This window comes from Diabrotica virgifera, chromosome 8 (genome assembly GCF_917563875.1).
Source record: "Diabrotica virgifera virgifera chromosome 8, PGI_DIABVI_V3a".
Lineage (NCBI taxonomy): Eukaryota > Metazoa > Arthropoda > Insecta > Coleoptera > Chrysomelidae > Diabrotica > Diabrotica virgifera.
This window is the reverse complement of record NC_065450.1, coordinates 185959126-186031214: the sequence shown is the minus strand read 5'-3', so window position 1 is coordinate 186031214 and position 72089 is coordinate 185959126. Positions and strand designations below refer to the sequence as shown.

The 72089-nt window shown below is 33.7% G+C and overlaps 1 protein-coding gene across 2 annotated transcripts; it reads left to right on the top strand.

Moving 5' to 3' along the window:
* Window positions 1-34617: 34617 nt before the first annotated feature.
* LOC126889415 (39S ribosomal protein L1, mitochondrial) lies at window positions 34618-68078 on the top strand. Of its 2 annotated transcripts, none has more exons than XM_050657705.1 (6): window positions 34618-34781; window positions 44380-44572; window positions 44672-44885; window positions 54190-54591; window positions 65307-65404; window positions 67835-68078. In XM_050657705.1, exons 1-6 carry the CDS (start codon window positions 34763-34765, stop codon window positions 67965-67967), a joined length of 1059 nt encoding a protein of 352 aa, XP_050513662.1. In that variant the 5' UTR covers window positions 34618-34762; the 3' UTR covers window positions 67968-68078. The 2 variants fall into 2 exon arrangements, with proteins under 2 accessions (XP_050513662.1, XP_050513661.1); XM_050657704.1 differs by lacking the exon at window positions 34618-34781 and adding an exon at window positions 37232-37659.
* Window positions 68079-72089: the final 4011 nt, after the last annotated feature.

The following is a 72089-nucleotide window of genomic DNA, read 5'->3' as shown; positions in this document are numbered from 1 at the left end:
TAAAGACACTCAAAACTTATCGTTATTAAAGTATTATTAAAGTCAGCACCGATTCCTACACATTTCTTCGGATATAAGTGTAGTTCTTTCAACAAGTTTAATATCATTTTTCCCAATGCTTCTTCTGTCAGGCCTTGTTCTTCCATTTTTATGTTCTCATAAGCGTCAATGAACTTGACAAAGTCTGCACGAATGTTGTATTTAATTGTGTATGTATTTCAAATTTAGAGAAAGTTGTTTCACGTGGGATACGTCGGTCGTTTCGTCAAATATGACAGAGTAATAATTTGCACCTTGAAGCTGATTCCTTATTTGTTCAATTATTTCTTTACCACAACATGTTATCAATAATTTATTTTGACTAGTGCTACTAATGTATGTTGCTTGGGAAGATGCTGTGGATAGGTGTTGTTTAAGAGTCTTATCTCCTGATGTGATTTTAAACCTTAAAAATTCCCCTTATTGCTAGGTCCATCATCTTCATCCAGAAGCCGGAGGCTATCATCACGATGGCCTCTTAGAGGAATATTTTGTCGACCTAAGAACACTATGGACTCTACTATTGGTCGTAGTCTTGCTCTGTTTTCTTGTATCTGTTTAGAACTCCGAGAGTCTATCTGGTTAATGACTGAATTTTGTGGGTTGCGATAACTTTGTAAAAAATCCAGTCCAACCTGAACTCACTCCTTGTGGTATGATGTTTTTTCATGGGTTGTTATGGCTCCATATTTGCCCATGAGTTTGGCGAAAGATGTTAAAGGTTTCGTGACAAGGCCTTGGGCTGTTATCCCTTTATTGCGACCATATTTTTCATTAGAAAAATAAAACACAATACATACTTGTAAAACAATCCCTTTTGACTGTGGGAAAGTACCAACCAACACCTTTGTTTTAAGTGCTGGTGACCCAAGTATCCTTCCATTTCTTTTTGATTCTTTGTGTGTAAAAAGTATGGAAATTGATACGATTTTGATGGCTGGCAAGGTCGTTCTAACAATTGGAAATTTGTAAAATTTTCAACATTTGGTTTTACAAAATATCCTATGTCATTCTTGAAGCTTTCGTTACTCCTTCTGTTCAATTCTAGTCCAGAAAATATATTTATCCCTGTTTTGTATATATGTGTTTTAAACTAAAAACATTTGAACTGCAAATATTCAAATTTATATTTTCTTAAATTCTCGGAGGGGGCCATGGCCCCCATGAACATACAAGATCTCCCTGGATCCGCCCTTGAACATACAAGACATAGAAGACGAGAGTGCAATCAGCATGTGACAAGAATGGATAGCGAGAGAATAGCCCGTATAGCCAGAGATTCAAAGTCAACAGGCAAGGGACCAATAGGAAGGCCCTTTAAAAGGTGGCGAAATAGCTGCCAGTCAACATCACAGCTACGAATACAAGCTCAAAATCGGTTAAGAACAGGTCACGAGGCCTAATATGAGAAGAAGAAGAAGATATTTTGTTCTACTATACTTATTTACATAAAATATACTTATATTTATCTGCAAAAAAATATTACGATATACTTATACCGGCGCAATCGAACTAAGAGAGTCATTAGTCCATTCTTTCACGGTTTTTGCTCTAAATTTTAAAGAACCGCTTGGATTGACATGAAATTTGGCATACGTATAGCTTACATGTCAAAGAAAAAAAGTGATATTGTGCCGATGTGTGCTTTTGCCCTAAGGGTGACTTTCACCCCCTCATGGGGGTGAAAAAATATATGTCCAAAATAAGTCCGGAAATGGGTAAATTGGTTAATTTTAAGTAACTTTTGTTCTATAGAGCTTTTTCGCCAAGTCAACACTTTTCGAGTTATTTGCGAGTGAATATGTTCATTTTTCAACAAAATAACCACATTTTTAGAAGATTTTTCGCAAATAACTCAAAAAGTAAGTATTTTGTCGAAAAAAATGTTCTTAGCAAAAATATAGCTTATAAAAAAGTAAAAATAATGGTGTACGCGTTAGGTCTCTGGATCTCGTAGAACCAGAGTTATAGCCAATGAAAAATAGATTCATATTCACCAAATTTCAAATAGAATATTTCGACGTGAAACATCCAAAAAATTAAGCACTTTTTGGGGAAAACCCATTATAACTTTTTTAAAGTGTTTAAAAAAAGCTTTATTCTTGTTTTTACAAAAAGTTTCTAACATTAAATTTAAGCAAGTTACCACCCCCTAATTAGCAACTTAAATGAAATTAATCGGTACCGCTCTACAAATTATTTTATTTATGTTGTGTTTATATGATCTGTAAGTTTCACTGATTCAAAGTGCTTATTTTTGCAAAAATTTGGTTTCAAAGTAAAATTTTTATAAATTTAAATTTTGAAAAATATGCTTTTTTTCAAAATAACTTAAAAATTGTTAGAGATACCAAAAATCTCAAAAAACAAAAAAAAGTCAGATTTGCTTTTCTGAATATCATGTATTTTTTGTTTTTCTGTTAGACAAAAATTGATTAAGATTTGGTGTTTCTAAATTTGCATACATTCGTGATCAGTGACTCGTTCAACCCCTTTTAACTACAGCCCTTTCAATAATAAGGACTGTGAACCGATGAAACTTACAGATCATATAAACAATATATACACGAGTTAAGAAACTTGTGAAGTCGTAACGATTAAGTTCATTTAAGATACTATTAGGGGGTGATTTTCTCGATTTTTTTACCAAAACCAAAAGGGGCTAACTGTATTTTGAGTGTAACTTGATTAATTTTGATGCTAGAAATTTTTTCCATAAAACAAAAATGAAGCTTTTTTTAAACACTTTAAATAAGTTTTAATGAGTTTTCCCCGAAATGTGCTTCATTTTTGGTTATTTCACGTTAAAGTATTCCATTTGGAATTTGACGAATATGAACCTATTTTTCATTAGCTATAACTTTGATTTTACTAGGTGTAGAGACGTGATATAATATACACCATTTTTTAAAATTTGTTACAGGCTATATTTTTGCTAAGAATACTTTTCGACAAAATACTTACTATTTGAGTTATTTGCGAAAAACCGTCTAAAAGCGTGGTTATTTTGTTGAAAAAATGAATATATTCACTGCCAAATAACTCGAAAAGTATTGACTTAGTAAAAAAACTCTATAGAACAAAAGTTACTTAAAATTAGCCAGTTTATCCATTTCCTGACTTTCTTTGGACAAATATTTTTTCACCCCCAAGAGGGGGTGAAAACCACCCCCAGTTCAAAAGCACATATCGGCACAATATCACTTTTTTTCTTTGACTTGTTAGCTATGTGTATGCCAAATTTCATGTCAATCCAAGCGGTTGTTTAAAATTTAGAGATTTTGCAATATTTTATCGTTAAAGAACGGACTACATTAATATTCAGCTCAGCGGAGCGCGATTCTTCAAGGTGTGAAATTCTATCAACAAGGGATCTACCTGTTTTATGGAATGATCCCTTGTTTATTTAAGTACACATTTTCAATAATAGTACCCCGCTGAACTGAATATTAATGACTCTCTTAATTTGATACTATTGGCAGAACTATACCTCATTTAAATTACGTATTTTAATACTTAATAAGTATTAAATGTTGCCTACTATGTCGAAGTTAAGTAAGTGGATAAGATTAAGTATTATTAACACCGGTATTTTATTTATTATTTCGGTTAAATTATGTTATGTTATAATATAATATAAATATAATACATATAACCATATAACCAATATATCGTTAAAATAAAGTTAAAACTTTTAACAAACATTTCTCCCAAATAAAAACTTTAATAAGAATTTTTGTCGTTGCTGTAGGCTGTAGCTGTAGTTGTGTAGGTGTACATGTGTAGTCCATTTTTGAAATGAAACGATACTGAAAAAATTTGGACTATGCATAAATGAATATAGAATAAAATACTTTGAAATGAGACCAAAGAAATTGGAGCCCGAAGATAATTTAAGAATAAGTAGTGGAAATATAGAATATTGTTTTGAAAAGTGGACCAACTCGAATATCTCGGTGTGACGATTACAAATACAAGAAGCTGCTGAAATAAAAAAAAAATATTCAAAGAAGTAAAGCTGTAGAAGTACTAAACAAAATGATCTAAGTTAACCCTCTAGTACTCTGGTGCCCTAGTCCGCCTTAAGGCGGACCGTAATAAAAGTTTCCAGGCTTACTATTTAAGTATTTTATAGCTACAATACCCAAACCAGCCTCTGGACTAGAACGGATAAGCATCCAGCTTTTAAAAATTTGGGCCATCAGACAGATTTTTACCCTATAATTTTCAGTTTACCATGGATATTTGGTAGTGGTACTAAAAAAATTCGGGCACTAGAGGGATAATATCCTAGAATATAAAAGTCAGGATTTACAAAACGATTGTGCAATCTTCGGTTACAGTCCCGGATTAAGAATGTTGAGGCCCCTAGGTAACTCAAGCTATGAGGCCCCTTAAGAAATCTCCGCGTTCTTCCTCCAAAACTTCTCCACGCGGTATTCCTTAGATATATTAGTGGACATTTTGTAGACCTAAACTTAAATTTTTGGCTAATGGCTATGGCTAAATAATATATTTAGATATATATAATAGTATATTTTATATATAATAGTATATTTTCCTTATAACTTAATTATGTAAAGTTTAAATTGCAGTAAATTTAGTTTGAGTTTTCGAAGCATTAAAATTATAAAGCAACTTTTTCGAGATTCATGGAAACAAAACTACTTAGAATATCTTTAAATTCCAAATTGTTGAGTACATCATTCTCAATAGCCATAATTGAGAAAAATGCTAGTAGTCTGGGCTGATTATGGGAGAATAGGCCATTTTTGGGCAAAGTTATTTACCAGCATTTATTTATTGCTGGAATCGAATCTTATGATTGTATATATTAATAATATAGATATGCAAAGTCCGCAGATAGTGTGCTACTTTTTTTATAAACAAAATGGCGCCCGAAAATCGTGTTTTTTTCAATTTTTGCTCTATAACTCCAAAGATTTTAACTTTAGACCAAAAACACTCACATAAAAATTCACCGCAATTAAATTCTGCATAGAGACGTGTCTTTTTCGATTTACTTCGACGAAAACTTCCTTTTCCAACAAAATCTTTAATTTTCGACTAAACATTTAGATAAGTAGTTGTTAATCAATAATTAAATAACTTGGCAACGTAAAAGCCCTTTCCGTGTATATTATAATTCCAGAAGTCGATGGAAATTGAATGAACAGTTTAGCAACTATTGAAATGTTAATTAAAAATTTACGGTCGCTATAATAACGACAATAATTATGATACATAAGAATAACTATGATTTTTTCATAAAAGGACATTATACCTATCTAATGTACTTTACAGAATTGAAATTGGACTATTTAAGCGGCCTCAGGAATATTTTAAAATTATAAACAATTTTTTGGCTTATAAACAAATAGAATATCTCGGGAAATATTAAACTAAAGTAAATTGTGAAAACGGTATTCGAATGACAGCGGCCGGACGCTTCTTCTAAAGGAAAAAACGTTTAATTATGACGAGTGGTTCCTGAGATACAACCAGTCAAAGTTGACCGAAATTTACGGCAAAGATAAAAACAATAGGATCATAATTTTCAAACCATCACCTTTTTATTTTTGTCCTCTTTCTCCGCACCAATTTTTATATCTTTAAAATCCTCATAACATATATTATTATAATAAAAACTATCGATAATACGTGTGAAAATTGCCAAAAATAGCAAAATTCCAATCAAAAATTAAGTTGGAAAAAATGTAACCCTCAAAGTTCAAAATCGGTATACGTTAAAAAAAATGCATTTTCTCGGCTTTCCATGGAGCAATTTCCTTTATTCTTTTTTTGTTCCCAAGTAACTCGAGTAGAGCCATCGAACTAAAGCATTATTAAATGTCAAACTTGCTTTTGTCTTATTATAATAAATTAATTTATTTATTAAACCACAATATTTTAATTTGTTTAAATAAAAATTGTTTAAATAATTATACAGCTTTCAAATGAGAATATTTATGTTTTTAACTTTAAAAGATACACTTGTAATAAGTTTATCTATAAAAAGCCTACAACTGGAAAAAATATGTAATTTTCTGTTCTTATAAATAAATTAATCTATTATAACAAAACAAAAGCAAATTTTACATTTAATAATGCGTTAGTTCGATGGCTCTACTCGAGTTATTAGGGAACAAAAAAAGAATGAAGGAAATTGCTCCATGGGAAGCCGAGAAAATGCATTTTGTTAACGTATACCGATTTTGAACTTTGAGGGTTACATTTTCTCCAACCTAATTTTTGATTGGAATTTTGCTATTTTTGGCAATTTTCACACGTATTATCAATAGTTTTTGTTATAATAATATATGTTATGAGGATTTTAAAGATATGAAAATTGGTGTTGAGGAAGAGGACAAAAATAAAAAGGTGATGGTTTAAAAATTATGATCCTATTGTTTATATCTTTGCCGTAAATTCCGGTCAAATTTGACCGGTTGTGTCTCAGGAACCACTCGTCATAATTAAACGTTTTTTTCTTTTAAAAGAAGCGTCCTGCCGCTGTCTTTCGAATACCGTTTTCACAATTTAATTTAGTTTAATATTTCCCGACATATTCTATTTGTTTATAAACCAAAAAATTGTTTATAATTTTAAAATATTCCTGAGGCCGCTTAAATAGTCCAATTTCAATTCTGTAAAGTACATTAGATAGGTATAGTGTCTTTTATGAAAAAAATCATAGTTATTCTTATGCATCATAATTATTGTCGTTATTATAGCGACCGTAAATTTTTAATTAACATTTTAATTGTTGCTAAACTGTTCATTCAATTTCCATAGACTTCTGGAATTATAATATATACGGAAAGGCTTTTACGTTACCAAGTTATTTAATTATTGATTAACAACTACTTATCTAAAAGTTTAGTTGAAAATTAAAGATTTTGTTGGAAAAACCCGCTTTTTCCGGGGAAAGTTTTCGTCGAAGTAAGTCGGAGAAAACACTTCTCTATGCAGAATTTAATTGCGGTGAATTTGTATTTGGGTGTTTTTGGTCTAAAGTTAAAATCTTTGGAGTTATAGAGCAAAAATTGAAAAAAACAGGATTTTCGGGCGCCATTTTGTTTATAAAAAAAGTAGCACACCATCTGCGGACTTTGCATATCTATATTATTAATACATACAATAATAAGATTCGATTCCAGCAATAAAATTGCTGGTAAATAACTTTTCCTTGTATTTTGCTAATTAGCCCAGAGTATAGTTTATTTTGTGCCGTTGTCGAACGGTGAAAGTTCTTAATAATTTTCATTTTTGAAAATGACCGTTCGCCTGTTGCATTTGTAATCATTAGCATAAAAATATTAAAAGTCACTGACACATTTGGAAACGTCGTTCATAAAGTTTGTTCTGATAAATAACCCAAAATGACGGTGAAACAGGAATAAATTGTGTTCCCTGCAAGTCTTGAAGCTGGGCTATAAAATATTTGAACTGCACTAGTCCATCTTTAATTTCAGGTTCAATATCATCAGGATAGTTTTCATGTAGTTTTGAAGCACACTCATGTATTTGAGTATCAGTCAGTTTTGGAAAACACACAAAACACCAACTACTGAGTTCACTGGCTCGTACGCTGTCAACCGATGACTCAGCTTAGTAATAATTAGCTTATCCAAAATTGGTAGATACGTTTCAACCTTTAACTTTTCTCCACCCTGTAGAAAAACTTTATTGGAATTAGCATCATCAAAATGTAGTTTTCTTGCTCGGTTGTGTTTACTCTCATCGGAATATTGAGAGTATTGTAGATCGGAGGATCTCCTCAAAAAAGAAACAAGAAAGTAATATTTTAGATAAATCACGTTTAGAACTTTTGAGGATTTATGCGTGTGGCTGGCCTCCACACCATGTAAAACTTAAGAGCCTAGAAACAAAAACAGATGGCCGTCCATGGGCTGTCGGTGGGCACCGATGATGATGATAATGTAGATTGCAGGCCTTCTACTGAACTGCAGTTTGAATATAATGATTTACTGACAACCTTGATGCGTTCTAAAATTGTTACCCAAAACTCATTCATTATGAATGTTTCTTTTTTTGACATTTCTTTCAACAAACACTTAGCCTTATAAACTGTTTCAACTTTCTGATTAGTGACTTTAGCAAGAATATGAAGAGCAGATTTGAAGGCATTGTAACCTTTAGACAAAGCTCTTGTTGCATCAGTCCTTGCACTCCGTCTAGTGCTGCTTGTTCTTTTAAGGACTAGATCGTGGCGAATGGGATAGCTTAGTACAGTTTCTTAAGCACTTGATCATAACTTCCCAACGGTGGGTAGAGGCTGAAAAATAATTAAATGAGTGAAAATTATTTCGACCACGAGTCAGTAATCTGTTAACCGAGATACAGTAGTACCAAGCGGCGCCGCTAGGAGAACACTAAAATAATGCGTCGCAGATTACTTTAATGAAACGTGGTCATTTGTACTCTAAAAACCGAGTAAGGTATAACAAAAAACAAAATAATCGTTTCGTTTTGATTCAATTCCAGTCTCTTGCCATCCCCTGACACCTGGTGTTTCGGAATCTATCCCTTGTCAAAGAGGCTTTACAAGTAGACTGCATTGCACCATAACGAAACGAAAAATAACTGCAGATATTAAAATATTTGCAGCGGAGTGTGGTTAGACTGTCCTCTAACGGGGCATGACGAAATGAGTGAAAATAATTTCGACCACGAGTCATTTTCACTCATTTCGTCATTCCTCGTTAGAGGACAGTCTAACCACACTCCGCTGCAAATATTTTAATATCTGCAGTTATTTTTCGTTTCGTTATGGTGCAATTCAGTCTACTTGTAAAGCCTCTTTGACAAGGGATAGATTCCGAAACACCAGGTGTCAGGGGATGGCAAGAGACTCGAATTGAATCAAAACGAAACGATTATTTTGTTTTTTGAAAAATAATTGCACCCGGACTGAACAAACCCAAAAAATACGATAGCGCCCTAGCGCAACTTTCAGCAGTACTTGCTCCAACTAAATTAAGCGAGTGTGCGGCGCAAGGAATGTAAATTGCAAGTTTGTTAATCTTAGATCAGCGTTTCTCATCCTTTTACCATTTGCGACCCAATTCTCGTACAATAACAAAATATATCATATGCAGTAACAGTGTAATACCTTAAGCATTTACAAAAAATTCAACATCGATTCGGAACAGATTGTCTGTTTTCGCGGGAAGTTCCGAGTTATTTTGAACATTCTCGATCGTCTGCCTGCATCTCCATTTTCTCAGTTCTGACTCTGACCCACCAGTCTTTGTCTTATATACCAATCAAGTTAGTAAAAAATAAGCCGTTTTTCGACATACTTGAAAAGACGAGGTTTGACAGTTGAAATGTGTAGTATGAGATATTACAAAAAGGCTACCATCTTGGGATTCATCAATTTTTTAGTGGAACATTTTTTAAATAAACAATCAAAACGTCAAACTTAGTTTTTTGCTCATAACTTAAAAACTCGTAATTAGAAATTTAGAAATTTGACGTCCACAGGTAACTTTTTCAGAAAAAAAAGATACATCGAATGAGATACACCAAATTAAAATCGGTTAATAAACAAAAAAGTTATTGCAAAACGGACGACAAAATCACTGTTTTTGAATATTGTTAATAACAATTTTATTGTTTATTAAAATATGTTTAAATATACCTAAACTTGAGGGCATTATGGTATTTGAATGGTGTGCAAAAAATGGTCCAGATCTGTTAAATAGTTTTTGCAAAATTTAATTTGTTTATAAAATTTTTTGAAAAACGAGCTAAGTTCTGAGGCTGGTCCAGTTAATATTGCTGAATGTATCTCAATAATCAGGGACTCATTTCCTTCGTTAAGATGTATACTAATACCTTATGAGAAAAAAAAGTAAAAAAAAATACATGTACGTAGACAAAATTATTTGTTAATAAATAGCAGTTTTTAAGCTTATAAACAATTACAATAATTTAGTAGAAATTAGATCAAATTAAATGGCAATAAAAAATACTGAAAGTTGGTTAAAATACACAACTTGTAAAAAAAATTTTTAGGTCCTACCGACCCTTGGGGTCTGAGATAGCCCCTTTTTTTTGAAAAAATCACTGTTACGTTAATTAACAACACTAAGATCTGAAATTAACCAATCTTTTATAAGAAAATACAAAGTTTTTAACAAAGTTTTTTGCAAGAAAAAATTTTAAAAATTGTTTAAACAGTATTGTTATAAAGAAAGAGTATTTTGCGTTCCGACTAAAGTAAAAAAAATGATGGGCGCAGCCGAATGAGAATAAATTCGCGGACTAGCATTCGCTAACGCTAGACCGTTGCAGCCCATTTTTAACATTGACAGTATACCGGATTTGAAGCTTAATATTATATTTATATATTTTGGTAGAAACTTGAATTTTATGAATATTATTATGTTGCACATTTATTTAGTAAAATTATATTTTAAATAAATAAATTTAAAAAATAACAATAAAAAGACCACAAAGTCAAAATATGCAACAGAAAAAAAGTTACGCGACCCTATAGACGAGTGGTACGTGGTATTCCCCTCAAAAAAAACGCTCATTTCTCGAGATATCAACCACGGTGTGGTGAATGGCTAATTTTGGTCTTACTTTATACTTTTTATAGTGCTGAAAACGAAAATGAGTTTTATTTTGAATTTTAGATGGGGAAACATTGTCAAAATCGCAATTTTACCCCAAAAATAAAAAAAAGATGAAATCACGTTTTTCTTAAAATTAAAAGTTACACCACTTTTTTTCTATAAAACATTTTGTTCTCTGTACTCTAGATTTTAACTTAAAATTAATTAAACAGCTAAATTTCAAATTTTGTTACTCAACTTTTGCGATTAAACTTTGCAATTCAGGAATCTGCACCTTTTACTTCAAACAATTTATAACTTTCTTTATGGCAAGACAGAAATATTGAAGCAGGTCCCATTGTCTTCAGAAAGGTGAGAAATATATACTATAAAAATATCAGAAAAAAATATTGCATTGGAACAGAGTTGTAGCAAATTAAACTCAAAAAAACGTGATTTTTTTTTATTTTTAGGGTAAAGTTGCGATTTTGATAATGTTCCCCCACGTAAAATTCAATACAACCCTAATTTTAGTTTTGAGCACCATCAAAAATATAAAGTATGACCAAAATTAGTATCAGTATCTCGAGAAATAAGCTTTTTTTGGAGTGCGCCGCTCGTCTATAAAGTCACATAACATTTTTCCTATTGCATATTTTAAATTAAATTTTTTTGGAACACTTCTTCATCAATTATATTTTATTTCTGTGTTAATTAAAAGTTTGCCACTCAACTTTTTTAAGTAAACATGAAACTAACGAAATCTGACGACAAAATGTTTAAAAATTAACAACTTCTCTTTTAACGTGTTGTCATTTTGGACAAATCTCATTGTTACCTAAATGCTTCAAAGATAACACAGTAAAATGTTCAAAAGGAAATATTTACAGCGACCAAAAATACAGTGTTAAAATTGAAAAATCATCAAAATTGATTTTTCCAATTTTTGCATAAAATTTGATTTTTGAACATGTTCCACTAATTCTAGAAAAAAATTAATTCCATATTCGGATTCAGAGACCTCGAAAACATAAGGAATGACGAAAATTTGTCATTCACCTTAAAGTGGATTTTTGTGGTCGGGATAACGTAATTTTAATAGTTGCTGCCGCATGCCGGTCGCCAACCGCGCCCACTATTCAGTCAGTCGACTAGGCCCGCTATTTTTTACTTTAGTCGGAACGCAAAATACTCTGTGTTTATAACAATCCTATTTAAACAATTTTTAACATTTTTTCTTACTAAAAACTTTGTTAAAAACTTTGACTTTTCTTATAAAAGATTTGTTAATTTCAGCTCTTAGTGTTGTTAATTAACGTAACAGTGATTTTTTCAAAAAAAGGGGCTATCTCAGACCCTAAGGGTCGTAGGACCTAAAATTTTTTTCTGAAAGTTGTGTATTTTAACCAGCTTTCCGTATTTTTTATTGCCATTTAATTTGATCTAATTTCTACGAAATTATTGTAATTGTTTATAAGCTTAAAAACTGCTATTTATTAACAAATAATTTTGTGTACGTATATGTAATTTTTTTTTACTTTTTTTTCATAAGCTGTTAGTATACATCTTAACGAAATAAATGAGCTCCGTATTATTGAGATACATGCAGCCATATTAACTGGACCAGCCTCAGAAATTAGCTCGTTTTTCAAAAAATTTTATAAACAAATTCAATTTTACGAAAACTATTTAACAGATCTGGACCATTTTTTGTACACCATTCAAACACTATAGTGCCCTCAATTTTGGGTATATTAAAACGTATTTTAACAAACAATAAAATTGTTATTAACTATATTCAAAAACAGTGATTTTGTCATCCGTTTTGCAATAACTTTTTTGTTTATTAACCGATTTTTATTTAGCGTATCTCATTCGATGTATATTTTTTTTCTGAGAAAGTTACCTGTGGACGTCAAATTTATAAATAAACAAGTTTTTAAGTTATGAGTAAAAAACTAAGTTTGACGTTTTGATTGTTTATTTAAAAAATGTTCCACTAAAAAATTGATGAATCCAAAGATGGTAGTCTTTTTGTAATATCTCATACTACACATTTCAACTGTCAAACCGCGTCTTTTCCGTTATGTCTAGTAAAAACCTAACTTGATTGGCCTATTAGTCGAGTCAGTTCAGTCACAGAATATATAACCACATATGGTTATTTATTCTGTGGTTCAGTCAGTACTTCTGTAACTGTTAAATTTATTGTGGATGTGTACATATATGTATTATGTTCTAGTTACACCCTGTTTCGGTCAACTTTTCTTTGCAGAACAAGCCCAAGGAAGTCACTAATTTACATTAAATTTTTTGATAATTAGTATTAATTAGTATTAATATAGTATTAATTAGTATTAATTTAGTATTCAATGCTCTTTAATTATAGCTCCTTGTCAGTGTTCACAGGTATTTTATTTTGTCAGAATTTTGTTTTGCTTTGCATTTAGTAAATTAGTCAATGTTGGTGTTTTTTTATATACTCACGCCCCCCCCCCATTACTAAAAGCGCGCCCCCCTAAGGGGGCGCGCCCCACAGGTTGATAATCACTGTCTTAGATAAATGAACCTGGAGACCATTGTATTTGCTTGACATATTTGCTGCACGATCGTATGATTGTCCCCTCATGTCGTTTACATAAACGCGAAGTTTACATAAATGCAAAATGACAGTGGTTTAAAAAGGTTAAAACAGCTGAAGAAAGATTTTCTCCAGTAGGTATGGCTACTTATAGGTATGAACGTTCATACACTTTACCATCAGAAGAATTAACATGTCTTAATATAATAGTCACCTGGCCAATACGAGACAAATCTGCTGTTGAATCGACACTTAAGGAGTAATATTTGGCTTTCTTAATTTCTTTAACAATTGTATTCAAAACGTGTTTTTCTATTACATCTATTACTTCTTCATAGATCATTGAAGGTATGGAATAAGGTTTTCCAGTACCCTTATTGCCATAACTAAATGAGAGCTTAAAAAAGGGATAGTACTCCGCAAGTAGCTCTAAAATGCCTAAGTAGTTCCCATTATTTTGTGAAACAAGGATGCTCTAAATGCTAATCTGCGAGAAGATAGAAACTTAACCACAGAGACTACTCTTCGCAGAAAGCTTATTTTTTTTAAGTTTTTATTTAATTCTAATTATTATTTTTTTCATTTTGGGCCCTCCGAGGCCCCCTTTTTAGCCGAGGCCCCTAGGCAACTGTCTACTTTGCCTAATGGTTAATCCGGCACTGTTCGGTTATTATGTATGGCAGCGAAATTTGGGTGTTAAGTCAGAAAAATACACAGATACCGGAATGATGGGAAAGAAAGATATTTTTTAAGATAAATGGAGTAGCAAAGGAGCAATAAAAGAATTAATTATAGGTATCCTTTTACTTACATCTTTTCTATCACTTAATTTATCTTATAATATTTGTTTGATACAGGGTGAGTCATAAGGAACTGTACATACTCCTACCTCGTATAGAGGCCCCTATGGGGAATAACCTTAGAGTATGGAAAATTTTTCGGAGAGGGTAAAAAAAATTTTCCATACTCTAAGGTGCACACACACACACACTCGTTCAACCCAACCTCTAGGAACATGTGTGTACCACTGCTAGTCAGCGGGACCCACATGTCCGAAGATCAAACCGGTCTCGCTCCCGAAGAATATCATTCCGGAGCGGTACCTATCTGACCCCCAGGTTTTTTCCTCCACCCCTCCCCAACGTGTGACATACGAAGGGGAGGCTTTGAACTTTTACTTCGGGTGATTTGGGTAATGTAACACCCTCCGTCTTGTCATGGTTGTGGTTAGGCCACCTATCTGTAGGGGTAGCTGTTTAGCTTTTCTCCCTAATTACTTTACTGAGTTTATTTATGTTTTTCATGATTTTGGACTGAAGTCCCTAAATGTGTGTTCCGAACGGAGAGACACCAACCTGGATTGGTGTCCCTCCGCTCGGACTTTGGTGTGTGTCGGTCACTCAGCTGCCGATTTGACAATACTTGCGTATTGCTCTCCTCGTCAGCCGAGCAGCCGCAAGGTCTGGCCATCAAGCTCGTGCTTGCCGGACACGGTCTCGATGCTCAGGAACGCGCTATGGTCTCTCATTGACCTGCCTGAAAGGCCTTCAGCCTAAGTGGCTGTGTATAAAGGACCAGAGGGGTCTTTATTGCATTTCATACTTACACCTTGATTTTACCAGTACTAAATTTATTGAGCTGATGGTTTCATGTATCTTGTTTTTAGTGATCAACTTCGCTACTCCGTAGAGCAACGCAGTTTCTCGGTTTTTTTTTATTTATTTTTTTTTTTCACAACTATTTTGCATGTTCCTACGACTGTGCGACTGTCTTTAATTTCTTGAGGTCATTATTCTGGGACTTCCCTATATCCTGTTATTTGATGTTTAGGCCTTCTGTGTGTAGTACGTATGTTTTCATCATAGTCTGTCAACTCTCTCAGTTTACTGTTTGGATGGTCTCTTATGTTATTAAAAATTTCATATGCTTTTTCATCCATCATTCTAAGGATCTTTTTCTGCTTCGTGTCTTTGTTATACAGGTATCTGACTGGTACGTATTTGGGTACATTTAGGGCATCTCTTATTATGTTATTCTGGATTACCTGGATTTTCTTTCTGTTAGTTTTGCATGTTTGTCCCCATGCCGCAGATGCATATGTGAGAGTTGGTATGATTATACTATTAGCCATTCTAATTTTTGTTTTGAATCTTAATTTGCTTCTCTTCCCTATCAGCGAGGAGAGTTGACTTCTTAAGGCTTTGGCTTTGTGGACCGTTTGTTTCACGTGTTATGAGTACGTGAGCCTTTTGTCAAGCGTAACCCCTAGGTATTTCGCTTGTCTACTCCATTCTATGTTTGTGTTTTCCATTCTTAGTTCTCTTTCTGGTCTACCATATCTGTGTTGGAACACTACAGCCTGTGTTTTCTCGGGGTTTAGTGCTATTTTCCATTGTATGCACCATTCCTGCAGTTGGTTTAGGGCTCTTTGTAGGTGATTTCTGGCTAGGTTAGGGTCTCTACTACTTGCTGCTATTGCCGTATCATCCGCATATAGGCTTAGTAGGGTTCGTGGATCTGTAGGTGTGTCTGCCGTAAAGATGGTGTACAGATAAGGAGATAGTACCGCTCCTTGAGGCACTCCCGCTTCCAATGTTCCGACTTCGGACAGGGTGGCCCCTATTCGAACTCTAAACCTTCGGTTTGTAAGGTATGACGCAAGGAGGCATGTCATCGCTTCGCTGTATCCATTCTCATGCATTTTATGCAGCAGACCTTCGTGCCATACTTTGTCAAAGGCCTTACTTACGTCGAGGAAGGCTGCTGCTGTGTACATCTTTTCATTGAACCCTTTTGTTATGTACTCCGTTAGTCTTAGTACTTGTAGCTCACATGAGTGCCTTGATCTAAAACCAAACTGCGATTCTGGGATGATTCCTAGAGCTTCTGATTCTTGTTTTAGTCTTTTAAGAATTATTCTCTCCACTATTTTGCTTATTGCTGGTAGTAAGCTTATTGGCCTGTAATTTTGTGGAAAGCTCCCATTTTTCCCCGGTTTTCCTATCATAATAACATTTGCCTCTTTCCATCTATCCGGGAAGTATCTTAGTCTGGTTACTCTAAGGTGTTTGTAAGACGAGCCGTTAAATACCATAGATTAATAATCTAGTATTACCGGTTAAATACCGCTATGAATTCCACGATTTTATTGGTTAGAACTACCCACGTGATATCTGTGTTCGTATTGGTCAGAGAATTAAGACAAATGACAATCAGCTGTTAGACATCATTATGTGATGGAATTTTTATTTTGATGTAAATAAATATTATTACTGATAATTTGTATAAGCAAAATTATTGTACTGCACCTACAGTGACTCACAGCCTCAATTCTGAAATGATACAGTCTTTACTCAATAAAACTAGCTTGTGTCAGTGACCCAATATTAGAAAAAAAAATTACATACTGAAAGTAAGTTACTCTTAGTTACTTACTTAGTAAGTCCTCTAAAATAGCATAAGCTATGTTTTGGGTTTCAAATATACCATACTTAAATAACAATAGTTCTTTAATTATTTTGTGTACGATTTTGATATCAGCTAAAATGATGTAAACTTTTAAAGGAGAATATTAATAAAGAAAACAAAACTCCTTGTTGCTTATTTCTTTGGCTGATAGAAGATTTATTTCTTGCAGTTCAGCTATGTAGATTATTCTATTGTAATATCCGTCTGATTATTTTAGGGTTACATCTTTTTCCAAACTGTATTTCCACCTCATCTCTCAATTTTGGTGCACTTTTTTGGGATTATTTGCTATTTCTCTGACAATACATCTTATATAGCTATTAGGACTTTGCAGACGACTGCTCTGAAAAGTTCGTTTGATGTTCATCCGTACCATTCTCTCAGGTTGCGCAGCCAAGATATTCTGCATCTCCCTATGCTTCTTTTTCCTTGAATCTTTCCCTGCATAATTAGTTGGAGCAAGTTGTTTTGGTCCATACATGGCAACATTTTTCATACGAATTTCTAGTTACATACAATCTATCTTTTTATGTCATAAGGCCAAACCCAGTTATACCAGGAAATTGGCTCAGGCCATAGCATTATTCTCTACATATAAAAACTTAGGAAAGTGTGTCCTTTTAGGTGACACAATAGATCGAACACAACGAGCCATGTGTATCTTTTTCGGTACACAGTGTTGAGGACAGTGTATATCTAAAAGGATACACTGGCGCTGAGGGTGTTAATTATTGCATATTTGAAACCCAAAACATAGCTTATGCTATTTTAGAAGACTCATACTAACTTACCTACTTTCAGTACTTAAGTTTTTTCTAATAAATATTGAGCGACTGACACAAGCTAGCTTTATTGAGTAGTGACTGCATCGTTTAAGCTGTGAGCCCTGTATATGTGTATCAGTCATGGCCTAGCTACACATTAAAATTGTTTCGTTATCATTCCCTGTGTTGCTTTCTTCAGCGTGCACACTGATTTTTGTACAGCAGCTTTTGTAGCCAATAGTTACTCTTGTTTGTTTTCTAGATTTTTCCTAATCAGGACTTGATTTCTTTTTGGTTTGTTACTAACTCCCTTCTACAATAGAGAGTTTGGGGCTTATTATTCGCTAAAGTGTTGGAATGCTTGTGGGTTTTGATATATGTACCTACTACCACAACTCTCAATACAAACTTTGATCAAACTGATAGTGTGACCACTAGATTTTTATAATTTGAACAAACTGCAGTTGTGACGTCACTTCCTGAGTTTGCTCAAACTGTTTGATCAAATTATTTGATAGTGAAACCACGACTTTAAGGATTTAAGTAACATCAATTTAATTTGCAATAAAAAAGATCATGAAGATTTGACGATGCTTGTAAATACATACACCCGATTTAGATAATTTAAGTGACAGCAATGTTTAGATTGTTTTGTCAAATATACCTACATTCAACAAAAAATTTAATAAAAATTTGCATAAAAAAATTGAAGTGTTTTAAAGGTTTCAATATGTAAAAACATTGAACCACAGAAACGGTTTTTCTCCACAAAGGAACAAAAATCGTAGCAACATATTAATAAGTGATACCTTTAAAAATCCAAATGTAAATGAAATTTCAGACTTTTTAAAAGGACACAAGACACAACATGCCCTATACTTCACAAAATGCCGAAGAAAATCATAATTATTATATAATATAACATATAATTTCTCCTAAATTACTTTTCCCCATATCCAGTATATTAACTTTGGTGCTACTTCGGTATGCGGTCTACGGCAGAGTTTCTAGTTTGGTATGAGGTCTACCGTCTGATATGCGATCTACGGCAGTTTAGCTGATTCGGCATGCGGTCTACGTACAAAAACAAATTAGAGAAACTATTACAAACTTTTTATTTATTATTTATATTTATACTTTACTTTACTTGTCATACTTGTGCTTTACTTCACACTTCACGTGTTATTCTGTCTAAATCCCGAACCGAGGATTAGCGGCGTGTAATTTGGGTTGCCTAAATAAACTTGAATCAAGGAAATGGGCCTTGAGTGTTAATTTAAAACGCTGAAAAGACCGTTTAGTGATAATAAAAAGGGTGGGTTGTGATTGCGCGCAGCGGTCAAATACCTCCTGCCCTGCGGTTCTCTCACTCTAATACCCGTAAGTTGGGTTTGGACCGAAGGGTTAGGTCTTCCTCCTTTCAGGCAAAAACCGATATTTACTGCGGTTGCATGATATTTAATATTAAAATATGTAGTATTGGATGTGGTAGAATGTAGACTCTTTGTATAATTACCAATTGAACAGTGAAGCTGTTAGTAATAATAAAATAGTAATGTTTGTAATAGTTTCTCTAATTTGTTTTTGTACGTAGACCGCATGCCGAATCAGCTAAATTGCCGTAGACCACATATTAGACGGTAGACCGCATACCGAAGTGGCACCTTAACTTTTATGTAAATTATCTCTTTTTAATTTTCATGCATTTATAATTCAATTTATAAGATCTATTCTAGTGCTGCCGTGTTTGTATTGAACAATTGAAATAAATTAAAAGAATTATAGGTCCGTTCCAAGTGACATGAAAACCGTCCTTCGTACTGCCCTCGTCATGCGCATTATAAAAAATGCGTTCCAAGCGAACATGAACGATGATTCGTATCGTACACATTAGTCCTGTCGCCAGGGGGGGTACAACGGCCTCCTTAATTCAGATGGACTTACCCAAGTTTTTTTTATATATTTTGACCCGTAGAATACGAATTTTTTGGGTAACAGTTGATCCGGATGTTGATAAGATTGTTATAGACAAAGAACTTGAGGAATTACATAACAGCGATTTCTCGCAAAACAAAACATCTTTTTGTATTTTTTGGGTCATTTTAAGCAAAAAATATTCCTACAAGTTTTTTCTTAGAATGCATAGTTTTCGAGATAACCGCGGTTGAACTTTCAAAAAATCGAAAAATTGCAATTTTTGAAGCCGAATAACTTTTGATTAAAAAATGAAGTAGCAATTCTGCTTACCGCATTTGAAAGTTTAAGTCAAATTATATCGGTTTTGATTAGTTGAATTGCTAAAAACTATTTTTTTTATTGTTAAAGAAATCTATAAACACATGTGTTTCCCGTACCTAATACATGCGTTTTAACGCATGCTACGTAGAAATTGCCTCGCTTGCACTTGTAGCTACTCTACCTACTCGTTCGATTTTAAATGAGAAATCATTGAAAATATCACTCACATACTAGGTGTTTATAACTTTGTTTAACAATAAAATAATAAATTTTTAGCAATGCAAATAATCAAAACCGATATAATTTGACTTAAACTTTCAAATGCAGTAAGCATGATTGCTACTTTATTTTTTAATCAAAAGTTATTCGGGTTCAAAAATTACAATTTTTCGATTTTTTGAAAGTTCAACCGCGGTTATCTCGAAAACTATGCATTCTACGAAAAAACTTGTAGGAATATTTTTTGCTTAAAATGACCCAAAAAATACAAAAAGATATTTCGTTTTGCGAGAAATCGCTGTTATGTAATTCCTCAAGTTCTTTGTCTATAACAAACTTATCGACATCCGGATCAACTGTTACCCAAAAAATTCGTATTCTGCGGGTCAAAATATATAAAAAAAACTTGGGTAAGTCCATCTGAATTAAGGAGGCCGTTGTACCCCCCCTGGCGACAGGACTACATGTTGTTCCAAGCGATCCATGTACCGCTTCGAAATCGGTAACTGAACGGTCCTTTTGATACATGCCTTCAAGCAGAAACTATTTGTACTGACTTGCGCAGTAGGATTGTTTTCATTTTTACTGGTCACTTCTATGAGATCAGCTGATGATTCAATAATAGAATAATCCACAATCCACGCTAATTAGTACCTGTGAATCTTGATTTTCGTTTAAATAATTATTAATTCTTTTTTTTTCAAATTAATCATAAAAATATGGATAATTTATTATTATTTTTTTCATAGAAGACAGCGATTTTATGTCAGATATCGATTCTGAGGAAGATTTTGAAGTTGAAGTGATGTTTAATGAACATGTTAGAAATGATAATTTGTAACCATCTAGCAAACTACTAGTGGTACTGTGGTAATCGTACTGAAAATGGCTCAGGCGCAACTCGAACTTGAAATGCATTGAAATGGTACACAAATCCGTTCCAAGAGGGTTACGTACCGGTAATCGGTTCGGGATCGAAAGAAAACCGTTCAAGGGCGATTCTGCGCATTAAAACAGTCCAATCGATTTCGTGGCCGTTCAAGGGATCGTACAAATGTGTCATCTTGGAACGAACCTTTTTATAGCTATACAATAATTGTTTATATTTTTTATGAGATAAAAAGAAATATTTTATGAGACTAAGGTACAGTCTAGAAAGAAGACTAGTAGAAACGAATAAATAGTGTTTTTCAATCAATACCGTTTTTCAATACATATTGATTTTCTACCACACTTTTATTTCTATCATAAAAATTGTCAATTGTAAGATAAACAAGAAATTAATATTTATCCATCATCCTCAGTCAGCTGACTTGTTTTCTTGAAACGACACTTTGCATACAATATTGGTATTTAAATATCCCGCTCTGTCATTCTTAATCATTTGACCAATACGAACACAGATATCACGTGGGTAGTTCTAACCAATGAAATCTTGGAATTCATAGCGGTATTTAACGCTTCGTGTTTGACAGTTGCTTTCAAACGGTAGATAGAAACAGGGTTGCCAGATTGGTGTATTTTCCCAAAATTTTGGGTTAATTTGAAAGCGTCTATTGAAATTTTTCTAAGAAATTGTACTGGGATTTTTTGGGGGCGGAAAATTATGGATGATTTTAAGGGGTCATGGTAAATTAAATTTACGAATGTACATAGAACTGTATATTATACTCCCATATAATCGAAGACGAAAGCAACTATGAATTATTTCCATGGCCCTCGTTGATATTGTAATATGAATTTTGCTTTACTGTTCTCTTCATTTGACTAATAATTTATTAAAATGCGGCAACAATTTAAATTTGGGGACTTTGGGGTATTTGAGCTTCAATTTCAGGGAATTTCAGTTTCTAAATGGGGGATTCATAAAATATCATCTGGCAACTCTGGATAGAAAGCTCTGATAATCAGCCTGATCAGCCCTGTTTGTGATGGATGACCGAAGTTATCGTTAACGTAAAGTTATCCTGTAGTTAGCGTCATAAAGTTAGCGAAACGGTTTTTTCAAAGTCGTTATTTTGACTTCTACCATAGCTCAAAAAATTGCACCTTGTTTGCGGATAATTGCACCATTCAAAATTTCATTTGCGGAGTTTCCGTTTTCGAGATATAAGCAAATCAAAAGTGGAGATTTCGGCGCAGCGCTAAAAATAAATGTCGATTTTCAGGGTATAAAATGCCGTAAAGTCACTAAATAACCATATCAAAAAATTGCACCTCGTTTGCGGATTATGAATAAACTGGTTTTAATTGAAAATTGTGAAAATTGAAAATGTTATAAAGGAAAAACGATATTAATGTTGGTTGCCTATACTGTAGGGGCAAAGGAATGCCAGAATAATTTTCACTTTTGGTAAACCTAAACTGTAAGGCTAAAAGTAGTATGTACCATAGTCAAAATAACTCCTCCTGACTTAAAGGTAATCCCTCCTTTGAAATTTCATTTGCGGATATTCCATTTTTAAGTTATATCAAAATGAAATTTCTCGGGACAGCGCCAAAGTATATATTTCCATTATCGGGATATTTATTAAAAGCTGTAAAAATAACAATAACTATATCATTTAATTTCTTCTGGTTTGAGGATTACGAATAGACCTGGTTTAAACTAAAAATCATAAAGCTTAAGAATTTTCCGAAGAAAAAAATTTTCCATTTTGGTGGTCCTAAACTGTATTTGCAAAAGTATTATCTGTATTGTAATGTATATCTAAAATGACTGTTTCTGACGTAAGAAAATCCCTCCATTCGAAATTTCATTTGCGGATTTTCCGTTTTCGAGATATAACCAAATAAAAAGTTGAGATTTCGAATAAATTTTCATTTTCTGGGTATAATCACCTAATTGCTCCTCGTTTGCGCATTATAAATAAACTGGCTTTAATTGAAAATAATAAAAATTGAAAATTTTATAAAGAAAAACGATATTAATGTCGGTTGTGGTTGCCTACACTGTAGGGGCAAAGGCAAAGGAATAGTAGTGATGTTGATTATAGTTACTTTCGAGGATTCGTTACAAATCGTTACTTTTGTATAAAGTAATCATTTACAAAATAAAAATGTGTACCATTTTTATTCAGTTACAATGCGAAGGCAAAACAATCTTACTTTTTAATTAGAATACGGAGTGCAATCCAGCTCTCTGAATCGAGATTTTCGATTCTTATAGGAATCTCATCGGAGAGAGCTTAGGCTGGTTCTCCATATCCTAACTGACCAGCACCGAGAGCTTTTCCAACACATTGCAACTGAAACAAATAGGGTAGGTGACTACCCAAGTAGCAATTTTTCGACGCATTGGTTGTCAGTACAAACAAATGCACTGTATACAACGTTGGCCGAGAGCATTTTCAGTTGTTTCGGCCAACGTCCCCTACCCCGACTGACATTACGATTTTACAACCTTTAGTTATACGGGCAACTAATTTATTACCATTGTGACAACTACATATCACAGTTCAGTTTTTTCAACAATCGCAACGACTTAAAAATAAATGTTATAATGCTAAACTAATTTACGGCCCTGGCCGACTCTGTAGTTGAGTAGAGTTGTCTGTCACGTCACGACCCTGTGTTGTTCTAGAGGTGTGATACGTTTGTGGCAATTTCCAGAGGAGAAAAAAATTTACTTTATAACCTTATTTTTTTCTTATTATCATATATTTTATTTTGATGGAAATTTTCGATTTATTTAACAACCTGTTTATTTGTTTTTTAATAGCTGGTTTCCATTCCATTGTTTTATCAGTAGATTTGAGATTTGATATCCTTAATCTTTGTATCAGCTTTCGTAGACAGGGTTGCCAGGTCAGTTTTTACTCTTTCAGTAGTTTTGTTTTCACAAAATCAGTAGATTTTTTTAGGCCATGTAAATATACGCAGTGATATGCACATCCGTCCTAAATGTCCCAAGAGGAATTCCACAAAATTGGAAACCTAATTATTCCAAACCACCAACTGGCAATTACCATTTTTTAGCTAAAATCTACTAAATCAAAAACTAAAATATACTTAAGGATTTTTGGGATATATTTGGGATTTTTTATAATAAAAACAACAGCTAACTTAAGGGGATAGGCGCAAATCGTCTGTTAAAATGTTCAATGTATTTTAAATGTTTTCATTTTTTGCGAATCCTTAGAAAAATAATAAGTATTTTTGAAAAATTTAAACGCACAAAGAAAGATTACGTTATTACCGAGGACCGAAAGTCCCTGAAAACTTCTATAATGTTTATTTTAATAAGTTACAGGGGTTAAAAAAAGAAAAAAATTAGTGTGACTTTTAATTCCAAATATCTCGTTCAAAAGAAACATTTTGGTTTTTCTAAATAATGCAGTCTTTCATTCTGCGTTTAAATTTTTCAAAAATACTTATTATAGTTTCCTCATGATTCGAAAAAAATGGATCAAATTCTGTTAAACTATACCAAAAATCTACTAAAAAATATTGCCTACTAATGTTTTGTTTTTCACCAAGAGGAGTGATTCAAATTTACCGCGCTGTAATGCTTGTTTGTAATTGGTCCAACTGCAGGCAAGTTTACTCCACTCTTATAAAATTTTGACACTAATGACATTTATCAAATTTTAACACTAGTGGAATTTCATAGGTTAGTTAAGTTATACCGGCGATTTTTTGTGTTAACTGTGTTATTCCTTTAATGATTGTTAGTCTGCTTTTATATAAAAAGCAGTCGTTTTTAGAACTCTTTAGCGACCTCTTAATATAATATAATATTTATGGATTACCGTTGAGGGCCGACATGATCAACCAAAAAAGAAGATGTATTTGGTTATTATTCTAGTGACTTTCTTAGGCGTGAATCTGCCTTTTAAGTTTACTCCTCCTGGTTAAAAAATAAACTATAGAATTTTTTTAAAAATATCAAAAATCTACCAAAAAGTAGAAATCTACTAAATGTGGCAACGCTGTTAATGAGAATGATACACTTTTGACACTGGTCACATGACCTCTGTCGCCCAATAAGAGGGTGCGTTCTAAAATGGTTTTGATAGTCGGCGCGGTCGGGTTTGGTTGGCGATTGGACTTCTAAGTTGTATTGTCCGTCTAAGGTTGGTTATAAGGTATTTTTTAGTAATATTGGTAATATTGTTTAATGCGCCATTTTGGTTTTACTTGAGATTTTTGGAATGTAAAGAAAATGAAAACACAGAATATAAAAAATGCAGGCATTTTCTGATACCTTTAAAAGCACCATCAATACATTAAATTTATACAGAACATCTTTAACATAAATTTTGACATTTATATTAAAATTTGATTTTTTAAATTTGCATATTTTTGTCAAAAATGTCATAAAAACGGAGCGCGTGTGTTTTTTAAAGGTGAAATATCTATATTTGACGGTAATCTGAGATGCGTTTATAAATTTCACATCAGGTAATAAGTCCTTTATGTATTTATATAAATTTAAATACCCACTACGATGTCAAAACAGTTTACTTTTTGGTTTTCGCATTCACCATACAGGTGTTAAAAATATAGGTAAAAAACATAACTAGTCTGACTCCTTGAGCAACCATTGCACGCGCAGGTGCTTTTTATAGTCGCTTCAGTTGTCTTATGCAACGCTTACGAAACGATGTTGCTTACAGGAGGTTGCCTAGGCAACGTCAAGACAACTCAAAAATCGTCCACCAAATCAGTGCAGAATAGGGTCGTCTTCTAGGCAATAACAACGTTGTAAGAAAACGTTGCCACGCGGTAGACAACGTTGTCGCGTCGACAAATTGCTACTTGGGTAGCGTCATCTGGCAATTGAAAGATGAAGTTTTTCAATCCTAATAGCAACATTAATAATATTGAAAATATTAAAAATATTACTAAAAGATTTTTAAATTGAAAACTTATTGGCCCACTTCCCTGGTGACACCTCCAAGGCTTCTACAATATGCAAGCCAAATGGATGCTGCAGTGAAGACAAAGGGAAGGAATTAATTCTACACTATGCAATTCACATCCCCGTCTGCAGCTTGGTAAAGTTCCAACGGAAAATGCACCTAGTTACTCTACGGAGTAATACGACTATAAAGTAAAAATGTATACCATTTCCATTCAGTTGCAATGCGAAGGCAAAACAATCTTACTTTTCAATTAGAATACGGAGTGCAATCCAGCTCTCTGAATTGCGATTTTCGATTCTTATTGGAATCTCATCGGAGAGAGCGTAGGCTTGTTCTCCATATCCTAACTGACCAGCACCGAGAGCTTTTCCCACACATTGCAACTGAAACAAATAGGGTAGGTGACTAGCGTCATCTGGCAATTGAAAGATGAAGTTTTTCAATCCTAATAGCAACATTAATAATATTGAAAATATTAAAAATATTACTAAAAGATTTTTAAATTGAAAAACTTATTGGTACATTTTCCTGGTGACACCTCCATCCATCCATCCATCCAATGGCACTACAGCACAAATTGAGCCTTGGCCTCCTTCAACAAGCTTCTCCAATCATTTCGATTTACCGCTGTTCTTTTCCATGAACGCGTTCCCAGGAAGTTCCTGGCATCCTCATCGACTTCGTCTTCCCATCTCTTTTTAGGTCTTCCAACAGGTCTTTTTCCCTGCATTCTTGCATGTAGCAATTTTCTGGGGATTCTATTCTCATGCATGCGGACCACGTGCCCTGCCCACCGTAATCTCTGCAGTTTAGTGTATTGTGCTAGAGTTGGTTCGCTATATTGCTCGTATATTTCTCTATTATACCTAATTCGCAAGTTGTTATTTTCACTTATTGGGCCCAGTATCCTACGGTATATTTTTCTTTTAAACACATCTAATGCATTGGCAGATTTCTGTGTCACCACCCATGTTTCGCAGCCATAACTTACTATGGGCCTGATTATTGTTTTATATACCCGGAGTTTTGTTTTCCGGTGTACGTCTCGCGATTTGAATATGTGGCCCATCGCGAAATAGGCTTTATTTGCCAGCACAAGCCTTCTATTTATTTCCGGTTCTTCATTGTTTGCAACCAGATCCATTCCTAGGTACGTGAATCTATTCATATGTTGTATATCGTCAATAAAGTGTTGTTGCGCCGGTCTATTTGATCTGGTTTGTATGAGTAGTTTTGTTTTATTTGTATTTATTGCTAGCCCTACTGCTTCTGCACTCTGTTTCAACTCAACGTAGGTTTCTTCCGCTACATTTATTGTTCTGCTCATTATGTTTATATCATCTGCGTATGCTGCTAATTGAGTAGATTTGTTTGTAAGTATGTTATTTCCTCTCACCGTCAACCGTCTAATTACATATTCAAGAACAAGATTAAATAGCGTTGGAGCCAGTCCGTCGCCTTGTTTCAGTCCTTGCGTTATCGTAAACGCATCAGTGATCTGTCCTTGAATACATACCTGTGCTTCTGTTTCTGTCATTGTCATTTGCACTAGTCGTATTAATTTTGATGGTATGCTAAATTCTTCCAATATATTAGGTAGAATTGTTCTATCTATTGAATCATAGGCTTCTTTAAAATCTACAAAGAGATTGGGTGCGTTCGGACGACCACAGCGGCTGGACAGCTGAGCTAGCAATAGTTGTCAGACGTCACCGCTGGAAGTCAGCCGCTGAGAGATTTACTAAGCTTTCCCTATCACGGCTGGATACAACCACTCAGCCGATTTCTGCTGAAAGTCAGCCGCTATGGTCGTCCGAACGCACCCATTGTAAACGTCCATGTCATATTCCCATGTTTTGGCTAGTATTTGTTTAACTGTAAATAGTTGGTCAATGGTAGATCTATTTTGCCTAAACCCTGCTTGATATTCCCCGATGATTTTTTCCGTGAGAGGTTGAAGTCTTCGATTAAGGATGTTTGTGAATATTTTGTATCCCGAACAAAGTAAAGAGATGCCTCTATAATTCTGACACAACAGTTTGTCTCCTTTTTTATGAATAGGGCAGATTATACTTTTCTTCCATTGTTGGGGATTTCTTCTTCTATCCATATCTCTCGTATTAGCTGGTACATCTGTTGTGTCAAATTCCTTCCTCCTTGCTTGAGCAGTTCTGCCGGTATTTTATCTATTCCCGGTGCTTTATGGCTTTTTTGTATGTGGATTGCCGTTTGGACCTCCTCTAGCTTTGGGGGTCTAGTTAATTCATTTTCTTCTCCATCTTCCCCAGTTCTTGTTGTTGTACCTCCTGCCATGTCTGCTGCTGCCTCTGTTGTTGTAATGGTGGTTGTGCCCCTTTGTTTAATACTTCCTTAAAATATGTCATCCAGGTTATCTTAATTTCGTCCATATCGCTAATGATTTCACCCTTCTTATTTTTGCAGAGGCTAGTCTTCGGTTTGTATCCCTGTCTTAAATGTTTGATAAGTTGGTATGAACTAAGTGTTTATCGTTTCCTTAAACTCCCTTTCTATATTTAGTATCCGTTGGTTTTCGTACTTTCTCTTTTTCTGCCTGCACAGTTTATCTGCTCTTCGTCTTTTGTTCTCAAATTCTGTTTTTCTCTCTCTAGTACGTCTGAGTATGTAATTCTTATGTGCTTTATTTCTTTCCTGTATAGCTTGTTTGCATTCTTCATCGAACCATGTTTCTTCTCTCCGTTGTGTCTTTGTTCCTAGGATTTCTTTCGCTGTGTTTAGTGTGATACTGCTTATGGTGTTCCATTTATTTTCTATTGTGGAGTCTGCTCTGTTTTCTTCTAGTAATTTTTCATCCACTGTTCTCTCAAATCTTTCTTGTATCTCAGGGACTTTTAGGTTATCTAAGGTTAGTTTTTCTTGTTTTGGATATTTTTCCTTTACCTTTCGACTGATTTTGCATCTAAACCGTGTCTGCACTAGTAGATGGTCTGAGTCACAGCTTGCGCTACGTCTGCTTTTTACATCTAATATACTCGTCGCCATTCTTTTTTCAGTCAGTATATGGTCTATTTGATTTATTGTGTTTCCCTATGTTTCCCTATTACCCCTATGTACTCTTCTTCTTTTCCGATCTTGGCGTTTGTGTCGCCTATCACCATTTTAATGTCGTTTCTTGGTATTGAGTCATAGATTCGTTCTAGATCTTGATAAAAGGCTACCTTAGTGTCTTCTTCCTGTTCATTTGTGGGACAGTGCACATTTATAAGGGTTATGTTAAAGAAATGCGTTTTTATCCTAAGCTTGCAGATTCTTTCATTGATGGCTTGAAAATCTGTTATCAGGTGCTTCATTTTATTATCTACGATAAAGGCTACTCCAAATTCTTTATTTCCTTCATCTTTACCGCTATACAGTATAGTGTGTGTTTTAGTGTCCCGGCTACGTTTTCCCAACCATTTAGTTTCTTGTACTGCAGTGATTCCTATTTTATATCTTTTCAGTTCGTGTAGAAGGATCCTCTGTGCTCCTGGTCTATTTAGCGTTCTGACATTCCATGTTCCCAGCATAAATTCCATATTCCGTTGCCAAAGTCGTCGTCTTGATATCCGTCCATTCCGAGGCCTATCTGAAGGTTTCGTAGTAGTACTTTTTTACAAGAATAGGTTACTGGCCTATCGCCCAACCCCCTTTTCGGAGGACCATTTCTCCCTTCCTCGTCAGCCCTTACCCTACTTTCCACTGGGGTTGGTTACCCAATCTCCGGTAAGGTTGCTCAGGTTCTCCAGGGTTCACCCGTCCGGTGACACCTCCAAGGCTTCTACAATTTGCAAGCCAAATGGATGCTGCAGTGAAGACAACGGGAAGAAATTCTACACTATGCAATTCACATCCCCGTCTGCAGCTTGGTAAAGTTCCAACGGAAAATGCACCTAGTTACTCTACGGAGTAATACGACTATAAAATAAAAATGTATACCATTTTTATTTAGTTGCAATGCGAAGGCAAAACAATCTTACTTTTCTTACTTCATCTTTTAATTGCCAGATGACGCTAGTCACCTACCCTATTTGTTTCAGTTGCAATGTATGGGAAAGCTCTCGGTGCTGGTCAGTTAGGATATGGATAACAAGCCTACGCTCTCTCCGATGATATTCCAATAAGAATCGAAAATCGCGATTCAGAGAGCTGGATTGCATTCCGTATTCTAATTGAAAAGTAAGATTGTTTTGCCTTCGCATTGCAACTGAAAATGGTATACATTTTTATTTAATACGCTCTGAGCTTCGCTGGTGTCGCTCCTAGGGGATTACTAATGCAACTTTTACCGGTAATTTTTAAATTTATTATTTAATTGTTATCGCTTAATTCTTACAACACAAAAAAGTAATTAAATTGTAATCGATTTTTTAAAGATTTTGCTAACCATTTTAACGTTCTATTAATGAAATATTAATTTCTTACTTCGGATACTTTCACAATTATCGTGTAGATGGCGCTCAGATTAATTTATAATTACATATTACAAAATATTAAAAAAACTTAAAATTCAGTATTTAAAACGTAAGTATATTTAAGGTAAAAATATACACCAGAGCTTTGACCAACTAATATTATTTCATATTAATGTTTTTAATTTCAATGTTTTAAATTAATCACTTTGACATTTATGTCAAATTTCCGGTAAAGGTTTACATACTTGTCACTACTGGCGCTCGCGACTTTTTAATTATCCCCTCTACCTACGAGCTCGCAGCGTATAGTCGTATTACTCCGTAGAGTAACTAGGTGCATTTTCCGTTGGAACTTTATACCAAGCTGCAGACGGGGATGTGAATTGCATAGTGTAGAATTCCTTCCCTTTGTCTTCACTGCAGCATCCATTTGGCTTGCAAATTGTAGAAGTCTTGGAGGTGTCACCAGGAAAATGTACCAATAAGTTTTTCAATTTAAAAATCTTTTAGTAATATTTTTAATATTTTCAATATTATTAATGTTGCTATTAGGATTGAAAAACTTCATCTTTCAATTGCCAGAAGTCCCCTGTTTCAGTTGCAATGTGTGGGAAAAGCTCTCGGTAGCTGGATTGCACTCCGTATTCTAATTGAAAAGTAAGATTGTTTTGCCTTCGCATTGTAACTGAATAAAAATGGTATACATTTTTATTTTGTAAATGATTATTTTATACAAAAGTAACGATTTGTAACGAATCCTCGAAAGTAACTATAATCAACATCACTACTATTCCTTTGCCTGTGCCCCTACAGTGTAGGCAACCACAACCGACATTAATATCGTTTTTCTTTATAACATTTTCAATTTTTATTATTTTCAATTAAAGCCAGTTTATTTATAATCCGCAAACGAGGAGCAATTAGGTGATATGGTCATTTAGCAATTTTACGGCTTTTTATACCCAGAAAATGAAAATTTATTTGAAATCTTTTATTTAGTTATATCTCGAAAACGGAAAATCCGCAAATGAAATTTCGAATGGAGGGATTATCCTCAAATCAGGAGGAATTATTTTAGATATGGTGGATAATACTTTCGCTAATACAGTTTAGGCCCACCAAAATGGAAATATTTTTTCTTCGGAAAATTCTTAATTTTTATGATTTTTAGTTAAAAGTTAAAAATTTTAGTTTAGTAAAAAGGTATACTCATAATCCTCAAACGAGGAGGAATTAAAAGATATGATTATTTAGTGCTTTTATAGCTTTTGATATTTACAAAAAGGAAATAAACACTTTGATGCGGCGCCGAAAATTTTTATTTTTTATAGCTCTAAAACGGAAAATCCGCAAATGAAATTTCGAATGGAGGGATTTTCTTACGTCAGAAGCAATTATTTTAGATATACATTACAATACAGATAATACTTTTGCAAATACAGTTTAGGACCACCAAAATGGAAAATTTTTTTCTTCGGAAAATTTTTAAGCTTTATGATTTTTAGTTTAAACCAGGTCTATTCGTAATCCTCAAACCAGAAGAAATTAAATGATATAGTTATTGTTATTTTTACAGCTTTTGATAAATATCCCGATAATGGAAATATATACTTTGGCGCTGTCCCGAGAAATTTCATTTTGATATAACTTAAAAATGGAATATCCGCAAATGAAATTTCAGAGGAGGGATTACCTTTAAGTCAGGAGGAGTTAGTTTGACTATGGTACATACTACTTTTAGCCTTACAGTTTAGGTTTACCAAAAGTGAAAATTATTCTGGCATTCCTTTGCCCCTACAGTATAGGCAACCAACATTAATATCGTTTTTCCTTTATAACATTTTCAATTTTCACAATTTTCAATTAAAACCAGTTTATTCATAATCCGCAAACGAGGTGCAATTTTTTGATATGGTTATTTAGTGACTTTACGGCATTTTATACCCTGAAAATTGACATTTATTTTTAGCGCTGCGCCGAAATCTCCACTTTTGATTTGCTTATATCTCGAAAACGGAAACTCCGCAAATGAAATTTTGAATGGTGCAATTATCCGCAAACGAGGTGCAATTTTTTGAGTTATGGTAGAAGTCAAAATAACGACTTTGAAAAAACCGTTTCGCTAACTTTATGACGCTCCTGTAGTTATGTTATAACCATCGAATAGGGCTTTTCATCGATTGTCATTTGTTTCGAGCTTCTGTCACATGTCACATAATATTAATATATCTATGTCATACGTCGTTAGTTTGTATTATTGTAAATACCAATAACGTATGTCGTAGATATATTAATATTATGTGACACATGACAGAGGCTCGAAACAAATGACTGTGAATGAAAAGCCCTATTGGTGTGATGTATCATACTTAGCTTAACTATTTGCGTTATTTCTTGACAGTTCTTGAGTTATCTGGTCACTTTATAACGCGACGTTAAACCTCAAGTTATGAGATAACTCTGTAGTTATGCAAGGTTAGGTTCATCTTTTGACTTGTTTTTAGACAGAAATCAAGTGAATTTAGAAGCTAGTAATTTAATAATTAATAATAGAAGGGTAATACAATTTTAAAAATTATACAAAAATCAAATCGAGCGATATAAGTTGAAATTTTATTTTAAGTACCTACTGAGCTTTCTATCCAGAGTTGCCAGATGATATTTTATAAATCCCCCACTTAGAAACTGAAATTCCCTGAAATTGAAGCTCAAATACCCCAAAGTCCCCAAATTTAAATTGTTGCCGCATTTTAATAAATTATTAGTCAAATGAAGAGAACAGTAAAGCAAAATTCATACTACAATATCAACGAGGGCCATGGAAATAATTCATAGTTCCTATCGTCTTCGATTATATGGGAGTATAATATACAGTTCTATGTACATTCGCAAATTTAATTTACCATGACCCCTTTTATCATCCATAATTTTCCGCCCCAAAAAATCCCACTACAATTTCTGCTTAGAAAAATTTCAATAGACGCTTTCAAATTAACCCAAAATTTTGGGAAAATACACCAATCTGGCAACCCTGTTTCTATCTACCGTTTGAAAGCAACTTAGAAACACCAAGGAACCCAAACAGCTGTTTGCTGTTCGGTCATCGGCCGTAGCCGACGACGGGTATATTCGGAACAATCTCTCGCGCTCACTCCAACTTGTACTATTTGTACATAAGGTTCTCTTTGTTACTTCAAAATTTGTTCCTCAAAACTTCTTTCTAATATAACCTTGATGATATAATTATCTCATAACTGCGAGCGATACATCACACCAAATTTTACGCTGTGAGCTCGTACGTAGAGGGGATATTTATAAATTCGTGAGCGCCAGTAGTGACAAGTCTGTAAACGTTTACCGGAAATTTGACATAAATGTCAAAGTGATTAATTTTAAATTAAAATTAAAAACATTAATTATAAAAAATATTAGTTGATCAAAGCTGTGGTTTATATTTTTACCTTAAATATACTTACGTTTTAAATACTGAATTTGCGTTTTTTAATGTTGTGTAATATGTAATTATAAATTAATCTTGGCGCCATCTACATGATAATTGTGAAAATATCCGAAGTAAGAAATTAATATTTCATCAATAGAACGTCAAAATGATTAGCAAAATCTTAAAAAAATCTATTACAATTTAATTACTTTTTAGCGTTGTAAATATTAAGCGCTAACAATTAAATAATAAATTTAAAAATTACCGGTGAAAGTTGAATTAGTAACCGCTAGGAGCGACACCAGCGAAGCTCAGAGCGTATATAGTTATGGGCACGTTATTCCTGAGAGTTATCTTAACTTTAACTCAAACGTTAAACTTAACTTCGATCATCCATCACACGACTGATTAACGCAAATAGTTAAGTTAAGTATGATACGTCACACCAATTCGATGGTTATAACATAACTACAGGATAACTTTACGCTAACGATAACTTCGGTCATCCATCACAGGGCTGAATCACACCGCTGATTATTTCTCATTCATATAGGTACAAACCAACATCCAACAACGCATTTATCTTCTTTCCTTTCACTTCAGCTAAATTTCTATAAATAATAAATAGTCGATATATTGGATGTTACGTCAAAATAAACTTATTTTACAGTAAAGTTGTTTTTTACAGTATTTTAGTATTTTATAACAAAAGTATTATGAAGGATTTAAAAATATGAGATTATTTGGCCGCGTCCGTTATCAATGTGGCCGTAGATACCAGTTAAATTAAATAAGTGAATCTACATTATAATTGGCTTGGAGAATTTTTAAACTGGCCGTTATTTAGAAACTGGCTGTTTGTACAGGTGGCCGTTAACACAGGTTGTAGTGTATTATATACATATGGCTTAAAAAATCTACTGATTGCTACTGATTTTTTGAAAACAAAATTGCTGAAGAAATCAGATCTGACCTGGCAACCCTGGCCAACATGACGTCCAGCGTCCAGCTTATTTGAGGTTATGGTTATGAATGTTTATGAGGTTATGTTCAACCTGCTCAACTATTTGTTACGGTAGTTCTTTAATAATTAAAAAATACATAATAGTAACAAATTAATACAACATGAATTTTCTCTCCTTACGTGAGTAGTCATATAATTCTATATTCAAATTTGTGTTGAACTTTTAACTTAACTGAACAATTTAACTTAGCTATAACTAATAACTAATATACAACATTCTGCCACTTTTCTTGTAGAAATGTAGAATGTTCTTTCTACCCTACTAATTTTCCCTAAAACATGACATTTTTGATCTTACAGTACCTAGTAGTCAAGAAGTTTTAGATTTGTAAAACTGAGATACTGTTCAACTCCTTTAATTCATGTTATTTTCATTTTTTCAATTTTATTTCCCTAGCAGCATTAATTCCACGTGAATGTCTTTGTGATCTGATCTTTTCTGTATCTTATCAATTGTGTTATTACTTCTGTGTATACTTTCCTTATCTTCATTGCTTAGTATACATTTTCTTTACTTTATAATTCGCTAAAAGTATTCAAAGAAATTATGAACAAGTGTTCAATGAGAAGATGGACAGATCAAAGAAAAAAGAACAACTGTGGGAAAAGGATTAAGAAAGCATGGTCAAATCAACCCAAAAGAAAGGATATTGTGTGAACCTCTTTTTATAAGGACCAAAATAAAAAAGAAGGAGAATGGTCAATCAAGCCATGAGCCTTCTAGGGTGGATGCACTAATTATTAAATAAAAACATTTACACTGTGTTCACTTTTCAGTATCTGTGCTAATTATATAACTTTTTGGATCCCTTAGGATAAACTTATTTGTGTTATACTGCCTGCTTAGCGAAAACGTCTGATCTACAATTTTTGCTTTTTCTTGATAATTCTACTATTCCACTACTATTAGACATTTATCATCTTATTGCTTAGTCAGAAAGTCCTTTCTGCCACCTCAAATCGTACAAAAGCGTAAATTTGTTTGTTCTTTCTACAACTAACAGCTGTTAGTTGTGCTTAGAATAAACGTCCTATATGCTAACTACTTAGTTATTGTGTCCTATCAGCATAAAAAATTGTGAAGATAGGACTTTTTGGGTAAGTAAGTCATGTTGAAATCATTCAACAGGTGAAATTAATGTTGACCTAGTGCTATACGAAATATAATATGACTATAGAAAATAGTGGGAAATTACTGTAAGTCATATGAATACCCTATCACTTCTCATACAGATATTTGAAAAATAATTGGATGTGATTATTCCATTCATAGATAATTCTGACCAGTAGAAAGCTACAGAAATAAAAATTGCAGCAATAATTTTTGATAATTTTCTGTCGTCAAGTATTACGTCAGATGGTCTTCGTTTATACGAAAAAATGAACATTCAGTGACATTAATGAGAATTAATGTTTTACAACTTGTCACAGAGAACACCAAAAAACAGGTTTAGCAAATATTCGGGCGAAGATATCAATCAAATATTAGTGAAAATGATTTATAAAACAGTTTTGTTGTATCGATTTGATTTTTCCTCGTGACACTTTGACGTAATTTCACTCCCCTTTGGGTTGTGAAATTAAAACTGTCAAAGTGTCGCTCGGGATTCAAATCGATAATTTTAGAGCTCTCATGTAATTACTAAGTACTGATAATTTTTGTTGATTTATTGAAATATAAAATATGTAACAGTTTTGCCTCTATTTTTAAATACATTTATCTAATGAGAAAATTGATGTTACTAGATTGTATGCTGTCTATCGTCGTGTTTCTACTCTAGCGTGGGTCTACCGAGGCGGCGGTGTATCAAGCTGTATTATATTACAATGCCGACAAAAAAATCTTTACGAAGTGAATAAAATGCATAAATCGCATAGATAGATATAGCAAAGAATTTTATTTTAATTTTACATATTAAGACTTAATAATAATAATTTAATTTGTCATATCAATTTGCTATTTTAGTTGGGAATAAGTCAATTTAGTGGCTTATTCCCAGCTAAAATAGTAAATTGATATGACAAAGTATTAATTTGTAAAATTAAAATAATAATTCTTCTGACTTATGTGAATAATTCATTTTATAAAGGTTGTTTTTGTTGGTACAGTATACATGTGTGCTAATCAACATAATCTTTTCTCAGAAGGGTTTGCACACAATAATGAAAGGCACCTTTGTAGGTGAAATGTTTATTGCTAAGTACTAACAAACATTTATATCTACTACTATCTAGGAATATATAATAAATTTTATGCAAATTTAGTTTCTTTACTATTATGCAAATAACACCGTAATATTTTCCCAGGGTACGTGTAAAGATCAACCCCTCTTTTCAAATAAAATGGCCTGGTAGATTTACTTTCATTTCATTTTACATTTATTTTGCTCCTTAATGTTTATTACTTGTGAATAAATATTTTTTTTCTACAAGAGCTTTCTTGGATTTCATTATTTTGTGCAAATCCTTCAGGTAAGGTCACAAAATAGAGGAAGGGGTTCTGCGATCTTCGTCAAAAATACTATATGTTTTAATGTTGTTAATAATGACACTTTTATAATGGATTTTTGTATAGAATATTGTTGTATATGTCTAAAAGATTTTAACTTGTTAGTTTTAGCAGTATACCATAGCCCCTCTGGCCCGTTTGACATCTTTTTGGACTCTCTTGAAGGAGTTCTAGGCACATTAAGCCCAAATAAACAAGTCCTTGTTGCTGGGGACTTCAATGTGGACTTTCTTGTTGACAATGCAAGTGCCCGTAAACTTCAAGGCGTTCTTGAAGGTTTTCACCTAGTCAAGACTATAAATGAATCGACAAGGGGTAATAAGTGTCTTGATAACATTTTCATGGATCCTGGATTGCCCCTGTACTCTGCTGAGGTTTTTGAGACTGGTTTTTCAGATCACAAAGGCCAGATTGTCAAATTTGAGATTCAAAAAAAGGTTACAGGTTTTACTGAGACAACTATGCTTATTAGGCCTATAACTGAAAAAGGTAAGAACATATTTTTCAACAAAGTATCGGAAGTAAACTGGGGTTTTATCTATGAAGATAACACTGATGTTGAATTAAAATTCTGTCACTTTATGAATATTCTTGAAAGTTGTTTTTTAGAATCTTTTTCACAAAAAAAATATAGAGTAAGATCAGACCAATCTGAAAAAATCACATGGTTTACAAATGACCTACAGGCAATGCGGGAACATCTAAAATTTTTAGAAGAATTTTATAGGCAACATAAAAATGATAATAACCATCATATACTTAAACAATTCAGAAATCAATATAAAAATGAAATTAAGAAAGCCAAAGTGAGGTCAAATGACCAAATAATATTAAATTCAAAAAATCCACAGAAAACCATGTGGAACATGATAAACAAATATCGAGGAAAATCAGGGTCTTCATTAGAAGATCACAAGATCACGCCAAACCAGTTCAATGATTATTTTTCCCAAATTGCCACTAATATAGTTAAAGACATTCCAAAATTAAATATTAACTTTATTAATAAAATTAATTATGTCAATCATACAAACACCTTTTCATTTCTTGAAATTACCTTTAATCAAACGAGGGATATAATAAACAGCTTAAAGAATAAAAATAGCCATGATATATATGGATTTAATGTTAACCTTATTAAAATGATTAAAAATATTATAAGCCCACTCACTAAACTAATAAATCTATGCTTTAAAGAAAATAAATTTCCGTCAGTCCTTAAAAAAGCAATTGTTACACCAATTTATAAGAATCCAGAAAACTATAGACCTGTTTCGCTGCTTCCAATAATCTCTAAAATTGTTGAAAAAGCTATGGCAGTACAAATAACCACATTTTTTGAAAATAATAACTATTTCTCAGACTCTCAGTTCGGTTTTAGAAAGGACAAATCCACAGTACTTGGCATACTGGACTTGGTCTCACATATTGTAGACTCCTTTCATAGGTTGCAGTTTAATACTGTTCTGTTTTGTGACTTGAGCAAGGCATTTGACTGTGTAGATCATGGAATGCTCTTGCAAAAACTCAAAAATACAACTTCTGTCCTTACAGTGTAAAACTAGTTCAATCTTACTTAGAAAACAGAACACAGGTTGTGAGGGTCTCTGGGGTGTTATCGGGAAAGAGTGTTGTTAATATTGGGGTTCCCCAGGGCTCTGTTCTGGGACCCATTCTCTTTCTAATTTATATTAATGACCTTACGAGCATTAACACAAATGCAAAGTACACACTCTTCGCCGATGACACCACAGTGTCTTTTACAACTGATACACTTGGGGAGTCGCTTGAGGGTTCTATGTCTGCACAGTCAGTGACCAATGAATGGTTTTGCGTAAACCGATTACTGCTCAATGCAGCAAAAATCAACAGAGTTGTTTTTTCTCTCAGAGACACACAGAATGTAAATGATGGTATGAGCAGTGTCAGATTTCTGGGTGTATTATTAGATCCCAAGCTTCAATGGGGTGAACATATCAACAGTCTAAGTAAAAAGCTAGCAAAAAATCTGTTTGTACTCAGGAATCTGGCATCTGTTTCACATAAAGTCTTAATAACAGCGTACCATGCAATTTTTCAGTCTCATCTAGCCTATGCCATTTTAGTCTAGGGTCATTCAGCAGAAATGTTGACAGTCTTTGGTTGGCAGCGTAAGGCAGTTAGAGTTCTTGCTGGTCTTTGGTATAGGGATGATTGTAGGCAAGCATATAGGTCCCTAAGAATTCTCACTGTTCCATCTCTATATATACTTGAGAACCTAATGTTTATCAAGAGGGGAGGGGCGCACTTTGAAACCCATGAGAACATACACCAACATGACACCCGATATAAACACCATCTCGTGCCAGCCTACTGGAGATTGAGGAGGTGTCAAACTGGGCCAGGATACTGGGCTATTAAATTTTTCAACAAACTTCCAGATAGTTTAAAGTGTCTTCCATTAAATCAATTTAAGAGTACAATTAAAGATATTTTGTTAGAAAATGTTTTTTATAGTAATGAGGAATTTCTTGCATTTAAATTTTAGGATTTTATGACTTTAAGCAATGTCCATTGTTAATGTAATCAAATTTAATGTGATTTTAATGTTAGTATTTAATGTTATTAATACCCTTAGTCGTATTGTGCATCTTTTTAATTTGTATTGCGTCCAAATCTTTGTGTAATTTTATTTGACATGTGTTAAACACTTGTGTTATTGACATGAATAAACGAATCTGAATCTGAGGTAGATTGCACCCCGAGATAGACTTCGTACTATTAGCAGAACCGTAAAATTTTAATTGTCATTCATATTTAAACTACAAAAGTCCTATCTGAAAAATTAATAGTTCTAGAGATACCTATACATTATTAGTACTTAGTGAAATAGTTCTATCTATTAAATGTCAAACGAGTTGTTTTAGTGATTGCCGGTAAATGAAGAAAAAATTTAATCCTAATGAACTACTTATGTGCAAAAAAGCAACAGTCTGCTTTTTAAAATGAGGATGGCACCGCATTAACCCTCTCATGTATAATTTTATGGAAATAAAAATTTTTTCTTTGAAAAATTATTTTGTTGCAATATATTAAAAATTAATAGTAGAAAATAATATAGTAAGTGTAAAAATATGAAATTTTTTCTTAAAACCTAAAAAATAGGCCGTCCACTCTAGTGGTCACTAGTAGGAAGTGTGAGTTACGGGTATGAAAATGTTCAAAGCACTATGGACACAGCGGCTTGTTTCACCTTTTGCAGGTTTACTGTAAAGAGACCGAAATCATTAGACCGAAAGCAGTAGACCGAACTCATTAGACCGAAAAGCACTTTACCGAACCTCACTAGACCGAACAGCAGAAGACCGAAAAGCAGTTTTTTTACTTGTCGCAGTAAAAGAGATAAGACTAATGTAATTACAACTAAATGTTATTTGGATGGTTATTATAAACAGTTAAAATGGTGTAAACGTCACCCTACTAATGTAATTACAACTAAATGTTATTTGGATGGTTATTATAAACAGTTAAAATGGTGTAAACGTCACCCTACCCTTAATTTATTTTTACCTTCACTAATTTGTTTAACGGATAAAAATTATTACATATCAGACTGTACAGAGTAACAATTTACACAGTCTATATAAAATAATACAAAAAAAATACAATAAACAAAAAGACAGATATACAAAATCTTGACATAATTTACTGCAAACTTTTTAAATTTATTTACCATTTCGGTCTAATGCAGTTCGGTCTAGTGAGGTTTCGGTAAAGTGCTTTTCGGTCTAATGAGTTCGGTCTACTGCTTTCGGTCTAATGATTTCGGTCAAATTGTCGTGTACCCTTTTTGCAGATGTATAACTCATATTTTGTAAAACCAAAATTTATTTGATTGTTTTGGCCAGCATATATTGGTCTGAACGACAATATCATCCATTATGTCTGCGGTGAACAGCGATAAAAAGTAATCGATGGGATTGTTTCCTTGAAAATGAATATTTTCTGTTCCTCTAAACTGTGGCAAAGTTGCTGGCCCATACATTCTGTCATTATTGCACCATTTCCAGTATTTTTCTCAGCCTTTTTTGGTTTTCTCTTGATTTTTATGTTTTGATGAAAATGCCAAAATACGCTGAGCTAATGGAATGTCATCTTCACTCATATCATCGTCACTGTTTTCTGGCTGTATTTCTTCTAAGTCACTTTCAACAATTTGGTCTTCAGTCGTTGCATGTTCGAGCAAATACGTCTCTTCGTTATTGTAAATTATGTAAATAAACCTATAAATTCTTCATTTTATGGTAAACATAAAGGTGTTTCATCCCTAAATTGTCTTTAAAGTACTTTCTGAAATAGAATAAAATTTCCCATTAAGTAATATTATGCCATTAAATAAAATTTATTTATTTCCACTAAAATAATATAGGTAAGTACATAAAAAATGCCCTCGAAAATTCCTAAATAAATAATAAATCTTTGACAAGAAAATAACAAAAAATATGTGAACAAGAAACCTACTACCACTCTGAAAATTATGCTCATAAAATATACCACAAGAGTGGAATTATAAGTTACATATTGCATGATGTCCACTCTAGTAGACATGACTTCAAAGTGATATTTTCAGTGAGTTTTCAATTATTTTGAAATTATAACAAAGGCTAATTGTGTAAAATACATAATTCTGTAAGAAAATTATTTTCTTGCCTTTTTTTTTGCTTTTCCATAGAAACTACGGGCACTTATTTCAGGCAATTCAAAGGTGGTCATCGCGGTCAGGTGACTTATAGAAGATACTAACATAAATAAACGTTGACTTTCAAAATAAATATTGTAGATGGCGGTAGTAGTTACTTGATTAGAGTCCACTGAAAGGGATTTATTGCATTTTGCACAAGTTTCATAGAATTAAAATATATTTTTTTCAGTTAAAAAAATCTGTCCACTGGAGTGGACTCAATGCATGAGAGGGTTAAATACAAATATGACTTTTTCTCGAAAGTCTAATATTGCTAGTTAGAACGTTCTTACTTAGAAGAGCAGTATACATATCAATATTGTACAAATTTTTTTGATACATTTCTTCTTCTGGATGTGCCTATCCATGGCGAATGTTGGCGATCACCTTGGTAGTCTTTATCTCATCTACAGCAGTGTGGAAGTGCTGCACATATGTTGTGTTGAACCAAGATCCAAGGTTCTTCAACCAGGATGTTCCTCTTCCTGGCCTCGTTTTCCAAATATTTTTCCTTGCAGGATGGCATATCTGGATTAATTTCACATACTTAATGGGCCCAAAGTATTGTAACTTTCGAGAATCGATGATGGTCAGTACCTCCCGGTTCTTCTTCATTCTTCTGATGACCTCCTCATTTGTGGACTTGGTAAGTCCACTAGATTTTAAGTATTCTCCTGTATAGCCACATCTCAAACGCTTCCAATCATACCGGAATAACTAACTATCATCATCATCATTCTCTTTGCCTTATCCCTATGCGGGGTCGGCTTCCCTAAAATTGCATTTCTCCACACAATTCTATCTTGGGTCATATCAATGTTAATCCCCTTTACCAACATATCCTGCCTTATCATCTCCCCCCAGGTCTTCTTTGGTCTTCCTTTCCTACTCCTTCCAGGAATCTGCACTTCTCAGCTATTATTCGTATTGGGTGAATCTCGACATTGAACATCACCAAACCATCTTAACTTATGCTCTCTCATTTTGGCATCAATTGGTGCCACACCTAGACTTCCCCTAATATACTCATTTCTAATTTTATCCTTCTTTGTCACTCCACTCATCCATCTAAGCATTCTCATTTCCGCCACATGCATTCGTTGTTCCTCTTTCTTTTTCACTGCCCAACATTCAGTTCCGTACATATTCAGCCTATCTTATGGCTGTTTTATAGAATTTTCCCTTCAGCTTCATTTGAATTTTTCTGTCACACAACACACCACTCGCTTCTTTCCACTTCATCCATCCAGCCCTAATTCTACTGCATGCATCTCCATCTATTTCTCCATTACTTTGTAATACCGATTCTAGGTACTTAAAACTATTGCTTTTCACAATCATTTCACCATCCAAAGATACCATTTTATTTGTAGTGACTCCATCTTTAAATGAACATTCCAAATACTCTGTTTTTGTTCTACTAAGTTTTAAACCTTTTTCCTCCAGAGCTTGTCTCCACTGTTCCAGTTTTTGTTCTAAGTCTCTTTCACTATTTCCTATTAACACTGCATCATAAGCATACATTAGGCACCATGGAATGCTTCCCTGTAGTTTCGCTGTTATCTGGTCCAAAACTAATGAGAATAAATAAGGACTAAGCACCAAGCCTTGGTGCAATCCTACTTTCACCTGAAATTTATCAGTCTCTCCCACACCTGTCCTAACACTAGTCGTTACTCCCTCATACATATCTCTCACAATCTTTACATATTCGCCAGGGACTCCTTTCTTATTGAGTGCCCACCACAGAATCTCTCGAGGATTTTCTATCTTATGCTTTCTCAAGATCAATGAATTCCATATGAGCGTTGGTCTCTTTATTCCTGTATTTTTCCATCAGTTGCCTTATAATGAGAATTGCATCTGTTGTTGATCTGCCCTGCATAAAGCCAAATTGATTATCGGATATTTCGGTTCTTCACGTATCCGTCTATCAATTTTTCTCTCCCATATTTTCATGGTGTGGCTAAGTAGTTTTATAGCCCTGTAGTTTGTACATTGTTGTATGCCTCCCTTGTTTTTGTAGACAGGTACTAATATACTGCTTCTCCATTCGTCTGGCATTTGTCCAACTTCCATAATTCTATTAAATAGACCTGCTTGTCAACTTATTCCTGTCTCTCCCAATGCTCTCCATACTTCCGCAGGAATATCATCTGGTCCGACTGCTTTTCCTTTCTTTATTTTTTGAACTATTTGCTGTTACTGTCTCTGTTAACTCCACAGGCTGTCTGTCAAATTCTTTATTTAATAAACTGTCAAAATACTTTCTCCATCTCTTTTTGACATCCTTTTCATGAATTAGTATTTTATTATTTTCTAACCGGAATAACTAACTATATTAATTGTATATTAACTGATACCGATAATCTATTCACATATTTCATACTCTCAACCTCAACTTAATTTTTGTCTTATGGTTGGAGCTGCTTGTTACGATCAGTTGTGGAGTTATGAAAAAAAAAATACTGTGATTTTTTCTATTTTAGGTACCTTCCAGACTACCGTTTTTCAGACTCTACAAAACAATGTAATCAGATCAGCCCCTGAATCTTTAAATATAATACAAGCCAGGTGCTATGCAGCTAGGAAAGGAACCAGAGATCGTAAGAAGAAGGCTAAAGTAAAAGTAGAAATCCAAAAAGTTGGATTTATACCACATAATCAAAGAAATAGAGAGAAGTAAGTATGTGTTTGTTGCCATAGTAGCAACATTCTGAAGAATAAAAAAATACTGTATCCAAATTAAAAACAACTAATACTTCTTGCTGAATTTTCTAGGTTCCTAGCTAGTCGGCCCAAACTAAAATTTGATGATTCGGGAATGAGAGATCCAGTAGATGATGTGTTTGTTTGTAAATACTATAAATGGGTTGTGTATCCTTTCCAAGAGGCTGTTAAAGCTCATAGAGAAACTCATCACCCTGAAATGTATAATAGACCTGAAACAGATTTACATGTCACTGTAGAATTAAATATGGAGGGTGAAAAGAAGGTAAGTTAAATAAAAATTATGAAGAAAAAGTAAATATATCCTTATGATTTACTTGCACAAGATGATCCAACCGCTTAAAAAACACTTAAATATCACCTCCTGAATGCCTATACATACAGTGATGAGTGTACTAAGAACCAGCAAAATAATGCAAAAGACAGAAAGCATAATATGTTGTGAATTAAAAAGAGATGAAACTAGAAGAGGTGGGAAATTATCAATAGAAACCTATAAATTTACATTAAGTATATTGATAGTTACCCACCTTTAGATGTATCAGAGGAGTTTGGCAACTGTCAGTGTGACAAGCTACGCTACGCTATTTTGTTGGTTATTTGCTCACTCGTCACTGTATATTGAGAGAGTAAGGTCATACCAGGGGATCAAACCAAACTATTGGGGGAGGGAATTAAAACTGTTGTTTTAACACGTTACGTGCGAATGGCATACATGTGCCACATAATGTCTTCACCAATGTGCAGACGGCGCCCATGTATGCCATTGATTATACACATTTTTAATATGTGTCTTTTTTTGTCTGTTCAGAGTGTAAGTCTTAGGATCAGACATCCACACGCAATGTGTTAAGCCGGTCCTGATTTTCCTTAATGGACTCACATCAAACACAACACAGTTTTGTTCTCCAAAACATTTACATTTTGTACAGTAAAACCTCCGTTAACCGAAACAGTTGGCCGAAATGGCTGACAGTTTCAATAATTTTGTTAATAAAAAGTAAATTTAAAAAAAGAATGTGTGTGTACTTTGTACGCACGTAAGAAGTTATACTTCTATTATATGATTTCAACGAAAGCAATATACTTTAAACAGTTTATTTTATTTAAATATTAAACTTTTAATACTCACTACTTTCCAAAAATTTTTATTAAAACAATACCAAAAATTAAAAAAAATAAAACAATAAAACACACGCAAACACATTGAAAAATGAAACAAAGAAATGATTTCTGAACAATAATTGTTGACAAAAATTTTAACTAAATACGTATTTTCTAAAAAATATATATAATAAATATACTTACAATCATAAAATGTATAAAAAAATTAAATAAATAAAAATTTGCATTGGGAATTGAGTCTGCGTCTATAAGGTTGTTAGATTTTGAACTCACCGCACGCAGAACTTAGCTAGCGAGATATTTGAATGATGTGGGAAGATATAGCAACTAAACATTTTAAACTTTTTTGACAGTTGCTTATTCTCTTAGTTTAATTAAATAAGTTTGATTCTTGCGGAATTAAACTATTCAAATACAACAAAATATAGACTAAAAAAGTAATTTATTAGATATGAAGATTGGTAGAAATTGTATTGGTAATCAAATTATGTAAATCAAAACATTACCTACTAGCTAGGTACCTACATTTTCCAAATAGGTATGTAGGTCCTAATCTTTTATTACAATACTGAAACATTTAAAATTAAGTACCTGTTGCTTTTAAAAACTGTTTAAAAAGTCACTACAATTATAAACTGTGTCTGTCCTCACAACAATAAAAACTAATATACTACATACAATTTGTTTACCCATAACCATTGACATATTAATAAAATAACCGACATATTGAACAATTGTTGACAGGTCATTGTAATTACCCAATCAGAGGACGTACAACGTTTAAGCTGCGCCAGGCACCAAGATTTTGATGATCTCGCGCACATATAAATTTACTCCCAACGCGCAAGTATAACTTCAAAAAGCAATAAAATTAAGGAAAATTAACATGCTTAGAGTGTTTTTTTAAAGAAATCTTCTATTTGCTTTTGTGTTTTCCTTTGACAACAATGTTTTGCAGCTATATCTCTCCAATACTATGTAATTTGATACAAAAAGAATACAAAGACAGTGTTATTTTTAACTGAAATTCTTGTTATCCGAAACGGTCTCCCCCAATTATTTCGGTTAACGGATGTTTTACTGTATTTATTCTGTTTTCCATTATTTTATTTGCCTCTCACATCTCTGAGCCATCAAGTGAGCAGCTTTCTACAATATTGTTTTAAATATTTGGTGTTTGGTTTTGCTTGTAATATCGACATTCCATTCGAGTAATTGTTGTGTTATTGTCTTTTCCTTAGTTATTTTATTTACTATATCTGTTTCATCTGATCCTGTATTTGTTAAAGTTAGCCACAAGTATTTCTATTCATTTGTTTGTTTTATTGAGTTGTTATTCACCTCTACGTCTTCTACAGTGTTCCAATGTGACCGTGTATTGCATTGTATCATAATTAATTTCCAAACCTCAGCTTCCAAATTCTTCTTCCAGCTTTTTTATCATGTAGATGATGCTGTCTTTGTCTTCTGCTAAAATAATTTGATCATCAGCAAACAAAATGCTAAGGATATAGTTGTCGTGATCCATTATGGTGATTACCAATGGTGATCCATTAGTATATTAGATATAGCATTAGTATATAGCAGAACATAAAAGGGCTCTCAACAATAGAAAAACAGACACTTCTACATACGCCCTTCACCTTCTAGATCATAATCATTCTTTCAATGAAGAGTTTCAAATTCTGCATATCCAAAATAAAGGCCTTAAGCTATCTTTTTTAGAATCTATGGAAATTAATAAACTGAAAAATACAGATATAATTCTGAATGACCAACTCGAGACAAACAGCTCTCCACTCCTCAACCTCTTCAGTTAGAGACTTAAAAAGGCAAACACATTGTAAATTATATCACTTGAGAAATTCACTCTGCCGAAACAGCTGTAGTCACATAGTTGTAAATAATAAATTTTGTGGAAGTATAGAAAACAAAAGTTTTCAGTGTTTTATTGTGAGATATATTAAATCCATTTGGCAGTATCCTTGCCAAAGTCCTTTATCGACTTTAGGTAGATTGTTGAATATCGAATGGTTCTGAGTAGCTTTGTCTGACTTTTATTCTACAACATTCATTGTCTTTGTACCGGGTGGTCCAATAAGCCGATCTCTCGGCTATATATCAGAAACTATTCATGTTACAACTTTAGAAGAAAAAATTCCTTAGTAAAAGTGGCCAAGAGAAATCGCTGGAAATAACTTTCCTGGGTTAACCGCTAGGGGGCGTAACCTGTGAAGAAAAATTTGAAAACCAGTTTTTTGTGAAATATGCCCAATTATACCAAGTGTTAAATAAGTAAACTAGAAAGAGGCCTAAATTCTGCACAAAGTTGTTCAAGTACTTTTTTTTTAATTTTTGAAATAAAGGGTGGGGGAGAGTGGGAAAGTATTTGTGGATAAATACCTATAACTTTGGTTTGGATCAACCGATTTTAACGAAATTAGTGTCATTAGAAAGAGTGTGGATGAATTAATTTACATTTACTATAAAATAATTGCATTTAGTTTTAATTGTCATAGGTAGAGGGTACTTTCGAATAGAAAAAATTAAAATTTCTTGTTCTTCAAAATGTTTAATGGAAACACCTATTTATTGTAAATTATAATGGAACTGGATTAAATTCGTAACAAAATGGCGCAAACCGCATGTTGATAGCTTTTGTCGAACTCGAGATATGAATAAAAACGCATAAACATAAGTAAGTATAGTATTGACTCACCCTGTATTATAATTTAAATTAAAAAATAAGTCAGTAGGTACTTTCAAATTTTTTTATAACAGAAGAATCTTAATGTAATACCTATTTTGACCATTGTTATTTCATACGATTAAAAATAGTTTTTTCGAAACTAAGTAGGCTACGACAATGAATGTGACGGGGAGTTCATAGTGTTTATTTATTGACAGCAGTCAAAACATTGTTAAGAAGTGTTATATTATAATTCGAATTGAAGATTGCACTTTTTTCAATAGATATTAACATTGGTAATATTAGTAATTAATTATCAATACTAATAATTCGTGATGAGTATATCAAATGCAGAATTGTATGATATGATTGCAGTTTATTTCGAATGTCACCAAAATGCCGCTATTGCCTCACGTATATATTCTGTAAGATATCCTGACAGGAGACATTATGGCAAACAAGTATTTGAAAGAAAGGCAAGAAGATTAAGAGAAACTGGTAGTTTTCATCGTCCTTGTTTTAAACGACGTAGTAGAGGTATGACCGAAGATAATTCAATCAATTTTCTTGCTTTAATTCAACAGAATCCACATATAAGTAGTCGGCAAATCTCTATAGAATTAAACATACCCAAAACTACTGTTCTAAGGATTTTAAAACATCACAGGTTGGTTTTTCATATTATAAAGTGAACGTTTAGGTCAGAAACTTGGAATTCCCTTTAAACTTTAGATTCAACTGTTATTTTAATATTCCGATAAAAACGGCAACACGGCGCTTTTATCCTTTTATCCGTTTCTTAAAAATATTTATGTACGATTTATCTTGTGAAACAATTGTGGATTTTTCAAGATTTTTTGAGTTTTAGTTAATATAGTGGTTTCTTTTTCACCAATATTTATTGTTCTGTTTTTTAGACTGCATCCTTATCATGTAGTTCTCCACCGCAAGCTTTACATGAGAGAGATTTTGATGCAAGGCTGGATTACTGCAATTGGATGTTAGGTCTGCTAGAAGAACAACCGCATATCATGTCAAAGATTTTGTGGACAGACGAGGCTACGTTTAATAGTGCGGGTGGTGTTAATCTGCATAATATGCATTATTGGGCTGAAGAAAATCCGCACTGGATACAGGAGGTGCAGCTTCAAGGTAGATGGAGTCTTAATGTTTGGTGTGGTATAGTTGATGGAAAGATCGTAGGTCCATATTTCTTTGATAGAACTTTAAATGGAGAAACATATTTTGATTTTCTGGAAAATCAGTTGCCTGTTTTATTGGAAGATATTTCCTTACAAACAAGAAGAGATATGATATAGTATTTTTACTACAAAAACGTTATTACGTAGGTCAAAATTTTTGACGTAAGAGAACTGTCAAAACATTAGAATGTGACTTTTCATTATTGCTATGTTTATTATAAACACGGCAATAATGAAAAGTCACATTCTAATGTTTTGACAGTTCTCTTACGTCAAAAATTTTGACCTACGTAATAACGTTTTTGTAGTAAAAATACTATATTACAACATGACGGGTGTCCTGCGCACTTTTCCAGACGAGTTCAAGATTATTTGTATGCAAGTTATCCAAATAAATGGATTGGAAGGGGAAGTATATTTTCATGGCCAGCTAGATCTCCAGACTTAACATGTCTGGACTTTTATCTGTGGGGAAGATTGAAGGACTTAGTGTACCAAACTCGACCAACCACGCGAGACGACATGAAACAGCGCATTATAAACGCAATAAATAGTATATCAACAGCTGAGATTGAAGCAGCTGTTATGTCTACGAGCGAAAGATTACATCTTTGTGTGGATAACGATGGAAAACAATTTGAACATTTAATTGGACATTAAGTTTTAATGATCGAGATATTTGTATGATCTTTTTTTCACATATTTAATTTTAAGTTATAATAAAGGGCGAGTCAATACTATACTTACTTATGTTTATGCGTTTTTATTCATATCTCGAGTTCGACAAAAGCTATCAACATGCGGTTTGCGCCATTTTGTTACGAATTTAATCCAGTTCCATTATAATTTACAATAAATATATGTTTCTATTAAACATTTTGAAGAAAAACAAATTTTTTCTATTCGAAAGTGCCTTTTACCCATGACAATTAAAACTAAATGCAATTGTTTTATAGTAGATGTAAATTAAATCATCCACACTCTTTCTAATGACACTAATTTCGTTAAAATCGGTTGATCCAAACCAAAGTTATAGGTATTTATCCACAAATACTTTCCCACTCTCCCCCACCCTTTATTTGAAAAAATCAAAAAAAAGTACTTGAACAACTTTGTGCAGAATTTAGGCCTCTTTCTAGTTTACTTATTTAACACTTGGTATAATTGGGCATATTTCACAAAAAACTGGTTTTCAAATTTTTCTTCACAGGTTACGCCCCCTAGCGGTTAACCCAGGAAAGTTATTTCCAGCGATTTCTCTTGGCCACTTTTACTAAGGAATTTTTTCTTCTAAAGTTGTAACATGAATAGTTTCTGATTTACAGCCGAGAGATCGGCTTATTGGACCACCCGGTACAATGATTTTATGGCATTTATGTAGGTGTTGTCTACTCCGTGATTTTCCATTACTTTCCACAGGCTGTTGACTGGGACATTATCATAGGCCTTTCAGATATGTGCAAGTCAGCATTGAATGCTATTGCGTTTTCTATGAGCTTTTGTATACAAAATATATTATCAGTATATAAATATACATAGATATAGATCTCAAAAAGTGATGGAGAAAGTATTTTGACAGTTTATCAAATGAAGAATTTGACAGACAGCCTGTGGAGTTAACGGAGACAGTAACAGCAATGGTTACCAGAATAACAAACGAGGAAGTGGCTCAAGCGCTTCAAAAAAATAAAGAAAGGAAAAGCAGTCGGACCAGTTGATATTCCTAGGGAACTATGGAGAGCATTGGGAAAGACAGGAATAAGTTGGCTAGCAGGTCTATTTAATAGAATTATGGAAGTTGGACAAATGCCAGACGAATGGAGAAGCAGTATATTAGTACCTGTCTACAAAAACAAGGGAGACATACAACACTGTACAAACTACAGGGCTATAAAACTACTTAGCCACACCATGAAAATATGGGAGAGAGTAATTGATAGACGATACGTGAAGAAACCGAAATATCCGATAATTATAATCAATTTGGCTTTATGCGGGGCAGATCAACAACAGATGCAATTTTCATTGTAAGGCAACTGATGGAAAAATACAGGAATAAAGAGACCAACGCTCATATGGTATTCATTGATCTTGAGAAAGCATATGATAGAGATTCTGTAGTGGGCACTCAATAAGAAAGGAGTCCCTGGCGAATATGTAAAGATTGTGAGAGATATGTATGAGGGAGTAATGACTAGTGTTAGGACAGGTGTGGGAGAGACTGATAAATTTCAGGTAAAAGTAGGACTGCACCAAGGCTCGGTGCTTAGTGCTTATTTATTCTCATTAGTTTTGGACCAGATAACAGCGACACTACAGGGTAGCATTCCATGGTGCCTAATGTATGCTAATGATGTAGTGTTAATATTAAATAGTAAAAGAGACTTAAAACAAAAACTGGAACAGTGGAGACAAACTCTGGAGGAAAAAAGTTTAAAACTTAGTAGGACAAAAACAGAGTATTTGGAATGTTCATTTAAAGATGGAGTTACTACAAATAAAATGGTATCTTTGAATGGTGAAATGATTGTGAAAAGCAATAGTTTTAAGTACCTAGGATCGGTATTACAGAGTAATGGAGAAATAGATGGAGATGCATGCGGGCTGGATGGATGAAGTGGAAAGAAGCGAGTGGTGTATTGTGTGACAGAAAAATTCCAATGAAGCTGAAGGGAAAATTCTGTAAAACAGCCATAAGACCAGATATGATGTACGGAACTGAATGTTGGGCAGTGAAAAATAAAGAGGATCAACCAATGCATGTGGCGGAAATAAGAATGCTTAGATGGATGAGTGGAGTGACAATTCCAATGAAGCTGAAGGGAAAATTCTATAAAACAGCCATAAGACCGGCTATGATGTACGGAACTGAATGTTAGGCAGTGAAAAAGAAAGAGGAACAACCAATGCATGTGGCGGAAATGAGGATACTTAGATGGATGAGTGGAGTGACAAAGAGGGATAAAATTAGAAATGAGTATATTAGGGGAGTCTAGGTGTGACACCAATTGGTGCCAAAATGAGAGAGCATAGGTTAAGATGGTTTGGTCATGTTCAACGTCGAGACGTTAATCACCCAATACGAAGAATAGCTGAAGTGCAGATTCCTGGAAGGAGTAGGAGAGGAAGACCAAAGAAGACCTGGGGACGACGATAAGGCAGGACATGTTGGTAAAGGGGATTAACATTGATATGACCCAAGATAGAAGTGTGTGGAGAAATGCAATTAGGGAAGCCGACCCTGCATAGGGATAAGGCATAAGGCAAAGAGAATGATGATGATGTCTTTATCTTTATGTCTAAAGAAACCCGTACATATTCTTAACAGATAGTGGTCACATGTCACATAGGTCAATTAGTCTTGTCTTGTTACATTCTGATTAAAGATATTTTCTCGAAATGGGCCTACTATTTCGATACTGTTCTTTCTTCCAGTTCTTGCATTAAGGTCTCCCATCAATATATATATTTTACATTATATCACAGACACCTTTACTTAACAAGCCATGAAGTTGAAACTTGGCAACATCTAATGGTAGACCGGTTAAGTCTGTCAGTTCTCATTTTTTTGTATACAATATTCACCATATTTACAGAGAAACTGAAAATTTTTACAATGTTTCGTGCTACAAATTATAAAGAGCTTTAAAAGGTTTGTTATTAATATGATTCTAGTTCAAACAGCTTGTTTTTTGCAGTAAAGGAGAGACAACTGGAGCAGGTTACTATGATTATTTGCAAAGGGATGGTTTGTGCTTAGCAACGGATTCAGTAAAATGTATTTATTATCACCTTTGTTTAACATTTGAATTTATTATTAACAATCTCAATCTTAAAAAATTATTTTTGCAAAACAGTTATTGTCACTTGATGTTATTATGATCTTTGGCAATGAAAAGTTTACAACAGCATGAAGGATTTCTTTTAAATTTTGAATTTTAGTGTGAATGTAGGGAAAATGCCTTCAAAGTTTATTTTGCTGTTATAAAAATTATGTGTAATATTGTTTTAAATAATTATACATATACATAATATAATTATACAAAAATAGCAGCCATCAAAGTAATGAAACTTCAAAAAAGTATAAAAAGAAATATAACGATAAGGGTGATAAACAAAAAAGAAAGTTATCTACTCTAAACCCCAACAATGCACATCAAACATTGTCAGTAATTGTTTTTATAGTTATTTCTAACGATATTTTGCATATAATTTAAAATAAGATATTATTTATTTAAAATAAAGTATTTTACACATTTTCTTGTCATTGTTTCTTTTTTTGTATAATAAACGTTACTTACAACGAATTACTTTTAATTTGATTTTGAAAAAGCTTTTAGTTAATAATTTTTTTCTGTTCGACTCAAAAAATACAATAAACTTTACTTGAATTTGTAATTTAAAATCGTGGTTTCGAAAGCGATAGTCCGAAAGTCAGACTACCGACGTCATCAATTGCCACGTTGCCTTTTTCTCTTCATGGCTTGTAAAGTAAAGGTGGCTATGATTATACTCATATAATTATATAAACACATACATTTTCTGTCTTTCAGACTCGATTGCTAGATAATTTTACAAGAACTGTTGGAATTCCCCACCGGTTCGACCAAGGAGAAATTCCGTCTGTGGCTGCGTTCGCCAAAACCCAAGAAATACAAAAACTTGCCATTGATGCTGGTGCCCAGCTGGTCGGCGGGGTTGACATGATCAAGAAAATTCAAGTTGGGGAACTCAATCTTAATGACTTCAAATATATAGTTGCTCATCCTGAGATTCTACCGGAAATGGTGGTTCTGAGAGGTTTGTTAAAGAAGAAGTTTCCTAATCCAAAAAGTGGTAGTTTGGATGTTAATCTAGGAACTGCAGTGGAGAAGTTTCTATATGGTATTAATTACACAGCTAGTAAAGATGAGTACGAGAAGGATTATGGTTCAGTTCAGACAGTTATTGGATCAGTAAGTTATCTATTTCTTTTTTTTTTGAAGTTGTACTTCTTTACGATCGAGAGTGAAATTTTATAATACCGGGCGCATGCGCACACAGACAGTATGTAGTTCGTTGCTAATCTTTCAAGTTATGTATGTATCAGCGCTGTCAGCGCAAATAAGTCATTAAATGGATATGTTAGTGTTTTTAGTAAATGTATTATTTATTATAATTTTTGTGTCTTTGGATTTGTCTTCCTCGGGAATAAGATATTTTATAATAATAGTAAGTATATTTAAAGTATTTTTGTATACTTCACTTGGTCTATTAAATTTGTTAGTATTTATGGGAAATCTTGTAACCTGTCAAAGCGAAGGGAATATAGCTCAGTGCGAGAGCGTGTGACCGGAGATCGAGAGGTCCCGGGTTCAAATCCCTGACGATTCATATATTTTTTTTATTTTTGGTATCGTTTTAATAATTTTTTTTTAAAGTGGTAGGTAAGAAAGTTAGTTTAATATTTAAATAAAATACAAATAACCTGTTAAGTATATTTATTTCTTTGAAATTATAAGTATAATAGAAGTATAACTTCTTACGTGTGTACAAAGTACACACACACATTCTTTTTTTTGTTTTATTTATCGCATCCACCTTATCGGTTATTCTTCTTCTTCTTCTTAAGGTTCCATCTTCTATCGAGGGTTGGATATCAACATGGGGATTCTTATTTTACTTACAGCAGCTCTAAATAGTTAGCTAGAGCTCAGACTAAACCATTCCCTTAGGTTTCGTAACCAGGAGGTCCGTCTTCTTCCTACATCCCTTTTACCTTTTATTTTGCCCTCTATAATCAAACCAGCAGATTATGATGAGGACCTCTTATTATATGACCAAAATGTTCAAGATTACGTCTCTTAATTGTCTGTATAATAATTTCTTCCTTCTTATTAACTAGTGTTGCCCAAAATCGGTCTTGGTCTTGCAGTCTTGGTCTTGTTCTTGCGTTTTCGCAAGACCAAGACCAAGACCGCCTAATTTTAGCAAGACCAAGACCAAGACTTACCGTGCAAGACTTGAGCAAGAACAAGACTTAGCCTGCGAGACTCTTGCGTCTTGCAATTAGAACTGAGGGTCGTTTTAGGCAGTATGTATATTAGTTCGGCTATATTCTTACATACTTTATGAGAAACAAAAAAAATTTTTAACAAAAATTTTTAAAATTGGACTTATGTTCACTACGAACAATACCATAAACATACATAGCGATTCAAAATATCCAATTAAAGAACACTTGACACATTTGACACGTACTCAGGTCATTATTACAATGTAAAAATAAAATATTTTGTACTTTCCTTCCCATCAGACGACTTCCCTGAAATTAGTTGTCCGGGTTATAGGTCTGGATCCCGCGTATGAAAAAAAAGTTGATTAATAGCAAGCTGAAAATTTGTTAATAGCTTAAGGGTGTCTAGTCAGACAAACTTTGATATATGGGAACACTGGAACAGAGGAAGCTTTAATTGTGGAACAGTTTAAAAATTTGGAACGGTCAGACCACGAAAACGTCACATGTATTTTGTCCGACAGAACTTCCAATTGATTTGTTACCCTTTCATTAAACTCTCATGCAAAAATCAGGCTGCTATTTATCACCAAGCGGGCATGATAATGAGTGGAACACGTAGAACGTGTCAAATGACAGGAATTATGACAGGTGATAAATAGCAGTCTCATTTTTGCATGAGAGTTTAATGAAAGGGTAACAAATCAATTGGAAGTTCTGTCGGACAAAATACATGGGACGTTTTCGTGGTCTGACCGTTCCAAATTTTTAACCTGTTCCACAATTAAAACTTCCCCTGTTCCAGTGTTCCCATATATCAAAGTTTGTCCGACTAGACACCCTTAAGCTCTTAACAAATTTTCAGCTTGCTATTAATCAACTTTTTTTTTGATACGCGGGATCCAGACCTATTATGAGAATAGTCGCCTTGCCTTCTAATCATAACATAACATTCTTGCTTTGCGACGCCGATAGTAATATCAAATATCGTATCCAAACTTTTTAAAAATATATCACCTTGCTGATAAAAAATATACCTAATAAATTTAATCTTATCGGTATATTATAGAATAGTAAGACTATTATGTATTGTTTTTGCTGAATGTGCTATGACCTATGCTATGAGATCACTGGGTTACAGAAAATTTGCCGAAACAGCGCGACTATTATTTAAAAGTATGATTACGACGGACTGGGACGTTTCGCCGTCGCCGTTTCGCCGTCGCCATTTCGCCGTCGCCGTTTCGCCGTCGCCGTTTCGCCGTCGAGCCATTTCGCCGTCGGCCGTTTCGCCGTCAAGCCAGTTCGCCGTCGGCCGTTTCGTCGTCGTCATCCCGGCATTGGTTAAGTTTACAATAACGTGATAACCTACTAACTTTTTTTTATACTAAATGTCAGTGTAAATAAAATGCTGATGTTGCTAGTAAAACCGCGTAAAACCAAGTTATATTTTCGTATTCAACTATATATTGTTTTCGTCTGAAAAATAAAATATTTACAGTATTAAAAATATTTAAAAAGTTACATTTCATAATTATGGGCAAGTCCTCTAAGATATTCTAAAATATCTCCATCGGCATTGAAGTTTCGGACTAATCTTAATATTGAGAAAAGGGATTTCAATTTCAATTGTTTTTACTGTATCAAAAATAAAAAACTTCATTATGCAAAAGTGATAGTATATAATCGTTCGGAAACCATTCAAAACTTATATACAAGTAATGATCATCCGGAAATTATAAGTACGAATGCTAACAACGAAATGGCGACTGCGAAATGGCTCGACGGCGAAACGGCGACGGCGAAATGTCCTAGACCCTGATTACGAGACAAAGGACAGTGTAAATAAAATACCGAAATTAACGATATACACTTCTCCAAAAAATTTACTCACCACCTTAAAAACAGGTCATTGTTAATGTCTTGAATTTCCTAAGCCTGTTGTTCGATTTAAGTGATTTTTTTAATATGTTGTCTTATTTTTATAAATATCGCTGTAATATTGTTGCTTGACAGGTCAATTATTATTGTCACTGTAGCCCGGGTGTACCAATAAAAGTGTGTTTTTTCACAGAGCTAGCATCACTCTGTGGAATATTCTAGCATTTATAAAATACTGAAATTACAACGATAACCTCATATTTTCGCTTATATTGGACATTACATTCGCTTATATTGGATAATAAAATACACTACTACTACTATGTATTACTATCGGTTTACAGCGTTCTTCGACGCCTTCCGACTCCTAACCGCCATTCTTCTCTGTTTAACCATAGACCTGGAGGGATTTCTTCCTCTTTTTCTTCTCCCTTGTGGTGTCCATGCCAAAATCTGCTTAGGGATCCTGTCATCTGTCATACTTCATACTAGTTGTTTTGTTTTTATGTCATCAATTATTGTATGTATGACTCCCATCATTTCTCGTATTCTCTCATTTGGTATCCGATCTCTTCTTGATTTGCCTGTTGCTCTTCTCCAGAAGTCCATTTCTGTTACTAGTAGCATTTTCTCCGTTCTTTGTTTCAGTGGCCAAGCTTCACTGCCATATGTGATTATACTTTTAAGTATGCTATTGTATATGAGCTGTTTGTTCGCTTTAGATATTGTCTGGTCCCACAGAATGCCGTTCCTCATGGATATGGCTTTTCTACCCTGTATTAATATAATAAAATATATAAGTTTCTAATAAACTTTAGTTAGTTAGAACATAGGCACGGATTACTTAGATCATGAGTTCAAACTCCACCCGGTATCAGTTGTCTAGATCAGTTATTCTCAATATTTTTGAGTCATGAACCACAAAATACTTTTTATTATTTTTGTTACCAACTAACTGAATTAGGTATTTAGCTAGGTAATCTAATTAAGTATAATAATAATTGTGGTGCTGCTTTTAGCTGTGTTTGCGTTTTGTGTACCACTGCAAATAATGATATGTACCACCAGTGGTACATGCACCCCAAATTGAGAACCGCTGGTCTAGATATTTATTAATTTGGCTGATCTTTACTATGGCTATGAAATTCTAGCTTAAAATGTACACCTCTGTCACGTTGTTCAAATTGTTCAAAGATATGTAATAGGCTAATAGGCAACTGCGAGACTTGCAAGACTCTTGCTGCAAGACCAAGACCAAGACTGGGAGCGCAATACCAAGACCAAGACCAAGACCAGGTGTACTGGCGCAAGACCAAGACCAAGACTGTCTAAGTCTCGTCTTGGTCTTGCATTTGGGCAACACTATTATTAACCCTATCAAGGACTTCAATATTGCTAATTTTGTCTACTCATGATATTCGTAGCATTATTCGATAACACCAACGCTCAAAAACTTCCAATTTGTTAATCTCTAATTGCTTCAATGTCCAGGACTCAGATCCGTAGGGCCAAGTTGTAAGAACTTAGCAGCGCAACAACCTTACCCTTAGATCCATTCTTAGATCTTTACTACATAATAGATGTTCCATTTTCACAAATTTTGCCCTTGCTATTTCTATACGGCTTTTAATCTCTTGTGTTTGTTCTGCGTTTTGACTAACCAATGTTCCTAGATATTGGTGTTTTGTTTATCTACCCTGTTTATCTGCATATTACTAATATGGAGTGTCTCGTTTTCTTTTGGATATTTTGTAATGTCCATGAATTTTGTTTAAGTTCATTTTAATACCATATACAGGGTGTCCAGAAACTCTACCGACAAACGAATACAAGAGATTCCTCAGATAATTTTAAGACAATTTAACCCAATTCACTTAGTCCGAAAATGCTTCCTAAAAGAGCTAGAGCTATTTGAAGATGGCGTCTGGTAATTAGTTTTTCTTAAATACCTCCGGAACGCTTCTATTTAGAAAAACAAAAATTGGTATGCACATTTATCTTCCAGAGATAAATCGATTCCATCCATTGCAAATTTCTAGTACCGGTCATAGGCGTCCGTTTTGGGTAGGGCAACGGTTACTTTATCGCATAACTTTTTTGTCTTTAACTTTTAAGCATTTTTGACTCTGGATTATCAAATTGTAAGGTATTCTTGTACTAAAAGGTACTCTTGTTTTAAGTCGATAGGATACACCGTTTTCTAGAAAAATTGATTTGAAAATTTTTCGTTTTTTAAATTTCAAAAAAAAATTTTCAAATAAAACTATTTAGAAAAAGGAAAACTTGTACGTTCAATTATATTCCAGAGATGAATCGATTTCATTAATTGCGAATTTCTAGCATCGGTCATATGCGTCGGTTTTGGGTAAGTCAACGGTTATTTTATCGCATAACTTTTTGTCTTTAATTTTTAAGCATTTTTGACACTAGATTATTAAATTATGAGGTATTCTAGTAGTATAAGTTCGTCTTGCTTCAATTTGGTAAAATACGCCGTTTTTTTTTCGAAATTTTTTACATTTTTTTTTCAAATTCTAGAGCCTAAAAATTTTCAAATCGATTTTTCTAGACAACGGTGTGTCCTACCGACTTAAAGCAAGAGTACCTTTTAGTACTAGCATACCTCACAATTTAATAATCCAAAGTAAAAGATGCTTAAAATGTAAAGATAAAAAAGTTATGCGATAAAATATCCGTTACCCTACCCGAAACGGACGCCTATGACCGGTACTATAAATTCGCAATGGATGGAATTGATTTATATCTAGAAGATAAATATGCGTACACATTTTTGTTTTTAAATGAAGTAAAAGTCAGACTTACTCTCAATCTTTATTATAACTTCCGACGACCGGTTTCGCTCTTTAAAATTTGTAGAGCATCTTCAGGTCAAAGGTAACAAGTTACAAAATGCTACAAATAAACAAAAACCAGAGTTAGGACATTGTCTGGTTGTAAAAGATGCTAAAGATCCATAAGATCAATCCAATGTTGAATAACATACATAAAAGTAGCGAAATAGCATACCAATGCACATGCATGCAATCATGGGGGGGTGGAAAAACTTCCCCCAAGCGCACAAACATGTGCAGAAGTATGCTATATATAATCATGCAATTATAACGTGTCGTACTTACATTCGGATACAAGGTGCTACCAACTCAGTATTCATTATCATGATGTTTCTGTTAAAGTTATGTTAACGGGATATGGTGGAATAGACGGAGGATGCAGCAAAGGTAAACAAATTTATTTAAATAAATTTAAATAAATTTAAAAAAAAATAAATTAATTTGTCTACCTTTGCTGCGTCCTCCGTCTATTCCACCATATCCCGTTAACATAACTTTAACAGAAACATGATGATAATGAATACTGAGTTGGTAGCACCTTGTATCCGAATGTAAGTACGACACGTTATAATTGCATGATTATATATAGCATACTTCTGCACATGTTTGTGCGCTTGGGGGAAGTTTTACCACCCCCCATGATTGCATGCATGTGCATTGGTATGCTATTTCGCTACTTTTATGTATGTTATTCAACATTGGCTTGATCTTATGGATCTTTAGCATCTTTTACAACCAGACAATGTCCTAACTCTGGTTTTTGTTTATTTGTAGCATTTTGTAACTTGTTACCTTTGACCTGAAGATGCTCTACAAATTTTAAAGAGCGAAACCGGTCGTCGGAAGTTATAATAAAGATTGAGAGTAAGTCTGATTTTTACTTCATTTAAAATGAACTCTCACATGCAACCCATTCAAGATTTTTGTTTTTCTAACTAGAAGCGTTCTGGAGGTATTTAAGAAAAACTAGTTACAAGACGCCATTTTCAAAGAGCTCTAGCTCCTTGGGAAGCATTTTCGGACTGGGTGAATTTGGTTAAATTCTCTTAAAATTACCTGAGGAATTTCCTGTCTTCGATTGTCGGTAGAGTTTCTGGACACCCTGTATATGGTACGCTTTTCGTTCAGCCGTTCTAGTATATTTCGGTTATTATAAGCAAGCCGGGAAACCAATGTATCATTGCATAAAGTGTTAGTTATAAAGACAAAATGGTTTTAAGTAAAAAATATGTAGTGTGGATAAACTCTTGTAGACGCACTTGTCACATCGAAAAAAATATACATCTAATCGTGATATTTGACTCTTGTTTATATTCAGATGAACTTTCTGAAGATTTCTGAAAAGAAATGTTCCTCGATGATATGCTATATAGTATCCAAATGGTCCATTTCTCCGTGCCTATCGCCTATTCTTTGATGTTGAATCTTAGAGGGAGTATGATATTAAACCTTAGGAAATTTTAATGATATGTAGAATGGAAAATGCGCTGCAGTGTATTGAACAGATATGCACTAATAGGGCTAAAGTACTGCGGAAAACAAGCAGGAATTAGCTGAGTCAGCAGTTTCAGTCAGCTTCCTTACTGGACATCCGTGAGTCAAATACAAGGGAGCAGTTTCATGAAGAAGTAAACTGCAGACTCGGTAACATAGAATCTGAGTCAACTGTACTTTTCACGTCTACGAGGCGTTAGATTCCAGGTGCAAAAACTTTTTGGAGACTACCAAGTGACTCCAAAGAAATATGGTACCTATACACTAAACCTGTACAAGCTGGCTCCTCCTCCTCCTCAGTCGTTTCCTCATTGCTGAGTGTCGTGATTCCCTATAATACGAGCAACTATCTCTTTCCATCGGCTTCTGTCCTGAGCTTCCCTCATGGATTCAGAGAATGTTTTTCCACTGGCTTTCTGTACTTGATCCGTCCATCGAGTAGGTGAGCGAGCTCTACTTCTGCGCCCTTCAACGTTTCCCGAAATTATAAGTCTCTCAAGATTATCATCACTTCTTCTTGCAATATGGCCGAAAAATTTTAAGACGGTGGAGAGGCAAATAGAGGAAAGTCGAGTCTGAATATTAAGCTCTTGGAGGATTGAGTGATTTGTTCTGTGTTCCGTCCATGAGACTCGAAGCATTTTTCTCCAGCACCACATTTCAAAGGCGTCAATCCTTTTTCTGCCGTCCGATGTCATCGTCCATGTTTCGGATCCGTAATTAAATATGGGAAAAATTAAGGCACGTACTAATCTTATTTTGTTGTTCTTCGACAAGGAGCGATCTTTCCAGATTTTCGATAATCGACTCATAGCGTTTTTGGCCATGCCTATTCTCCTACGTATTTCTGTTTCACAAGATCCTGTATTACTGATGTAGGATCCTAGATAATTGAACTCGTTAACCACTTCAAACTGGCCTAAGGCTCCTGTTGTCTGAAGTGAATTTGAATAATCTAATATCATAATTTTTGTTTTTTGTTTATTGATCTTGAGACCACATCTATTGCTTTTGGCTTCCACTAGCTGCAGCTGGCTGGACATTTCTTCTTCGGATGCAATTATTAATGTTGTATCATCTGCATATCTGAGATTTGAGATCTTCTTTCCTGCGATAGAAATACCGCCATTCCATTTGTCGAGTGCTTTTCTCATTATATATTCCCCATAGAAATTAAAAAGACTTGGAGATTAGGAATACATCCTTGTCGGACTCCTCTACCTATTTTAAAAGGATCGGACTTATGGTTTTCAATTCTTATTCTGGTTTCACTGTTCTCATATAGGCTTTTCACCAGAGCTGACAGATGATCAGGAACCCCCATCTCATGTAAGAAAGCAGATGATCATCGGAATTTTGAATTCTCGTGCTTTCTCAATGAGTTGTCGCATATTAAGAATTTGCTCCCTTGTGCCTTACCCCTTACGAAGCCTGCCTGTTCTTGTGGTATTTGTCTATCCAGGTATATCTGGACACACAGCTGGCACAGGGTTCCAAGATCCTGGAATGGGCATCATGAGGGAATGGAAGATATAAAATAAGACACCGATTTGTAAGAGACGGCTTCAATGATAAAAAAAGAACCAAGCAAGAGAAATGTTTAAATGTGTATTGCCGAGCGAATTTTGTTGACAATGGCTGCGTTTTTTTTTGAGAGCCGCACTTATTTCATTTCTATCGAGGATGGGACGTTGACTATGTCTAGGTATTTGACAGAGGTTCTAGAATACCATGTTTTACCGTTAATGCTTATTTTGGAAGACGCTGCAATATTTATATATTATAAAATACACCCACACACTGTTCGAATAGTTGTATGTTGACAAGATTTGGCCTGCTTGCAGTCCAGATTTAAATCCCGTTGAACATATTTGGGATGAGATGATTACGGAGACATATGCCGGACCAGAAAAATACTAGAGAGTATAACTCGTCGTTTGCTAACTTTTTGCCAGAGAAGGAAATACTCGCTACTAAGTCCTTAAAATTTCTTATTTCAACAAAAAGCACATCAAACTAAAATTATTCACGAATGAAAGTGTTTCTTTTAATATTAACAATATCAAAAATATTACTTTATTACAACTAATTTTCTGGTTATACCATTTGTGGCTTCTAAAATTTGCAAGCCAACGAATTGCCGGAGCTAAGGAGGCCGAGGGAGATCTATCAAATTGCATCTCACTTCCCGCCTGTCCAGTACGGTAAAATTCCAACAAAGATTAGTTCCCAATACTCCAATTAGGAGTAGAACTAATAAAAATATTAAATAATCATTTCGCTGTGAATCGAAACAAGAGCCGTCTTATTTTAGTTAGTTCAGAGAGCGCCAAAAGCGCTTGAACTAGTTTCAACCCTTCTTGGAGTCTCATCAGAGAGTGCTTATTTGATTCTCTCTGAACCACTAAAATTCGGGCTGCCGGTATTATTTATTAAAATTATTCATTTGCATTACTTTGAACAATACACAATAAAAATGTATAAACATTTTCAATTTCTTTGCAATCCGAAAACGCAGCAGCATTATACTCTAGTTAAATCGGAGAGTGCAGGAAGAGTCTATACCGGTTTCGGTGATTTTTTTCCCTCGTCTGCTATTCTTTCCCTATAAGGCTGCTGCGTTTTCGGATTGCAAAGAAATTGAAAATGTTTATACATTTTTAATTCATTTACTCTTTTGTGGAGTACTTAGGAATCTTTCTCGTTGGAACTTTTACCACGCTGAGCAGATGGGACGTGAATTTTTCAAAATTACCTCATCTTAATCTCGTCTCGAGACCCGTATGATTTATAATTTTTGAAAATCACCGGAAGTAGTAACCAGAGAAAGTTCCACGTGTTGTCAATCTGGTGATATGGGAACGATATTTATTGTCGTTTTCTGTGCTACTTGATTGATAACTTATTTTGTTTCTCGGCAGATGTCTCTAGGATATCCGCGGCATTTCTTTCTTTGTAATTCGCAAGGGCCCAAAGCGAAGTACCTGGTTAAATTGGAGAGAAGAGGATATGGGACTACTGACGAGGGGAAAAATTCCCGAAACCGGTATATACTCTTCCTGCACTCTCCGATTTAACTAGAGTATAATGCTGCTGCGTTTTCGGATTGCAAAGAAATTGAAAATGTTTGTACATTTTTAGTTTATTTACTCTTTTGTGGAGTACTAAGGAATCTTTCTCGTTGGAACTTTTACCACGCTGAGCAGATGGGACGTGAATTTTTCAAAATTCCCTCATCCTAATTTCGTCTCGACACCCGTATGATTTATAATTTTTGAAAATCACGGGAGGTAGTAACCAGGGAATGTTCCATCTGTTTTCAATCTGGTGGTATGGGAAAGATATTTATTGTCGTTTTCTGTGCTACTTGATTGATAACTTATTTTATAAACAATAATCTTTAAATTTTGTGCTTGGCAATGTAGGTTCTAATTTTAATATATTTCAGTTAACTATGGATCCTAAACAACTGGAAGAAAATTTTGCAGCACTAATAAGAGATGTTTACACAATGAAACCAAAACGGCAAGGTTCTTTTATCACCAGGTAATATTCTTATATATTTAATAAATTTAATTACATTATAATAATTTCGCCGCAAAACGAAATCAAGAGACATCTTATATTCAGGGAGCGCAGCGCCATAAACACCTTTACCGGATTCAAGCTGCTTAACTTTCTTCAAAGAGTGTATATGTTACGGGCAATAACGTAAATCCGGCCAATAACGTTAATAACCGGTCAATATCGACAATGACCTGTTGAATTTAGTCATTGTCGACAATGGCCGGATATTAACGCTATTGTCCATAGAAACCGAACATTGATGCTAATTTTAAATTTTTGATAACATTTCTATCATTGTCTGGTCAATTCAACAATTCCCGTTGTAAATCGGTCAATGTTGGAATTTAGACTAAAAGATAGGTTGTTTAATATTTGCTTAATTTCTGTGCTCGTGCTGAAATTACTCGTATGCTTCTTTTCATGAGCATTTTTCAGTGCTTCACAAGTGATAGAAAAGAAGGTAAGTTCGTGATAATACACATTTATGACATTTATTCTAACATGACATTTTAGTTAAATCTGACAGTTGTCACATTTTATTTGCAATTTGGCATAAAAACAAATCAATTGAGTTTATTGCATTTATAAAATGGTATTTTCTTTGATTTGTGTAGTCTTATAAATTGTACAGATTATATTCGTAGATATATTATATAATTAGTAAATAATTTTTTTTTCGATTATAGCGCCATCTATTGACAACTAGAATAAATGTTATAAATGTCACCGACGAAATGTAATCACCAACGTGCGTTTTTTTCTGTCACATACAATTTAATGCATTAGAAAGAAATCGAAAACTGTGACGCACTGATAGATCCTCATGCGAAAAAGCATAGAAAATTTATGTAAAAAGTGCTACAAATGGTTCACTATCTTGTTAAAATAAAAATGATTATCCTTCAAAAGCTATCTTATATAAAAAAATAATAGGACACCCATACTTAATTTTATTTATTTATCATGTTGTTATTGACCGGTTGTTGATAAAAACTCTAATTTTAGGTTATTTTTACAACATTACCCAATAGCTAACATCATTGTCCGTAACATATTATATGACTATCTCTGGACCAACTGAAACAAATCCGACTCCCAGTATCGAATTACAACAAAATAACATGATATGGATGTCGTGGCGATATCTGCATAAAACAATTCAAAGTCTTATTTTAATAAAATTAAAAATAATATTAAAAATAAAACTTTTATTGAGACCAAGTATCTGGTAACGCATTCGTGGTTTTTATTAATTGCAAACAAAACAAACGAATTCTGAAATCAAAGAAAGCCCGGAAATTGAATCTTACTTTTTGTCCGTTCAGCGTTACAAAATTCCACCGAAAAGTTGGTCCCGCATACTCAGTTAGAAGAAAAACTAACACAGTGGACTCTCCCTATAACGAACACGGATATTACGAGGTTTCGCTTATAACGAGGTACATTAGGTGTCCCATAAAATTCCTATTGACCTGTAACCCTCTATAACGAGGCATATTTGGTTATAACGAGGAAAAACGAAACCGAAGAAAATGTTTTTTACCTGTTTTTAGGGCTGTAATGGCTATAAATAAACACCCCCAACTGCCTGTATATAAAAATTCCCAACATATGCGTTATTATCGAGGCAAGTGCTGTAATGAACTCGCCGCCTGCAATAAACTTCTTGTTTATCTATCGAGCGATATTGAATATTGTAGGACATGTATTGTAGGACATGAATATTATTATTGTCTGATATAACGAGATCAGCTTGTATCGAGGTAATTAGTCCGCCATTTTAGTTCTCGTTATAGAGGGAGTCTACTGTAGAAAATAATAATTTTGCTGCAAAACTAAATCAAAAGACATCTTATATTTCAGTTCGGTCAGAGAGAATTTCAAGTGTACTATATAATTGCCCAATATAAACTATTGTGTAATATATCGATTTTAATTAAGAGCTTAGGCGCAAAATTTCGCGCCAATGTGTTTTAAATGCGTTCGTTTTTTTTTCGAATACTGAAAAAACTGATTTGAAAAACTTAAACGCAGGATGAAAGATTACATTATTACCGAGGGCCGAAAATCTCTTAAAATAACCAAAAAGTTTCTTTTGAATAAAATATTTGCAATTAGACTAAATTTTCACTAAATTTTCTCTTTTTTTTTTCACCCGTGTAACTTATTAAAATAAACATTATAGAAGTTTTCAGGGACTTTCGGCCCTCGGTAATAATGCAATATTTTATTCTGCGTTTAAATTAAAAAAAAAATACTTATTAGTTTTCTCAGGATTCGAAAAAAATTAATGCATTTAAAACACATTGGCGCCTACACCCTTAATACTAACCGTCTTTGGGTCCTTATAAGATATCTTTATTTCATATTAATGTGGCACTGTGTTTATTTGAGTGTTTAACTTTTTAGGTGTCTTGTATGGACGCCGTACTCTTCAGAAAAACTTAAAGTCAATCACGAGGTATTTTTAGAAAACGTAGAGCCTTCGAAACAGTCTGCAGTAAATGTCGAGGAAGAAATAGAAGAACGAATGACGTTGTAAACGGTGTGTTTGTTTAATATTATAGTCGGTAAATTGTTTCGATCGTTATAATATATATGATCTATTTGTTATGTTAACTAATCAATTTATAAAATATATCATTGAATTTTATTATTCCAAGTAAATTATTAAAATTAGCATCAAATTATCATTAAATCCTATATAAATTGCATTTTTAAAATAATAGTAAAATTTCTCGTATTTCAGTTGATAATACTTTTCAAAACCGGCCAATTCTACAACTATAACCAAACGGTGTACCAGTATACTATTATAAAATAGCGAATCAAGTGTAATAACTACTAGACCAAGGCGGATCTGTTTTGAGGTGGATGTGAGAGGTGGCATTCGGATTCTTGCACATAAAATTAGGTGACAACTTCAATAATTATAATTGACTTATGCTCCTTCTCAAAAAATGCCCGGAACATTAACCTTTCAGAGATAACGTGGCATGATGGTACATAAAGTGTAACGTGCGGCGCACATCCAGAAAAGGTCCAAAAAACAAATATTTTCGGAAAAACGGTCTGAGAACTTGTCAATTGTTTAAATATAAAGACAAAAAAAAACATTTGCAAACAAATTTATTATAACTTGCACTTAAACTCATGCTTCAAAAATAAAAGTGAACGGATATATCCTTTTCACATTTTGAGTCCTATAAATCACAAAAACCTAAATTAAAAAAATACAAAACATTTATTTCTAATAAACTAAACAATGACTAAATAAAAAACAAATGTTTGAGCTGCGCAGAGTAGATACATGAATGAACGGAAATAAGTCAATCTTCGCTGCTGTTTTCGAAGATTCTAAGATTCTCTCCTCAATGTCTTCTTCCATGTCGGTATCGTGGTCCTGTACTTCTTCATAATCTCCTTCCAAACTAGCATCATCATCGTCAGGTTCAGCTTCTGGCTCAGAATCAGAGAGAGATTCCGCATGCAGCTTTTCAAGATATGCTAGTTGCTTTTCGAAACTCATCTTAAAAAATCCGTAACAAAAATAAGTTTATATCAATCAAATATACAGCAAACGTAATCAGTAGATCACTCCCAATTATAAATTACATAAATATTTTTTCCACCTACCTCTACCGAAAGTATACTTTTCCGGACCTGATTGTAGGGAGCAAAGTTGCACTTTTCCTCCCTAGGGAGGAAAAGTAAAAGTGACGTCATGGTATTTCATTCATGAAATATAACTTCTGTATAATATCTATTTTCTATTACGTAAGTATCTATACATTTTAACGTTTATTTATAAAACACCCTGTATTTTGCAGAATGGTAAAAAACAGTAAATTGTTATTTTGATTTAACAATGTTTACATTAATAATTTGACTTTTTGACAGTTGACAGTTATATTGTACCTACTTGTTAGTTTTAGTTCTAATAAATTTTGTTGGTTAGTTACATAAAATAAATTAAATAAAAATGAAAAAATGACTTGTGATTTGAGGAAGGTGGAAAAACCATATGCATAACATGGGAGTAAAGTGCCTTTTCCTCCCTTGAATGATTACTGCCCTCCGCTACGCGTCGGGCAGTAAACTTCATTCTCGGGAGGAAAAGTAGCACTTTCCTCCCTTGTTATACAAATAGCTATTATATTTACCCTAAAAACAAAACATTTTAAAATTGAATCTTACCTGCAGATTTGTGACAACTTGTATAACGTGCGGACTCACGTTCCGCAAGTCAATATAGCAGCAGAACTAAACGCACTAAGACAATTCTCACAACAGTACTGAATAGAGTATCCCCTCACTTGAAGCTAGCGAGCATGCCACGACCGAGATCGTAATTAATCGTCAGAAATCAACAAATATTTAGACAAGCGGAATCATAGTCCGCACGTTATAGACCTGGATCCCGCGTAAGAAAGAAAAGTTGATTAATAGCAAGCTGAAAATTTGTTAATAGCTTAACGGTGTCTAGTCGGACAAACTTTGATACACGGGAACACTGGAACAGGGGAAGTTTTAACTGTGGAGCATGATAAATGTGTCGTCCTGACAAGTTTATGATTGTGAAAAATAGCAAGTTGTTTTTAAGTTTATTCGATAGCCAACGTTATGTAATATATGAGAAAATGTTTGTCCGACAAAAATGTTGGGCATTTTAACGAGTCCGACACGTAGAACATGTCACATCACAGGAATTATGTTGGTGATGAATAGCAGTCTGATTTTTGCATGAGAGTTTAATGAAAGGTTAAAAAAGCAATTGGAAGTTCTGTCCGACAAAATTAATTGGAAGTTTTCGTAGTCGGACATTCTAAACAGGTAAGATATAGACAAAAATGCTGGTGATAGATAGCTTTCCGACAAAGACGAAATTTAATTAAGTAAATTATTCCTTACCAAGAATGACCGTTGTCGGAAAAAAATAAGGGGTAGATTTTGTAGTCGGACAATTTAAAAAAATAATTTTTGAAATTTCAATAAGGGGTGATTATTCTATGTCAAAAGTACCTGCAATCAGTTACAATCGATATCTTTCGATTTATCTCAACATCATATAGATACCTCACTGTAATACATTTATAGTAGATCAGGCAAATTATATTATGGATTGAGTGGTCTAGCTATCTTTGTCTGCCACATGCGCGGGATCGCTTGGTTAAAAGAGATAGATAGACCACCTATCGACTTTTTGCACTGTATTCCCTGTCTACCCTTATGTCTATGAATACATTTCCATTTAAGAAAAACTGTCACTTTTGACAATAATTCATAATAAATTGCAATCGTAACTTCAAATTTAAACTAATCGATTTATTTTGGCAGCAAATTATTTCTGGCCATGTGACATATTAACTACATTATTATTTCATTTGTAGAAAGTTGAGAAAAATTACGTGATACAATTTTAATAATAATTTATTTAGGTACCCTTTTTCAATCAAGCAAAGCATTATAGCACGAAGAATGATATTCAATAGAATTTTCACAATTATCTGGCAACTGAATATCATTGAATTGATGACCAAGTATTTTACTAACTTTGTAAAATGTTCGAAAATTACTCAAAAATGTTCCGTTGAATGGTTTCACTTTTGATTTGGCGACTTAAAATTTAAACTGTTGACACTCAAAAATAGACACAAAAACACTCCATAGTTAATATAAAATTTAATTTCCAACACACGTCGCAAACAGAAACTCAGAGACCATGTACTTTCAAATACTACTTTGTATAGCACAAAGTGTCACACTGACAAATGCAGCCTTCTAATACATACTTCTAAGCATAATGTGTCATATTTACGTCTATTCTTATAAGCACCAAAGTTTAAGACTCTTCACATTTTTCAATGTCGTTTACAGGGTTAAGATTTGAGTATGGAAAAAAATGTATATAACGTTTTTTGTAGGAAATTTTCCGTACTTTCTGATGCGCCTAATTAGAAAACCCTAAGAGATTGCTTTCACATGCTCTTTGACATTTTTTATTGTCATTTTGAGAATATCTAGAACAAACTCCACCCAAAAAAATAATTGTTTTGCAGTATATACATGCATTGATACTTACCTCACAGTTTTTGGAGTGTGCATTTATATATCTGCACATGCAAATATGTGAATATAAATAATAATATACAACTAAAATAGCTTTATCAATATGTGACTAAGTCATTCTGAAAAAATGTTTTTTATTTATTTCCTTCGATTTGCCCAAACTTTTTGTCCGACATATAACTTTTTGCGTTACAAAATATAATTTGTACATAAACAAATCAAAATTAGCTTGCTATTTATCACCAACATTTTTGTCTATATCTTACATGTTTAGAATGTCCGACTAGGAAAATTTCCCATTCATTTTGTCCGACAGAACTTCCAATTGCTTTTTTAACCTTTCATTAAACTCTCATGCAAAAATCAGACTGCTATTCATCACCAACATAGTTCCTGTGATGTGACATGTTCTACGTGTCGGACTCGTTAAAATGCCCAACCTTTTTGTCGGACAAACATTTTTTCATATACTATATAACGTTGGCTATTGAATAAACTTAAAAACAACTTGCTATTTTTCACCATCATAAACTTGTCAGGACGACACGTTTATCATGTTCCACCGTTAAAACTTCCCCTGTTCCAGTGTTCCCGT

What these genes read in the sequence shown, in the direction of transcription:
- LOC126889415 (XM_050657704.1), top strand. Translation starts at nt 37,512, where the DNA reads ATGGATCCTGGATTGCCCCTGTACTCTGCTGAGGTTTTTGAGACTGGT. An exon ending in TAGGCCTATAACTGAAAAAG is followed by an intron (nt 37,660 to 44,379) that starts GTAAGAACATAT and finishes TTTCTATTTTAG; the next exon opens with GTACCTTCCAGACTACCGTT. An exon ending in ATATGGAGGGTGAAAAGAAG is followed by an intron (nt 44,886 to 54,189) that starts GTAAGTTAAATA and finishes TCTGTCTTTCAG; the next exon opens with ACTCGATTGCTAGATAATTT.